The sequence below is a fragment of the Sciurus vulgaris genome, assembly GCF_902686455.1.
Source record: "Sciurus vulgaris genome assembly, chromosome: 2".
NCBI lineage: Eukaryota > Metazoa > Chordata > Mammalia > Rodentia > Sciuridae > Sciurus > Sciurus vulgaris.
This window is the reverse complement of record NC_136462.1, coordinates 10,298,493-10,368,790: the sequence shown is the minus strand read 5'-3', so window position 1 is coordinate 10,368,790 and position 70,298 is coordinate 10,298,493. Positions and strand designations below refer to the sequence as shown.

The 70,298-nt window shown below is 55.0% G+C and overlaps 1 protein-coding gene across 2 annotated transcripts; it reads left to right on the top strand.

Moving 5' to 3' along the window:
• The first annotated feature begins 39,302 nt into the window (after positions 1–39,302).
• BDKRB2 (bradykinin receptor B2) lies at positions 39,303–69,943 on the top strand. 2 transcript variants are annotated; one of them, XM_079127687.1, is made up of 3 exons: positions 39,303–39,862; positions 65,406–65,516; positions 68,778–69,943. In XM_079127687.1, the coding sequence occupies exons 1-3, from the start codon at positions 39,732–39,734 to the stop codon at positions 69,886–69,888; spliced, it is 1,353 nt and encodes a 450-aa protein (XP_078983813.1). In that variant the 5' UTR covers positions 39,303–39,731; the 3' UTR covers positions 69,889–69,943. The 2 variants fall into 2 exon arrangements, with proteins under 2 accessions (XP_078983813.1, XP_078983814.1); XM_079127688.1 differs by lacking the exon at positions 65,406–65,516.
• Positions 69,944–70,298: the final 355 nt, after the last annotated feature.

Genomic DNA, 70,298 nt, shown 5'->3' with positions numbered 1-70,298 from the left:
GTGGGGCTCAATAAGTTTGTCTTCAAGGCACAGAAGGCCGGGCAGTGGGGAGGCTGCATCTGGAGCTCAGGGAGAGCTGATGCAGAAGGGGGTTCAGAGTCGGCACAGCCGGGCGTATTGAGCAACGGGCTGCGTGTGCTCACCTGGAGGGGTGGTGGAGCGGGAGGAAGGCGAGGCCCAGCCCCAGCCACTCCAACCAGGAAGAGTCTCAAGGGCAACAGGGAGCAAGGAGGCAGGCAGCCACCTGTGAGGTGGGAAATCTAGCAAGGGAAGGTTCTAGAAGGAGCACGTGGCCAGTCCCATCAAATGATGCTGGGAGGTCAAGGCAGAGGAGGACAGGGACCTGAGCACCAGCTTTGGTGCCATGGGCTCCATCTCAGGGGACAAGCACCCAGGACAAACAGAAGAGACTGGAGGGGAAGGGTGAGAAGGTGGGAGCTCCACTCTGCTGTGGAGACACAGAAGAGAGGCAGCAGAGAGAGGAGGGATCTTCCCGCTCCTGAGCGGACTCCCACGTGGACGCACGGAGACAGCATGCTGGCAGGGGCCAGGGCAGAGGAGCCCTCACCCCTGCGCACGACTGTCTTCGAGAGTCCTGAGACCCGGTGGTCAGCAAGGGCGGGGGAAGACAGCCACGTGGACCGCTGGAAAGAGAGGGCTCTGCCCTGCGAGCAGGAGGGCTTACTGACTAGGGAGCTGTGCGCCTGCCTCAGTGAGCAGGGGACTCAGCTGTGCAACTGTCCCAGCCCTCAGCAGCACAGAGGTGGCTGGTGGCTGGGGTAAAGTGAGCTGGGAGAGCAGAGACAGCAGACGAACGGCATTCTGCAAGCAGGTGCCTGAAATCAGGACAGCGAGTGGGCAGGGGGCGGGCAGAAAAGATTTCTGGCTGTCCCTGAGAACAGGCAGCTGGGAGGTGACCTGGAGTGGACAGCGGATGACCCCACCCAGACCCCTGGAGGCTCTGTTCCCAGTTCTCTGCAGACCCGGCAATGGCCACGAAGGCTGCCCTGATGGTGGACGACCAGGTGCTCCAGAGCCCCCCCGTGGGCGAGGCAGAAGCTGGTCTCCAGACAAGAGAACCTGCTCAGCGTTTCCACCAGCCCAACCTTCTTCTCTCGCTCCCTTCTCCCTCAGGAAATCCTGGAACAGGTGTCCAGCCTCAGGCTCTGTTTCTAAAGCAGAGGGAGGTCCACGTGTCTGGAACAATGGCCACTGCATCTGTGGTTGCGCACCTGGGAATTTGATCAACCACGGATTGAAATATTTGGGGAGAAATGCATCTGTACTAAAGACGTACAGATGTTTTCCTTGTCATTACCCCACAAACAATCCAACATACAACTACCTGTACTGCACGTGCATTGTTCTAGGTGCTGGACGTAATCCAGGGATGATTTAGAGTACGGCAGGCAGACGTGTGTGGGCTGTATGCAGATTCCCTGCCATACCTAAGGAACTTGAGCTTCCTTGGATTGTGCTACCCATTGGGAGGCAGCCCTGCAACCAATCTCCTGTGCATCCTGAGGTACTAAGGATTTTTGGTGAATAGGGAGGGTGTCGAGGAGGTCCAGAATTTCAGCCAGGAGAAGTAGTAAGGGTCTGGAAGATGCATGTCAAAGGAGCGAGAGGCTTTGCAGAGGAAGGGACCATCAGGAAATGGCACAAAGAGCAAGCAGACACTCGACCTGTGGCTCACAGATTCTGGGATGGGGACCATGAGGAGCCTGTACAGCCTGATCACGGGAAGGTGATCTGATGGAACTCGTGACAGGCTGTGGGTTCTGGTGCTCAGGGGACGGGTCAGGTGACCATGGAAGGACAGGTGATGGGGTCAGACTTGGGAAGCTCAGGACCTACTTAGGAAGTGGGTGTCCTGGATGGTCTGGGGCTCGGCTTCTTCCAGGGCCTGAGAGCCATGAGCACCTACGTTTCGGTGGGTTTGGTCCTGGGGCTCAGAGCTCGCACTTACGGGCGCCCAGGGTGCTGGGCTCAGCAGAGACGTACACTGGCGATGACAGAAGAGTGCATTTCTCAGATCATCACTCTGGGTTTGTAGAAAACTATGCCAATTTGATTTTCTAACTCTAAAGCTAGGGATCCACGGGTGCGTCCCTGGCCCTGGGTGATTTGGAGAAATTTCTTTTAGACTCCCAATTTCTGGACTCTGTGCCCCCAAAGGGCCCCTCTCCTTCCCAACCTTCCACCCCCAGAAGAATATCTGTGGCTTCTCCACAGCCTGCTCCCTGGGGCTTTCCTCCACAGCCCTCTGCCCCCACGTCCGGTCCACAGGGCTGACTGGACTCTGGGCCCTGTGCTCTGGACCTGAAGCCTGAAGTTTGCTTCAGTTCAGGAAGTAAGGCACGGGGTGCACAGCCCTCTGCCCAGGTGGGCACCCCACTTCCTCCTGCTCACCGCCCTGCCCTGGGCACCCACACCACGGGGACCGACCTTCTCCCCTGGGCTCAGGTGGGATGTTTTGGCCACACGCAGCTCCTGGGGCTCAGCCTCTCTGCTAAGGGGCTTTGTGCAGGAATTCTCCCCCCACATGTAATGCCAGGAACCCGGGAGCCCGGTGCTCCTCTGCGCAAGCCTAGTGTGCGGGGCGGGGCGCAGACTCGGGCGTGTCCCAGTGGGCCTGCGCCTTACTGAGCCTCAGCCTTCCTGTCTGGACAGCGGGGGGGACAACAGTGCCGTGGACATTTTCCTTGTTCCTCTCACTAACACTTTGTGACGGTCACCCTAGTTACTGGTTATTCGCCCTGTGAGCAGGGCATCCCTCCACTTTCACAGGATAACCTGAGCTTCAGTGATGTTAGGTGGCTTGCTCACCATCCCAGAGCCTTTGGTTGGCTGAGCCAGGGTTCCATGATGGGTCTGTACGTTGAAACCTTGGTCCTTGGGGGCCCTGCCCTGGCACAAAGTCAGGAGCCCTGAAGCCCCTTGCCATCTCTGCCACTGACCTGGTCCTCCTCCTGCTGGGTGTCAGTTGCCCTGTCTGTACAACGGAAGGTTCCTTCCGGTTCTATTTCTGTTGAGTGTTTGGAAGTGGAAGTCTGGGGCTTGGAGGGATGTACACAGCTGTACGAGAATTCAAAATCCCTTTCTTACTTGGTTCTGTCTCAAGTTTCCAAATCGCTTTGAAGATACAAAGCAACACAGTTGATTTCAAAGCCAAGGTCAGAGGAGGTGAGTGCACAAACAGCTCCACAGTCCTTCTGGGTGGCCCCCAAATTAAGCCAAAATGTAACCATGCACATAACTTTTCAAGGGTTTTATAGTAACACCAAAACATAACTTTTTATGGGTCATATTTTATTCACAGTGGGGCTTCTTCCCATACCATCACAGAGCTAGAGATCAAATCAGAGAGTCCTCGGGCCTCATGAAGGGGAGGCAGGAAGGGGTGCAGGAGTGTGCCAACGGGCAGCCAAGGCCCCGAGAAGGGAGGCCGGCCCACTTCTCCCCAAAGAGTTGCTGCAGAGTCAGGGCCCCAAGACGGCCTCTGGGGCTCACAGTTGAGGCTGAGCCAGGACAAGGAGCCTGGTTCTCCCAATGCCAAGTCAGTGTTTGTTCCTCCTTCCCCTTTTCCCAGAAATTTCTCAAGATACACAGAGAGCTGAGGGGAGCTTCCCAGTAGACAGGGCTCTGGCCCTCCCTGGTTTCAGCCTGAGCAACTTCACTGTTACCAGGGTAAGGTTTTCTTGGGGAAAAAACTCTCCATTGCTTACAGAATCAAAGACACTTAGAAGTGAAGTCGTACTTGTTCCACTCTCTTTGTCTTGCCTTTAAATTGATTTCAGGAAAGAAAAAAAAAAAAAAAAAAAAAAGCAAGGCCCCTGACTTGGAGAAGGCAGAGAAGAGAGTAACAAAACTCAGCTCTGCCATAGGACAGGGGGCTTGATGTTGTGGGTGCTTGTGTGTGTGCACGTGTGCATGGATAGACGTGTGTGGTGACGGTGTGCTGTGTACAGGAGTGTGTGTGTGCAGGTGTGCACACAGCCCGCCCACTCACAGAACGTCAGGGCCAGCACGGGTCTTGGGCAGGACCCCTGACTCAGCCCTGAGAGGCGACCGCAGCTGGCGCAGGCCTTGTGTACGCTCCCCAGCTGCTGAGAGACACGAACCTTCCATCTGAGCCACTTGTTTGCCTGCAGAGTGTCTGGCCTTCTCCGAAGTCACAGAAGGGAAACCCCACAGGGCTCTGGGCCAGCTGTCCAGGTAGAGAGAGTCCAGCACAGTTGACACGCAGGGGACAGCCAGCTGCAAGTCATCTGGCAGCCAAGAAAGGAGGTTCCAGAAAGAGTCCTGGGTTGAGCTCGGGTCTGGTCTTGGATTAGACTTTGCTCTCCAGACTCCCAGCATGCCCTGGGCCTCTGCAGGCTTCCCGGAGGCCCCTGGAGCCCCGGCACCCGGTACCGCACCAAGGCCCTTCCTGACAGGGCCCGTGGCAGGTGCTCAGCGATGCCGGGACGCCAGCCCAACCCGCCAGGGTCCTCGCCCCTCTGTGTGTCAGGGGTCGGCGTTCAGGGGCCCCCTGAGGGAAAGAGCCGAGGCAGGCCGCGGGCACCCTGTCACGGAGGAGCTGGAATGGAAGCCTGCGGAGGCCTCACCGTGGGGAAGAGGGCACTGTCCGCCCCGCAGCACTTCTGTCACCATGTCTTTGAAATAAACCATTTAACTTAAGAAAACCAATCAGCTAAGCTTCAAGAGTAGTGAAAACTGATTTCTCCTTGTAGAAAATATGGGAAATACAATGAAAAGATTGACCACAGGTAGTCAAGTGGTCACCCAGTGAAGCCTGAATTGGGGACAGGCAGTTAGTGGAGAAATAGGAGATCGGGTCAGATCCAGGAAATGGAGGCCATGAACGCCATGTGCCTCTGGAAGTTGAGACTGCTGTGGAGAACGGAATGTCAAGGACCTGCAGAGCCCATTGATAACCAAATTCCCCTGCCCTTGTCAGAGACCACAGGCAGGAAGATGCTGATCAACGCCCCCTGGGCCCTTCCCTGCCTGAATCACTTTGGCCCTCCCCTGCCCCATACGCTTTTCACTTTTTACATCTCACCTGCAAAACCAGGCCTAATCCCTAGGCAGGAAGGAAAGAGATAAGGGGAGAGAATGGGAGAATAAAACCCATAAAAAGGACAAGATTTGCTCATCCCACGGATTCTGCCTTTGGGTCCCCTTCTTCCACCCCGGAGAAGTCTGCTTTTACTTTTCTTTAATAAAGCTGCATTTCCACTCTACATTTGCCTCGGCGTGCTTCTCCGGCGTTATACTCCAACACCTGAGGAAGCAGGACTCGTCACCCGTAAAGAGCGGTATCACCAGCACTTGGCGGTATTTTCCTTGTCCTCCAGTCTGGTTTTCGTTTGTTTGTTTTGTTTGTTTGTTTTTTTATACGGGGGATCTAACCCAGAGGTCATTCATTGCTGAGCCACATCCGCATCCCTTTTTATTATTTATTATTTAATTAGAGATGGCGTCTCATTACATTGCTTAGGTCCTCACTAAGCTGCTGAGGCCGGCCTTGAACTTGTGATTCTCCTGCTTCAGACTCCCGAGCTGCTAGGATTACAGGCCTGCACCACCAGGCCCTGGCTCTCTTCCAGTCTGGAGTGTGTGAGAGAGAGTAAGAGAGAGAGAAATAGAGAGGAAAGAGCATAAATGGCGACAAATCGCATTGTTTCACATCCTGCTCAGTGAACACTTTACTGTGAACACTTCGCCATGTGTTGGTAGCTGAGCTCAGAATCCAGCACCCTTTTTCCCAGTCCCGTTGTTAGGTGGTAAAAAAGGGTGCAGTTATGGTTCGTCGCTAGCTCCCAGAAACGCTCCACAGATACAGGTCTCACACAAGGAACCCTTTATTTTGCGCAGACGAATTCACGTCTGCACGGGGGAAGGGGAAAAAGAAAAGGAGAAAGATGGCGCACGGTTTCTCTCAGACAGAGGAATTTCACAGGCTGAGAGGAACCAATCGTGGAGGAGAATTCTTACAGACTGACTGATGGACCAATGACATATTAGGACGTAATGCTGGAGGCAGGAAGATTACAGCAACGTAAGCCGGAAATTCCTATAACGTGAGAGGCGGGGAAAACGCAGATGGACAGGTCGTTGGGAGGTGGGAAATTCCCATCACGGGAGAGAAAGGTGGCTTTATATCTTACACCCGTGGCCTTGGAATTCATCTCCTCCTAGTACTCCCAGGTCCTCCTCTCTAAAATAACCACAGCCTTATTGTGGCAGAGGCTGCTGGCATTCACCAATCTCAGTTTCCCCTCTTGGTGGCTATATTGCCAAACCCTATTTCCTAGCCTCCTTTGCAACTTGGTGAGGCCACATGATGATGATACCGCCGTTTACCGGTGACGAGTTCTGCTCCTTCTAACGTTGAAGATTGAACACTAGAGAAGCAGCCAAGGCAAGCATGTTAAGCAGGTTTTATTTAAAGGTAATAATACAGACTTCTCCCGGCAGGGAGAAGGGGGCCATGGCTGATGTTCTAAAGTCCCAAGAAGTGAGCGCACCCTACATCTTTTATAGGTTACAGTGTCTTTTGTTCTCCAGTTCTCTCCCCTTTATCTCTCCTTCCTGCCTACGTGACTAGGCCTGGTTTTGCATAAACTGAGAAGCGATGGGGAGGGGGAGGGCCAAGGTGATTCAGGCAGGCAAGGGCCCCGGGGCATTAGTTAGCAGCTCCTTGCTTGCAGTCCTTGATAAAGGCAGGTAAATTTGGTGATCAATGGGCTCCGGAGATCCTTGACATTCCATTCTCCCAGGGGCAGTCTCCAACTTCCAGAGGCAGATGGCTTCATGGCTTCATTTCCTCGATTTGACCCGATGCCCTATTTCTACACTAACTCCCTGTCCTTAACTCTGGCTTCAATGATATTCTGACCAGTGGCACAGAGGAGGAAGTGACGGACACTGCTTTCCAGCCAGGCGTACCAACTCTCCCTCAGAGGGTCCCCCCCGTGCTGCCTGCACAGACCACAGAGACCATGAAACAAGATAGAAGGGCCCAGGATGGAGCAAGCCTGGGCTCCCAAGTTGGAGCTGCGACGGGAGCAGGAGAAAAAGCTTTGTTGTTTAAATGTATCAAAAGCCATTTGTCAAGATCCAAGATGGTGGAACAGAGGAGGTCGTGTCCCTGGCTGTTTGCTGGCGTGAAACCAAGAGAGCAGACAGGCAGCTTCTCCACAAGGTGGGTGAACAAAGAAGGGAGGGGGGGATCTTATTGGAACTTAAAACTGGACATTCAAAGCAGAGCAGGAACAAGGAGGTTGGATATAATAAAATAAGGAAAAAGTCCCCAGAGGCACAGACACTGCCACAGGTCCTCCATGAGCACAGTGGAAGGATCAGGGAATTAAAGGAACCCACATTTTGGGGAGCCCTGAGACGTGTCTGGGTACAGAGTGTTTAGAGACCAAGGACAGTGCCCGACTAAAACTGAAGGACTCGCTGCACGATACCCGAGTGTGGGGGAAGAGGCCACCATCTCTCCGCGCATGCAGAGGACAAAGGAAGGAACCATTTTGCAGCTGTAGCCCAGGGGCCGACAGCTGAGGGAGCCGATTCCTGGCAAACCCGAGTTTGGCCTGAAATGCAGTAAACACACGCTGCACGACAGAGTGCGCTTAAGTGACCAGGAGAAAATCAGACCTGGAGAGAGGTTTACACAGGGTCAACCGGTTGCAGAAACCCACCCGGCCCTACCCCTCCCCACAACCCCGGGTGCCTGCAGGACGGGCTGGCAGACACGCCTCTGGCCAGGAAGACTGGAGACTGAACTGAGACCAGGAAATGTGGGGTCTGCGGGGACGCAGGGGACTGAGGATTGGCTCCCCCACCACATGAGTGGAACCCAGGGAAGCCTCCATCAGGGACCAGCAAGCACTGGGCGCGGGAGGTGCGCTGACTTAAAATCTCCAGACCAACTGGGTTCACTGAAGAGCCGGGAGCCCGCCTGAGGCTAAACCCCGCCTCCTGGAGCTCCGCCCACGGGATTCCCTCCCACCCCAGCAACCCAGAGCAGGGGGCACCTCCAGAGACCCCACCGACAACCGCAGGGAAGACGCTGAGAATCTTCTGAACTCCAACCGAAAGACTTCTTTACTTCTCATCAAGATTTCTTTTTCTCTTTCACTGTTTAATTGTGACCTTAATGGTACATGGACATTTATAGTTTCCTTTTTTTCTTCTCATCTCTAGCATTTTTGAAGCCACTTATTTTACATGGGTTAGTTTTTTGTGAACTAGGATGTTTAATTAATTTATTTTAGTTTTGTTTTATTTTTATTTAAAATTTTTCTTTATGTATATTTTTTCTCTACCTGTTTCCCTTGATTCTCTCTTTTCTTCTGCTAACAGCCAATCTCTATTGTTGTCTCTTTTACTCTTCAATTTTTACTTCTGTCTTCTCTCCTCCTCCCTCTTAGTTATCACATCCTATATCACTTCTGTTCGCTCTCTTTCCACCATTTGAAAATGTAAACCCTTTGGCAAACTTGCTGTTTTTATTATAGGCATAACTGATCACATCATTTCTGTTTACTGTGATAATTAACATTGTAGACATAATAGTGGAAACCATTTGGTTTAAAACTGTAAATTGTTTGCATTGAATATTGTTATTATTTGCCTCCTCCTAAACAGTGAGGTACTAGAAACCTTCAGGGACACCACAAGTCCACAGGTAGAAACTCTTCTGCCTCAGATCCATACTGTTAGATGGGTAGACACACAAACAAGATGAAAAATTAAGGGAACAAATCATCCCAAGCAAACCAAGTTACTCCAATAACAGAATGCATCAAAACCACAGTGAAAGAAATGTCAAAGGAGTTTAGAATGTACATAGTTAAACTGATCTGCAAGGTAAAGGATGATGTAAGAGAGCAAATACAGGTAGCAAAAGATCACTTTAATAAAAAGATAGAAATTCTGGGGGGGGGGGGGACAAAGAAATCCTTGAAATGAAGGAAACAATAAACCAAATTAAAAATTCAATCGAAAACATCACTAAGAGACTAGACCACTTAGAAGATAGAACCTTAGGCAAAGAAGACAAACTATATAATCTTGAAAATAGAACTTGTAAGGAATCTGGCTTCCCCCACCACCTGTCAATCTGTGTTCGCCCGCCTCTCACGTTACAGGAATTTCCGGCTTATGGTGCCGTAATCTTCCTGCCTCCCACATTACGTTCTAATAGGTCATTGGTCCATCAGTCAGTCTGTAAGAATTCTCCTCCACGATTGGTTCCTCTCAGCCCGCGAAATTCCTATGTCTGAGAGAAACCGTGCGCCATGTTCTCTTCTTTCTTTCTTCCCTTTCCCCGTGCAGACGTGAATCGTCTGCATAAAATAAAAGTTCCTTGTGTGAGACCTGTGTCTGTGGAGCGTTTCTGGGAGCTAGCGACGAACCATAACTGCGCCTTAATGCCTAACATCTGGTGCTGAAGACTTGGGGATGGGTTTTTTCCGCTGACCAAGCAGGCGGAATCCCATCCTATAGCAAGCCCCGGCGCCCGCTTATACAGGCTCACCTTCCATTTTCCTGGATGCCCAGTTTTCTGCATACAACACCGGACTCCAGAATTGGTGAGTTCCCCGTAGGCAGGCCCTGACCACTTAAACACATCTCAGCCACCCGTGGCTCCCGCTGTGGTGCCCCCCCACCCCCGTATCTGAGGAGCGGCCATTCCTGCGGTTCCCTCCGCTGCGGCTCCAGGTTTCCTCCCCTGAGGCTCCTTACTCGCAGCTTTCGCTGCCCTCCTCGCGGCTTCCGCCCGCTGCCCTGCGGCTTCCCGCTCGTGGCTTCCACCGCCTGCCCTGCGGCTCCTGCCACCGGACTGCCAAGGTGTGGGGCTATCTCCTTGGTCCCCATACCTGGTCCTAGTTGCTGGCTGGACTCTGGTTTTTTATGGTGCTGAGATTCTTTCTCAGGGTTTGAAGTTCTTTTATTTCCTGCTGCGTCTCGCTCGAAATCCTGATCAGGTCTCCAAACTCTCAGGACGCCAAAATCACTAGGCAGGTGGGTCTCAGCTTACCATGGGATTCAGGACATCCAGCTCAGCTAACTCGCCCCTGAGCACCTGTTCCCTGAAGCAGAGCTAAATTGTCCTTTAGATAGTAAGTCAGAATGGTCTGTTTATGGCACCCTAAATTCTAGCTTTACACTAGGTAAAATTATATGCCTAATTATACTAGTTATAATTAAGTACCTATGTGGGCCACCTGGTGAATGGAAAGGGACTTTTCCCCTTCGTGTCTTTCCTCTCTTTCTTGCTGCTCCTCCTCCCCCTTTTCATCCTTTCTCTTCCGAGTTTAATCCAGCTGATGAGTCATGTCCTTACAGCTCTCCTGCTGCAGAAGCTCCTGCTCATTCCTCTCCTTGGCCTCCTTCTGTTTCTCCTTCCGCTCCGCCATTCAGCTCACCAAGTCCCCCCACCACGTGGTCTCGTACACACATTCGAGCTCCTTTAGGGGAGGTGGCTGGCGCGGAGGGAGTAAAACCCGAACACGTTCTCCTGGCTGATTCCTTATTTTCAAATCTTTTCTTTCTCGATTCTTAGCTCTCCCTGAAGGCTCAATAAATTAAAAGGACCTAAGCATCAAGTTTCTGCTAGAACATATTCGCCCCTTTCAGATTCAGATCTCAGTCAAGGGTTAATGTAAATGAAGAAAGGCGCAGTAGGAAACCAGTTTCAAACCCAAGGAAAAAAAAGTGTAAAAGTGTCCACTTTAAATTTCTCCTGGGCTACAACTCAGAATACTTTTCTCCCTTTCAACTTTTCTCTCCTTCTCATTTTCTCATGCTTTAATTAATAACCATTATCATTTTTCTTCCAGGACTTTGTTTTTCTTAAATGCTGTATTTTTGAGCTCACAATTTTGATCCTTCAGACCTAGGTTAATAATTTTTGATCAGTTCTTTTTATCCAACTCTAGAGTTATTTTTGAACATCCATTACATTGCAATGGAAATAAATATTACAAGGCCTTTGCTTTTGGGTTACATATAAGTGCGCATAAAAATTAAAATTTTAAAAATGGATCCAAATATTTTTAAGTCACGTGATTTAATAAGGTTCAATTTAAATAGGGTAAACTAATAAAAGTAAAATGTCCTTAAAATTAACTCACAAGTCTCTAGTGGTCAAACTGATAAAATATTAATGTTTATAAAATGTCTAACATCAATTTTTCTAGAATTTTCTTCAACAGGAAAGAGATGGCTTTTCAACAGGAAAATACTATTGGAACACTTGTCTGATGTCTTGGTTTTTCTACAATAAGCAACATGTATGGGATTACTCAAATGTGTTTGTTAGAGACATCTTATTAATTTATAAAGCTATTCCATGGAGTAACATACTTAAAAACATTATTCTTTGTATATTAAATGTGTTCATATTTTCCAGGTATACAAGCCTTTAAAGCAGAAAATTTATCAAGCTGCTGTTCTCCAAATTAAACTTGTCTGTAATGGTAAACCTATCATTTAATGTTCTATTATAGGACCTGTCATCAATAGGGTATATATAACCTAACATTGCACACATATAAAGATTGCTGACATAACTCTTTAGATCCACATTTCCATCAGAGAACAGAGTTCCATCTGATCTCAGCTTAATCTTCAAAATCTGTGTTTATATACTCCTTTGCCCCTCACTGAAAAGCCCCACGTTACCTGAGATAAGGCTCTGCCTCACCACCCTGCTACACATTACAATGGCTCCAAAGTAAGCCTGACTTTAACTTATTTAAAGTTGTGTCCAAAAGTTTAATGTTTGTTGTAAAGATTACTGTGATCTCAAATGGGAACTCAGCCAAAATTCAAAATAGCTATTGCACAAATGGAATGTTTTACTATTGATGACTCCATTTTGTATTTTCCTTATAAGTACTGCTTCAAGAGCAAACATCATAAATTAACTTGGAATAGAAAGCCATCACCTATAGAACAGATAATGTAAACCCCAATTAGATAAAAGGGGGTAAATAACTGTAAAGTTATAGACATTAAAGCTAAAGCCCAGTACTCTTACTTTATGACTGGTGAGACTGTCTTGCTTGATGGTTAAGATCAATTTAGAGATTGAGATTAAATACAGAGGTCAAGAAAAGTCCATATTTGGGTCTTGCCCTCAAAGTCAGCCTGAACCCAGGGAACAAGAGGACTTCTCCAAGGAGCTTTGCAACTCTGGGTCACACAACCTCCTGACCAAGGAGATTGATGAGGCCACTAGAGGAAAAGCCACTCAGTGCACCTGCTGCAGAGGAGGGTCATGGAAAAAAGGGAGACATCCCTGATACTTTCAAAGAAAGCCACGTCATCGAGAAGACCCTGCCTAACCAAATGGCAATAATGGAGCTAAGAAGCTGCTCTTAAGTTCTCTATGAGTGACCCCTGTGGAAAATCAGCTGACTCTTTAACAGACAGGAACGGGTCACTTTGACCAGCTTGATCTTAAACACCTAGCAAATCAGTTAAAACCAAAGTATAGCCATTCTTGGGCATTTAAAAATAATAGTAACTATCAAGAGAAACTGCCAGAGTCAGACGTTTTTAGTCAGTTTAAGGCCTACAGACACAGGTAGGCTTAATCTAAGTTTGCCAGTAACAGAAGTATAGAGATCTCTACTAAATGTTGTGTTCACATTCCTGATAACCTAGACAATGTTAGAGCTCCCAAATAAAGGCCTTGTCCTCTCCAGCCTTTGCTAGGCCTTGTTATGGGAACAACTTCTTAGTTCTCCCACCCCCTGGTGAGGAATTATTGACTTCTGTCATCACATGTTCCAGATCCTGCGACATTTATATCATATCAATCTCATTTCAGTGCTCATGTCTTTTTGTTCTTCTCTCATAGAAGCACCCACCCCCAGATGCCTTTACAGCCTGCTCTCCCCGCAACTGGACTTCTACCATGAACCCCTCAATTGACCCGATTTCTAAAAAGGAACCTCCAAACTGCTTGCTCCACGCTGCCCACTTCAAGTTCGAAGAAGTCAGATCGGTCATCAGCCCTTTTCCCTACAGCAGTGAAGGAGTTCCTAGTATTAGAGGGTAAATGAAGTTAAAATTGGAGACAGGCAGGTAATGCAGAAATAAGGATCAATCAGATAGAGAAAATGAAGTCCATGAAAATCATCTGCCTTTGGAAGCCTGGGAGGAGAATGAACTTTTTACATCTCACCTGCAAAACCAACCCCAGTCACCTAGGCAGGAAGGAGAGAGAAGACTTCAAAAAGAACTGGAAAGCAAGATTTTTTAAATTTTTTTATAAAAAAGGAAATGGGGGAATGTAAGGAATCTGGCTTCCCTCACCACCTGTCAATCTGCGTTCACCCGCCTCTCACATTACAGGAATTTCCGGCTGACGTTGCCGTAATCTTCCTGCCTCCCACATTACGTTCTAATATGTCATTGGTCCATCAGTCAGTCTGTAAGAATTCTCCGAAATTGGTTCCTCTCAGCCCGTGAAATTCCTATGTCTGAGAGAAACCTTGCACCATGTTCTCTTCTTTCTTTCTTCCCTTTTCCCCGTGCAGACGTGAATCGTCTGCATAAAATAAAAGTTCCTGTGTGAGACCTGTATCTGTGGAGCGTTTCTGGGAGCTAGTGACGAACCATAACTGCGCCTTAACACCTAACAGAACTGACCAGAGAGAATATATTAAGAAATCATGAGCAGAACTTCCAAGAATTACGGGATAACATGAAAAGACCAGATTTAAGATTTATCAGGCTAAATGAAGGTACAGAGATACAAACCAAAGGAATGTACAATATTTTCAATGAAATAACATCAGAAAACTTCCCAAACCTAAAGAATAAAACGTAAAATCAAATACAAGAATCTTACAGAACCCCAAATGTGCAAGACCCACATCAAGTCACATCATAATGACAATACCTTGCATACAGAATAAGGATAGAATTTTAAGATTGTGAGAGAAAAACATCAGATTACATATAGGGGAAAACCAATTTGGATCTCAGATGATTTCTCAACCCAGACCCTCAAAGCTAGGAGGTCCTGGAATAACACATACCAAGCTCTGAAAGAAAATGAATGCCAACCAAGAATGTTATATCCCGCAAAATTAAGCTTCAGATTTGAAGATGAAATAAACACTTTCCATGATAAGCAAAACTAAAAAGAATTTGCAACCAGAAAGCCTGCACTTCAGAATATTCTCATAAAAATATTCCATTGAAGATGAAGTGGAAAAAAAATTAAAACCAGCAAAGAGAGGAATGGACTAGTCAATCAAAGAGAAACTAATTCAAATTAAAAACTAGAAATAAACCAAAATGACCAGGAATACAAATCATAGCTCAATAATTACCTTGAACGCGAATGGCCTGAACTTATCAATCAAAAGACATAGATTTGCAGATTGGATTATAAAACAAGACCCAATAATGTGCTGCCTCCTAGAGACTCACCTCATAGGCAAAGACATCCACAGACTGAAGGTGAAAGGATGGGAAAATACATATCATGCACATCAATAGGTTAAACAAGCAGGGGTTTCTACCTCTAAAATAGACCAAGTTATGTAAGCTATATAAAGGTAATTATACAATTGCAATACTACCTTAATACATTTTTAGCATCTATAGGGTTATTTTGATAGCTCCCTTTCCACTGATATTTTTTCTTACTTTTCTCTTGATTAGACTTATTTGATTTTTATCCAATTTTAGCTGTATTATTTCTTTTCTATTTCACATATTTCTGCTCCTACTCATTTTTTCTTTCCTACTATCTAATTTGAAAATAATTTGATCATTAATCTAGCTTCTTTCTGATACAAATACTTTATGTATTCATCTGAGTACTCTTGTCCCAGAGATTCAAATTTTTAAGCTTTTATTATCACCTACTTCAAAACACTTTTTACTTACTTTTCTTGTGCTTTCTTCTTTTATCTGTGAGATGCTACAAGTGTACTGTTTGATTTTGAAGTAGTTGAGATGTGAGAGAAGTGTTCTATATATCTTAAGGTGATTGATTTCTAAAGTAATCATGCAGGAAACACAGTCTACATGATTTCAAATTTTTAAAATTTCTCAAGGCTTATTTTATGACAGAATGTAGTCTGTCCCTATTAATTTTCCACTTGTCATTTTTGTGTATAGTTCTCTATAAATAACACATAGGTCCAGGTGGCAGATAGTGTTTTTAAGCCTTCTATATCATTACTCCTCCCAGCAATGTTAAAAATCTCCAAAAATGATTGTGGATTAGTCTTTCTAGTTTTATTAATTTTTACTTCATGTATTTTGAAATTTTGTTATTAAGTGCCTACATACTTAGGATTGTTACACTTTCTTTCTTTTGGGGGGGGGGGTGCTGGGGATCGAACCCAGGGCCTTATGCTTACAAGGCAAGCACTCTACTGACTGAGCTATCTCCCCAGCCACCAGGATTGTTACACTTTCTTAAAGAAGTTACCCTATTATATGGTTATGAAATGTTCCCCTTTATCTCTGAAAATAACTTTTCTTGAAATTTATTTTATATTAATAGCTCTACTTCAGATTTCTCATGCTTATTTTCAAGCTCCTTTTGCTTTTATCTTATTGGTGTACTGATAGTTAAAGTGTGCCATATGTATAGAGCACATAGTTATTTTTATGCATATTGAACATTTATACCTTTTAATTAAATATCTAAATCGTTTACATTTAAATTAATTATTGAGATTGTTGAAAAAAAGAACACCTGACATGAAGGCCAGTGGAAAATTGGGTAAATGATAGGTTTGGTGATGTGATATTTTGGAAAATGAGTTGAATAGTCCTGCTGTCAGGCTCAGAGAGAAGACGAGATGATTTTCTTGCAATTTTTCGCTCCCTCATTTATCATATGGTACACAGCAACAGGTTTATTTTATTGCTGAACACTTTACATTGCAAATAAGAAATAATATGCACATATGTATTCATATGTGGATATATATGTTGAGTACTATGGGTACTATCTACTCTTAGGTATCCCATTATGGTTTAATGTGAAATTCTCTGACAACTAATAATGCTGGGTATTTTTTTCATATGCTTATTTGCCATTTGATTATCCTCTTCAGTGAAAGACCCATTTATGAACTTTGTTAATTTTTAATTGCATTACTTGCTGATTGTTGAGTTTTCCAGTCTTTGTATATTTTGTAAACAAGTATGTGTATTGCAAATGTTAAAAATAATAATAATAATGATAGTAATAATGGGGGGAAGTAGATCATTGGTATGACTCCAAAATAAAAATTAGATTTTGTGGAAAAAAAGAAAAAAGAGCCATTCGTTTCTGCAGCCTGGCCTAACCTGACAGCTACTGGCCCGCTAGAACTTTTAAAAACTACGTGCAATCAGTTGCCCCGAGAAGCCCTCCATGTGAGCCTTTAAAAATTAAAGAACCATTAAGGAGTGACCAATCCATGTGCTGGCCTGGACAGCATGCGCTGTCTGCAGGATTTCAGGGGAGGGCAACATCACTGTGGACGGTGGTAAGTAGTTTAAAAGGAGGTGTCGAGGGGACCCGCCAGGATGGGCATGGCCCAGGTCCTGCAGAGGAGCCGGAAGGAGGCAGTTCCTTCAGCCCCGGGGACGTGTGGAGCAGCCGAGAGGCGAGAAGAGCCAGGAGTCACTGGAGGACGAGCCTGTGCCAGCGGCTGGCTGCCTGGCTCAGAACCCGGCTCCCGGCTGCCCTCCATCTGCGCAGCCGGACAGAGCAGAAGGATCCCCGGGCCTTTCAGCTCCCGCGGCCCCCGCCCACCCCACCGAGCCCTGCAATTCCAGAATCAGTGTCTCTACCTCCACCCCGCATCTTCAAGCCAGGCACCTGCACCTCTCCTGCGGCCACACTGCCCTCCTCTGCACACGTCCGTACCAATCCATTCCCCCTCCCCAGGCACAGGGCCAGGAAATGCAATGCCATCGCACAGCACACCCCATGGATACCCTGTGAGGGTTGATTTCGTGTGTCAGGGTGGCTGGGCCTCAGTGCCCAGATATGCATTCAAATATTAGTCCAGACATGTCTGTGAGGGTGTTTGGATGAGATTAAGATTGAAATTCGGGGTAAAGCAGATTTTCCTCCATAATATGGGGCCTGGTCAAATCAGTTGAAGGACTGAACAGAACCAAAATATTGGCCTCTCCTGAGCCAGAGAAAGACTCTCTGCCAGTCTTTGAACGTGGACTGCAGCACCTTCTCTTTCAGGATCTGCAGCCTGACACCCCACCATGTAGATTTCAGACTTCCCAACCTCCATAGTTGCATGAACCAATTCCTTAAAATGAATTTCTATATGTATTTATATACATGTCTTATTTGTTCTATATCTTTGGACAATCCTAACACACACACACACACACACACACACACACACACACACACACCCCTCTGGTGGTTTCTCATGACCCTTAGGACAAGTCCACACCCTTTTCCATGGCTTAGGAGGCCTTCCTCAACCTCTCCCTTTATCAGACCTGCAGGCTCAACTCTTGCCGCCCCTTTCACCCCCACCCCCACCCGTGCCACACACATCTTGCTCCACCAAGTTCCTCCCAGGCAGGCTGCTTCCTTAATCCAATGAGCCACATTCTCCAAGCCTCAGGGCCTTTGCACACGCCGCAGTCAACATCCAGGAGTCATTCCTGTGTGCTCCCTGGACAAACTTCCTACTGACAGCAGCTCAACAGTCCCTTCCACAGAGTCCAGGCCCTGTCTCCCCTCCCACCCCAACTGCTCATGGCACCTATCACAGAAGCACTGAATGATCATCCATGACATCCCACATTTAGTGTCTGTCTTCCCCGAAACCCGTCTCCTGTCACGGAGCCTGCAGAACCTGCTTTGTTCCTGAGGAAACTCAGTGTCTGTAATGGGAGCGCATAGTAGGCCTGCATGCAACTTCATAGACTGACTAGATGGGTCTCTGTCCTGATCCAGTTGGGACTCCCCAGCTGGGTGCCACGGGGGTCCTGCACCGTCCTCTCTGGGACATGCTGTTAGACTGCATGACGCATGCTCACGCTTTGGCCCTTCTCCATACTTGTGCAATCCTCCATCGTAAGTGATTAATTAGAGCGCACTGCCTCGGACCGGCCCCACCCGTGACATTTCACCCACATATCCGACCATCCCCTGCGCCCTTCCCACCCACATCATCCTGCCGAACATTCCTGACCTCAGCTGCTGTGGCTTCCAGGTTCTATTCCAGCTTCCCCCTCCCTTTCTATTGGGACAACTGGATGGCAAACCCAGAGTGCATTTAGCTGCTATTCTCTGTGCAGCCTGGGACAAGTTACTTAACCTCTCTGGCTCTCCAGGGAGAGGCGGCTCAGAGGCACATCGACTCGTGACTGACGGTGTGCTGTCCACAGTTCATCTATTTCCTTCTGCATCTTGGCCTTCTGCCCCTTCCCACTGCCAGGACTTCCTTTGCTTGGGAGCCAAAATCTACCACTCACTGTCCCACCCCAAGTAACTCCTAAACCACCAGAGCGCAGTCCCCGAGCCACGCCAGCCTGCAGGTTAAAGCGGACCACAACTCAAGGCAGGATTCTCCTCCCTCCATCCTCACCTCACCTGCAGGTGTGGGCTCTGCTGTCCTCAGCGGGTCCTCCATGTGCACGCACACACACCCCACTCCCTTGGAATCAGGCAGGGTATTTGGTTATAGGCCAAGAAACCGATTCCGGCATGTGTAAGGAGCAGGAGGAGGAGAGAGGAAGGAGAAGGAAGGGACGCGGGAGGGGAAGAGAGTGTGACCTCAAGAACACACTGATAAACTGACCTGTCTTGTGCCCACCAGCCACACTCAGCAACAGGACATCAGCTACTGGTTTGGAGCCCCTTTGCCCTCTGGGAAGATGACCATGTCCATCTCACCTCTTGCACTCAAGGGCCAAGCTCCTCTTCCAAGAACTTGTCTGGGGCAACTCACTCGCACACTCACCACTTAGAGTCTTGGTGAAATTACAAGCAATGGGGACTGACCAGGAAAGCCACACCCGGCTTTCAGAAGGCTGCCCCTTGGGAAGGTTGTTTCCTCCTGTTAGAGGGTCTTCTGGATTTGACTCACTTTTCTTTGCACTCCCTCTTTGTCTTGGACCCGTCTGCAGGGCTGAACTGGGATACCATTTGAGTGACAGACCCCAGGCTATGCTTGGAACTGCCCCACCCCCTGTCTTGGCCATTTTTGCCAGTAAGGACGGATTCTTCCCTCTGGATGGGCTATTTCCCAAGAAACTTCCAGGTCCTTCATCCAAAAGATGAGTCCTCTAGGGCTAGCTAGAGCTTAAATCCTGGGGCACTCCTAGCACCCCACCTCTATAGGGTACGACAGGGATCAGGTTGAAGTCAAAGCAAGAGCTTCTTCTGCTGTCCAGAGTGGCCGAGATTGCTAGCTGTCCACCATCCACATCCCCTGATGTCTGAGTGGCGGACAGCCGAACAGTGGTAGCACTCAGCAGGCGGTTCCAGGCATGTGCCCTGGCAGCCTAGACCTTAACCCTCGTGCAGTGACCTAACTCCAACCATGCAAATGACAAAACCAACGGAGGGGTCAGTGAAATAACAAGTGGCAGAGACCTGAGTCCCCGAGTGACTGTGTGGAGTAAGCCTCCGGGACACTTGGGTGCTTCACAAGATAAACCCGTGCATCCTATGCAGTCTTTGCTGCAGAAACTCTGACCTCCCTCAACTAACATACCTGTCAATCTAAAAGACCTTTAGCTGGTGGTACCCAGAGAAGCATCCACGAAGGGGACCAGGAAAATCCTCCTGGTCAAAAGGCCACAACCCAACTTCTTTCCCCCCGACTCCCCTTATTTTTTTATTGGTGCATTATAGTTTCACAGACCCGTGGGATTTGTTGTTACATTTTAGTACATGTACAATTTGGCCAGTTTGGCTCTCCAGCACTCCCTCCCCAGGATAGTTTTCAAAGTCCTGTCTTAAGTGAAACAAGCCAGTCATAAAAACACAAACCCCATATGTTTGCTCTTCCAGGAAAACCTAACTTCTTGCCACATACGTAGGACCTGGTCCTTTAGGTAGAGACACTGTGAACCCAGAGGATGGAGCAATAGCATGAGCATTATGCCTTTGGCCAACACCAGGGGATCTGAGGCAATGACACCCAAGATGAGCAGATTTGGAGTGAGGGATACAGACGGTCCCTGAGACCCATTATATTCTGAGGAGGGTTAACGGGGTGGATGTTGTGCTGCTTCAGGGGTCACCAAGACAGGGAGAAGCACAGACTGACAGAGCTGTGACATCAGCTTGAAAGGGGTCTTGGAGAGAGCTCCCACCAGCGAAGACAGAGAGATACAGAGATGAACAGAGAACGAGATGAGCAAAGAGACAGGAGAGGGAGAGGGAGAGCCGCACCCAGCCTGGTGGCAAGGTCACGTCTCACCACGTCGAAGCCTCGCTTTTCATCTGCTCCCTGGGGCCCGAGTTCTCCATCACCAAGATGAAAGCCATCTGGCCCTCCCAATGACACCGGTGTTTTTCCAGCTCCCGGGACACGTGGGCAACTTCCTGCCTGAGTCAGAGGACAGACTCGATCCTCTCCCACTGGCCTCTCTTCCAGTGGAGAAGCTGGGCTCAGAGGCTGGGTCCTGCCCAGGCCTGCAGCCCCGCCATCCTCCCCAGCGGCCCCTGGCCACCGGGGCAGTGCTTGAATTTGGCAGGAGGTTTCATGGCCAGTCTGATCTTCAAGCCCCACCATGGCACCTGAGTGAAAGGGGGAAACTGAGGCTTGGTGTGGCCCAACCCGGAGGAGGGCCCTCTGGCTCCCTCTGAGGCCTATCCCCAGGGCCCAGCTGCACAGATGTTGGCATCAGACTGTCAGGATGACTGGCACTGGGGCTGCTGTCTGGGGCCAGCTTGGAGGGCAGGGTAGGGCCGTCAGACAGGCCGCCCTGCTTGGCTCAGCTGCTAGTCTCCGGGACCCGCCCTGCCCGACCACAGGGAAGCCGGGAGCACCCTCCTCCTCGCCCCTCCTGGCTCCCGATTCCCTGGGCCACCCTATTGATCTCTCCAGCTTCTCCCGCTGCTAGAGCCACCTGCACCTCAGGGCTCATGGCCCCTTCCTCTGTCACCAAAGCCAGCATTGGCAGGGGATGGCCGCCTTAGTCTGTCCTGCCCCCTCTCTATGAGTAGGGGCCCTTGAGACTGCAGGGGGCCCAGATAACCCTGCAAAGTCTCTGTGTCGTCAGGCCTATGCACTAACCACCTCGATGTCCTCTGCAGTCCAATCCCCTGTCCCGTTGCACGGCACCGGATGCGGGCACCTTCAGCAGCCGTCACTCTGCTGGCCACGGGGGCCCTTCTCCCACACCACACCATAGGCAGCAGGCAGACACCTTCCCTTTCTCTTCTAAGATCAGCAGTGGGGAGAAGGGAGGATGGAATGGCTTCCTGACCCCAGAGCTGCCGAGCCTGCAGAGGGTGTCTGAGCCCTGGGCTCAGGGACAGGTCAGTAGGGCCCAGAGAGGGGATGGGGACCACCTGCCCCCTTGGGAGGTGAGCTTGGAAATTTGAGCTTAGATTTCAGAAAAGTCAGTCATCATCTGTCAGCAGAAGCAGAGGCTGGAAAACTTCTAGGAAGGGGGACTGGCAGAGACCAGGCGGCACAAGAGCAGGAGAAGACAGAAGCTGGGAGAGACGGGGTCAGGGCCACCGCCAGGTGCAGGTCGCAATCTCTCTGGAGGGGTAGGGTAGGGAGTGTCCCGGACTGCTCCCCACTGGGCCCTGCACCCCTGCCCCTGCCTCTGCTTCCTGCCTGGGGCTCATGATCACATTAGCGCAGCCAAACGAGGGCAGAGTCGAGGCTGCAGGGCGCCTGTGCTGGCGTGGGGCGTGCTCCCTTAGTCCCTTGGTGGGCCCTCTGAAACACTCCTCAGAAGACTCCGTTGCTCAGGGGCCATGCCCCCTACCCCGTGTGGCAATTCCAAGGCCCCTGGCATCAGCGTCCCTCGTCTGGGTAACTCCCTCTGCTCTCCCTCTGCTCCTCTCCTCTTTTCCATGGGTTGCCCCCCCAAATAACTTCCTGCTCTGGAAGGAACCCTGGCTGGGGTGACCCAGCCAGGGTCCCTTCTGCAAAGGCACCCAGTCATATTCTGAAGCTATTGGGGTCACACCAATGCCATCACTGGTCTCATGGTGGCCTGAGCACATCACAGAGATGCCTGGCAGAGGCAGCCCTGGCTGCAGGCCTAGGCCCTGACCACTGTCCAGAAGGGATGAAGAAGTCACCCAAGCCCTGGTGGGGAGCCCCAGGCCGGAGGCCACCTGCTCCTTCCCAGCTCCAGGAGACTCCAGAGATTCCTCTTCCGGTGTCTCTCTTACAGTTATGAGTCAAGAAACTGGGGGAGCTCACTCGCCCCTACCTGCCTCCCTCTCTAGGACCTCTGGCTCCCTAGTGCCAGCCCATCCCTTATCCCTGCTGTAGCTGCTTCAGCTCCCGTCCCTCACCTGAAAATGCTGGCGATCTCTCCCCAGGACTGGGGGTACCCTCAGGGCCTGGAGCTCCCCGAAGAGGTGGCGCACTCTAGGGGCAGCCTTGTGTCCCTGGCCTTGTTACTAAACCAGCCTCCCTCTGGGCCCATGGCTCAGCGGGTGTCCTGCATCACCCTCTGCCCAGAGCTGTCAGAGACCGGGTCGGATTCCCAGTGAACAGGAGTGCTATGGAGCTCCTGGTGGGCTCTGGGATACTGCCTCGCCTTCAAGACCTGACCCTCTGTCTCTTAGTTGTGACCTAAGGGAAGTTACTGCCCCTCTCTGAGCCTCGGTTCCCCCGCTATGAAGTGGGACTGATACCCATCTCACGGATGTGTTCTGAGTATTAAAATGAAATCACAGTGGTGTGGACTAGGAGGTGCCGGTAACGGCCTACATGCCTGTGTTGCTGCTGCTGGTGGGGAGCAGGGATCTTGCTGGCCAGCTCCAGGGTTTTTCAGAGGGTCCAGGGGGACCTTGTGGAGCAAGTGCCCAAGCCCCTGAGCTGTGTGTGAGCTCCCATGTCCCCTGACCACAGAGGGAAAGGCCTGGAGCTGGCCTAAGGTTGCCCTCGAGAGCTAATGAGATTTTAATTAATGAGCAAAACCCTGAGGAAGTGCAGGTTGCCTGCAGTGACCTGGGCTGGGGTGGGCGGGGGGGAGCCGGTCCTCCACTCTCACTGCATCCGGCCTTGGCCCCACTGACTCAAGCGTGCCACTTCTCCCCCACGGACACAGGAAGGCCGTTCCGGAAGCTTCCTGCTGCCTGCGGTCACGGAGCATTTAATGGGTCCCAGGCTAATAGGTACTGAGAGGAGCAGTGCACACGCATCGCTCATTAAATCCCAGCCGGCCTTTCGGGTGGGCCCTGCTCCCATCTGCGTTTCCAGATGCGGAAGTCAGGGGCCTTGCAGGCGCCCCACGGCAGGGGCTGGCTGGGACCGGACTCCCCACTCCCCGCGGCACGCCTGCCCCTCAGGACCCAGAGGCCTCTCTTTGTGATGCTGCAGGAGTGCTGGCTGCCAGCACCCTGAGTTCTGGGGGGGTCGGTGAAGTGGGCCCCAGAAAGCTGCTGGGACAAAAGAAACCCACCCCAAGTTCAGGCGACCCCCTGTGGGGTCACAGGCAGCACCTTGGCTGGCAGCCTCTGGGCTGGACAGGGACACGGTCACACCTGATCTTGGTTGGCACCTCTATGCCCGACTTGAGAAGTCCACAGGTCCCCGGGAGGGTGAGAAAACCGCCACAAGAAAAACCGAAGCACCTGGGCCTCAGGGGAGCTGTGTGGTGGGCAGGGCCCAGCTGCCCCTCGCCTCTGGGGACAGGGGGAGGCTGGCCCCAAGCCTGCAGCCCCCAGCACCTGCCTTGTGCCAGCAAGTTCTAAGGACTCAGGGCTCCTCAGGGAACAAGACAGGCAGGCCCCTGATGATGGCCAGGAGTCCACGTCCGGGAACGGGGAGCACCCCAGGGGCCCCCGACAGAATGAGAGCAACTGGCTAGGAGGGAGAAGCCCAGGGTGGAGAGATTTAGAGCGAGGCGCCCGGGCACGTGCATCTGTGTGGTGTGAGGAGCGTGTGGCATGGTGGGTGTTGTGCTTATGTGCTGTGCCCGTGTGGGTCAGTGTGCGGGGCGTGTGTGTACGTGCCATGGCTGCTTCGGATGGGGTGGCCAGGCGGGCTTCTCTTGAGAGGTGGCGCCTGAGCCCATGTGGCCAGAGGGGCTGGCCCCGGGAGGAGAGGCGGTCCAAAATCTGAGCTGGCCGACGGCAGGTCCAGAGCCCACAGCCCTCGGGGGTGCCCAGTCATGTCCTCCCGCTGGGCAGGCCTGGAGGGTGGCCTCCCGTCCGGGGTCCACAGAGGGAGAAGGCAAACCCTGCCAGGCATGAGGCTTCTTACCGGTGCGGCCGCAGGCAGGTCCCTGGTGCTGGCAGCTCCCGGGCAGCCTGGAGCGCGCCTGGGCCCGGCCCCTCTGGCCATTGCACTTCAGCACCCTTGCAGTTCAGCTCCCAGGCTCCAGGCCCTTCCTAGAGAGCCCAGGCCCCTGGGACCCTCGCCCAAGGCTCACCACGGGGCCCAGGGCTCGCTGCCCACCGTAGAGCACGAGAGGCACGACAAAGAAAGAGAAGCTGAACCTGCTTCCAGCCCACGTCTCGGGTGTAAAGAGCCAGGTGTAAGTGCAGCCGATACAGGCCAGCTGGGGACGGAGCCACTCACGGACCCCGGCTCCCTCCTCTGGTCTCCAGGAGGCCCTGGAGGGAAGCGACGACTCCCACGCACTTCTCACTGCCGCCAGCTCAGCTCTCTGCAGACACCACGTGAGACAGGGGACGCGGTGAGATAGAGGCGCTGGGCAGGCAGCAGGCCATCCCCGGGAAGGGCCTCAGGGCACTGGCAGTTAAGTTGAGACCTGCAGGACACAGGGAACCAGGGAAGTGGACGGGTGAGTGGGGTGACCCCAGCGGATGGACGAGAGGGGGGTCCCAGGGCCGCAGAGCCAATGTTCGCCGTGGGCGTGCACGAGGGCAGGTATGGAAGGGCTGGCGCTCCACGTGGGCAGGAGAAAGCCTCTGCCGCCCCCACACTCAGGTGGCTCCACCTCTGCTCCCAGAGCCCTCCAGCCTCCTTCCCATGGTGCTGAAGTCCTTGTCCCCAGGATCTGCAAACACAGCCGTATTTAGAAATAGGGTCTTTGCAGACAATCAGATTAAATTAGGTCCTGAGGGGCCCTAATCCAACGCGACTGTGTCCTGAAAGGGACAAATCTGGACAGAGACGGCGTCTGGGGAGAGGCCGTGGGCAGGCTGGAGCTCCTCTGCCACAAGCCGGGGGCGGGGGAGGCCTCAGCAGACCCTCGGAGGGAGCGAGGCTTAGCACTCACCTCCTTCCGGGACCTGCAGCATCCAGACTGTGAGGTCTTCAGGCCCCTTTGTCATGACAGCCCCAGCTGCAATGAGACAAGGAAATAACAGGAACTGCGACCGTTGTGTGTTATGCAGTAATAATAAGCTGCATTTGGTATTTGCCTGGACTTGTAAAACTAAAATCATAAAAGGCGCCTGGTGACAAACTTGCCGTGTGGCAGGATGACACTCCTGAACAATGCCGGCATGAACCTTGGTCTGTGATTTGAGTGGCGGCTCCTGGTCTAGCCGTGTTCTGGTCTTTATCAATGAAGACCCGAGCGTGACTGGGCTGAGGATCACGACTTAAACCCCTGGACTTTTGGAGCAAACCATCAGCAGCACCGTGACCAGAGGACTCCACATCACTCTGTCTCTTGACTGCCCCGGCTGTTGTCCACATCATCACTGATCGCAGATCGACCCTTGTCACTGAGGCCAGGTGACTAACCACCTCTCCCGCAGCAAACACTGCCACCCAGCCTCCGACTCATCAGACACCCAAGGACATCCAAAGACACCCGAGGAGCTGAGAGAGGCTACGGCTGAGAAGAGTCCCCTCGGTCTTGCTGACTGACTTCTTGGCTAAGAGACGTTGCGTTGAGAAGTCCGTGGGGACTGGGCTCTAGGTGAACAGGGAGTGAATCCTCAATGTATTTGTGACTTGCTATCATTAGGAGTGTTGAGTTGAGTGTGCACTGCATGAATAAAGTCCACGCATTGGAACCGAACCTGATTCCTCTCTTACTCACTGCTCGCGACACCAGCTCACTTCTGCCCTCCCACCAGGCACCTGAGATGGGGGAGCTCCTGGTGGACCGTGAAGCCGCTAGGACCCCGGTCTATCATAGAGCCACGGGAGGATGCCAGTGTAAAAGTCCTGCGTCCATGATCTCTCTGGAACTGACAGCTCCAAGGCAGAGCAAGAGAACGTTGCTACGGTTTGGATATGAAGTGTCCCCAAAGCTCATGCGTGAGACAGCACCAGAAAGTTCAGAGGAGACACGACTGGGTCATGAGAGCCTGAAGCTCAGCAGGCCATCAGTCCCCTGCTCGGGATGAGCTGGGTGGTACCTGTAGGCAGTCAGGGTGTGACTGGAAGAGGTGGGTCACTGGGGGCTTGCCTTTGCGGGTGTGTATTTTGTCCCTCATCTGTAATGTCTGTCTCTCTCTCCTTCCTGGTGTCCTGTCCTGAGCTGTGTCCCTCCTCCAAACCCTTCTCCCACAACGTTCTGCCTCGCCTCTGGCCCAGAGCAATGGGGTCAGTCATCAATGGACTGAGACCTCGGAAACCATGAGCAATAAATGAACTTTTTGTCCTCTAAAATTGTTGTTGTCCGGTGTTTGGTCACAGTAGCGACAAAGCTGATGAAAACAAGCAGAAATTCAGGCAGGTTGAGGTCAGAAGAGACGAGCTGCAAGCCGTGGGGTTGGGTCCTATTCTAAGAACAGGCAGCACATGCTGATTTATGTTCTGAGAGGGGCCAGGGGCAGCTGGGTGGGGAGGGGAAATGAGGACCCTTCCAGAAAGCAGACGCACTATCCAGGCAGGAGGCCATGGTGGCCATGGTAGGGGACAGGGAGAGGAGTCTCACCTCCGCTGTTGGGAACAATGGGGCAGAGGAAGGGCTGGAGGTTTGAGGGAAAGTGGCAGGGAAGCACTGGGAGGCTCTGGGCAGCTGGGGGTGCTGCAGAGGTTGGCGATGCATCAAGGCACTGGGCTGAGCGAGGCCACTGGCAGTGCCCGCAGATGCCAAGGTGGCAGGTCGCCATGTCTGTGCTGGTAGGGAAGAGAGAAGGTGCAAGGGACAAGGGCACTGGGAGGCCCAGCAACACCCGTGAGGGTGAAGAGGGACAGTGGAGTGGTCGGGTCACATGGACAGTGGAGCCCACTACGGCACATGCACTCTCGATTGTGGCTAAAAATGGAAGATTTTGCCAAGCACAGTGGCACTCGCCTATAATCCCAGGGGCTCTGGAGGCTGGGGCAGGAGGATCTCCAGTTCAAAGCCAGCCCTCAGCAACTTAGCGAGGCCCTAAGCAACTCAGTGAGACCCTGTCTCTAAATAAAATATTAAAAGGACTGGGGGATGTGGCTCAGTGGTTGAGAACCCCTGGGTTCAATCCCCAGCTCCCCCCCCAAAAAAAACATGGCAGGTTGGCCACACGTGGGTCTCCCCCTTCCCCTCCCCAAATTCCTTTTAAGATGTTATTACATTTCTACAAAAATAAAAGAGGGATCACTCTCCAAGAACAAAGCAAGCAGAAGGGTTGCATAGTAGCTGAGAGAATCAAGAAATGTCCAGTTATCTGAAATCAAAAGAGAGACATTGCCGAGCGGAGACAGTCTCCACCCAGAGCAGTGAGGTGGCACCATTCAAGACAGCTACTTGGCCACAGAACCCTTGAGAGGCTTGGTATTTTGAAGCACCAGGTGCCATAAAAGAAGGGTGTTAGATTCAGGATCAAAATCAGGGGGATGGAATGAAGGTTCACCTGCAAAGTAGACGGTGCTCAGGATTCTCCCTGCCTTGAGCAATGCGTCCCCACCCCACACCCATCTCACCCACTCCAGGCCCAAGACATGAGGTTCGTTGTCGAAAAATTCAGGGAAACAGTAAAGGTGAGGCATGAAGTGAGCAGCACAGAGCCCAGGGAAAATCTGCACAGTGAGCTCTGGCCCCCAGGCCCCTGCTGAATCCTGTCCCCAAAATTCGGTAGCCAGCAGGAAGCAGTCGGAAGTCCCAGAAGAAACTCTTGAAGTTTTGATACCTGGAGGCTCCACAGCAAAACTGTGGTCTTGCACCTGGATCATTCCCCCTGGAGTACAGCTGGCATTGAGACCAGCTCAGTGTGCAGAGCCCAGGACCAGTCGCTCTTTAGTGTAAACAGGTAGACGAGGACACTGGTCATTTGACAAAACACACTAACCTAAGAGCAAGCAAAGAGAAATAGAAATCAAGGATAAGAAGCACAGAAAATAGAAGAACTTATCAAAATTATAATCAATATCCTGCAAGGATAAAATATTGCATTCTTTAGACAAGAACAGGGTGCTTACGAAAATGAACAAGAGTAAGTAGAACTCTAAGACATTAAAAGCATCACAATTAAGACTGGGAGGAAATTTTTTGCAAAACATGAGTCCATCCGTACCTGTTCCTTTATGTAAAGAACTCTCGATATTCATCAACATGAAAACCAACAATCCAATTAAAAAGTGGGCAAACAGTTTGAACAGACCAAAAAAGATAGATGAGTGGCCAACAGGAGATGGAAAGGTACTCAGCATCATTGGTCATGAGCAAATACAAATTAACGGCATGAGATACCACTAACACCTATCAGAGGAGCAAAAACTAAGACAGCTGACTCACCAAATGCGGGACTCTGAACCTACTAGAACTCTTTTTACTGCTAAAAGGAATATAAAATGGTACAGGAAGTTTTCAAAATGGTTTGGAAGTTTCTTAAAAAGTTAAATATTCACTCACCATATGCTCTCAACATTCCATTCCTGGGTATTGACTCAAGAGAAAAAGAAATATATGTCCATTCAAATACTTGCATGTGAATGCTATGGTAGCTTTATTGGCAACCCAAAAAACAGAAAGAATGAATGGATTACCGTGTATCCATTGTTAGGGTTTCAGTGTGTCCCTCACATTTCATATGTTGGAAACGTGTCCCGACCCGCAGGACTTCAACAGGAACCTGGAGGCGGGAGCGGGAATTGGGAGAGACAAGAGACATGAGAAATGGAGACAAGACAAAAGCCTGATCAAGTCTCGTTTATTAGGAGAATAAACCCAGTTAATATAAAGTACAACAACCAATCAGGGGAAAGCGCGCGAAGGCAAGACTAGTCCGCGCGCCCGAACTCGAATAAGGAAGTGTACTTGGCCCGTCGTGAAGCACCACGCAATCTAGTCTGATGCACCTGGTATTGTCTGACAGTTATGTGTGCAGGGAGAGGCACGCCCCGCCAGCATCTGGCAGGCACCTTCTTAGCTCAACATGAGGCGAGGCAGGGGGCGTGACCTGCCGCTCTGGACAGAATCATAACCTTTAAACTCCTGTGTTAATGGTATCTGAGAGGTAATTAATCTTCAGAGTCCTGCCCTCCTGATTGTATTAATCCATTCTTGGATTAATCAACTAATGGATTATTAAGAAAATAGCTGTATTATAAAAATGAGTTTTCTCTAGCTAGCTGGCTCTGTCCTGCCATGTGACACCCTCACCATTTTATAATGCAGCCAGAAGGCCCTTGTGAGATGTGGAGCAGGAACTGGTGCTACACTCCTGGACTTACCAGCCTCCAGAACTGTAAGAAATAAATTTCTTTTTTATAAGTCACTTGTCTCAGGCATTTTGTTATAGCCAAAGAAAACAGACTTAGGCATCCATCTACTCAACAATGGAAAGTAATGAACAATTTATACACACAGTGCAGATGCATTTTGAAAGAATTATATTGAGTAAAAAAAAGTACATACTGTGTGATTCTATTTTTATAAAATTCTAAGCAAGAAAGATGAATCTATAGTGGCAGAAAGTGAAGAGAGTGGGTGGAGAGGGTGGGAGGGAGGAATTCCTACGGGTAAAGGACAGGTTTGCCATTTGATTATGGTGGTGTCTACAAGAGTGACGTGTATAAAAGAATCATCAAAATGTGCACATGAAAGATGTATAGTTTTGTATACATCAACTACATCTCCATTAAAACTATGACAACTGGAAACTTAGTGTACCCGAGCTGGGAGACTATATCAAGGAAAGTTCCAGGAGGAAGCTGAGAAGAGCAGGGAGAAGAGGAGGAAGGACTCAAATCTTTCTGAGGGTGAGAGACTCGATCCAGCTGCTTTGATATCTAAAAAATAGAGATTCCTGGAAAAAAAGGAAGCAAAAGAAAACCCAGGGGAAGAACTTGTCAAAGAAAGAATAACCACGACCTTTTGGGAAAAGGGTCTTTGCAGACGTGATGAGGACAATTCCAGATCATCAGCGTGGGCCCTAAAAGCTGCCCCCTGCCTCGCCTCATGTTGAGCTAAGAAGGTGCCTGCCAGATGCTGGCGGGGCGTGCCTCTCCCTGCACACACAACTGTCAGACAATACCAGGTGCATCAGACTAGATTGCGTGGTGCTTCACGACGGGCCAAGTACACTTCCTTATTCGAGTCCTGGCGCACGGACTAGTCTTGCCTTCGCGTGCTTTCCCCTGATTGGTTTTTGTACTTTATATTAGCTGGGTTTATTCCCCTAATAAATGAGACTTGATCAGGCTTTTGTCGTTTTAAGGAGATGAGAGTGATGTGGACACAGGCCAAGGAACCCTGCGGCCACCGGAGCTGGTGAGGGAGCGCGGCCCTGCTGACACCTTGACGTCAGACTTCCTGCCTTCCGAGCGGTGGGGGACACGTCCTGTGGTTTCAAGGCACCGAGCTGTGGCCATTTGCTCCGGCAGCTCCAGGACACCACCCGGCAACCCCAATGGTGACACAGCTCTTGGTACCAGGAGTGGCAAGCCACAGCACAGCCGGGTCCCCAACCACAACATAAAACATGGTGACTAATACAACCAAATTCTAAATAAGCCTATTGGGAGGACGGGAGAGAGGAAGCCAGTGACATGGACATGTCAGTGTCTGTGTTTTGGGGATCGTCCCCTCCTGGGCAAGCCCTGGGTGGCCAGTGAGTAGCTGCAGAGTTCCGGGTGGGGCTTGGGGGTCAGCAGCAGCAGCAGCAGTACCGCCACAGGAGCAGCGCTGGGGAGGGAGACCCCGGGCTTGGGGCCACCAGGGTGCAGCGGGGCCTCTGCCTTGGTTTTACACCCGCCTTCACGGGCTGGTTAGCTACGTGAGTGCGCACAAGATCTCACCAAAAATGAACATCCCTTTAGAGAAAAGAGGCCAGGCTTTCTGACTCCATCATCTGATGTGACCAGACCAGCGGTGACAAGTGCGGAGCAGGTCACGGAGGACCCGGCTGGAGAGCAGTGATAGTCTTCGGAGGAGAGGACACCAAGGCTGTCCTCCAAGCAGGAAGAGCAGAGAAGACCCTGGAAGGGCATCTGTGTCCACGAGTGAAGACCAAAGGGCACAACAGAGATGCAAGGAGGGAAAGGGGCGTGGGCCCGGATGGGGACAGGGAGCTCAAGCCTGGGGGCTGCCCCTGTGGGCAGCAGTCGGGAGACAGGCACAGGGCCTGCCTGCCAGAGCCCAGAGTCGCTGGGCCTCCCTGAGCCCGCCTGTGGGGAGCAGCCCAACTCAGGGGAGGAGAGGGGCCTCCTCTTGCCCGAGGCCTCTGGGCTCTGGTGTGGGAGCAGCTCGGAGGCCAGCTCTGGGGTGACCACCCCACAGGCAGCGGCAAAAGAGGGACAGGTCTGTGGAGCCGCACTCAGGGCTGGGCAGACCCCTTCCCAGGCCAGCTCTGAAGCGTCCCCAGAGAGACCCACACAGGCTGGGGACTTCCGACGGGGGCTGCCCGAACACTGAGACTCACTGGGGCTGGGACTGGCCACACGCAGAGCGGAAGGTCACGCCGGTACAGTGAGGACTGTGTGCACACAGGCTGGAGGGCACAGGATTCGAAATAGGCTGCCCCCCGCACAGCATCCACAGCACGCTGGCGCGAGCTCCGTCCTCCACTCAGCCGTCCCCGGGCTCCGCGCTCCCTTCCTTGGTTCAGGGAACATCACGCCCAGCCAGTCCTGCAGGGCAGCAGAGGCTCTTCCAGCCTCTCTCACGCTTGGGGTGCACACGGTGACCAGGAGGCCCCAGCGGGACCCAGCTTCCCAAAGCATCAGGACAGCGTGACATCCAGCGCCCAGCTGGGTTCATCGGTGGTGCCCACTGAGGCATCCGTGGAGTCTACACAGGAGCAGCGCTGAGGTGGCTTTGGGCACTGTTGGTGGGCATGCAGCCTCCAGGCCAGGCCTCTCAGGCACAAGCCCCACCCCAGGCTAAGCCCCGCTCTGCTGTGTGGGCGCCCAAGTCTGCCCTGGTTTCTGCCTTTGGTCTCTAAGGTTCTGCACACGCAGCGCCAGGGAGAGGATGTCCTCCCTCCACGCCTCCCTCTGCCAGGCGCCAACGGACCTCTACAATGTGACATCATTCACTTTTGCTTCCATCAGATTACTTAAAATGTCCCTGAAGCCAAAAAAGTGACCGACAGGGGAGGAAAAGGTCACCTTCTTCCTTTCTGAATCATTCTGGTCTGGAAAGAGAGACTAGCTCAGTGCCAGGAAGGGCGTCCAGTTGCCACCCACACCGTCTCCTGCAGGGGGTCTGGGTTATTTATGGCAGCAGAGAGCCCTGGCTTGGCTCCCACCTCGACCCCTCCGGGTGCATGACAGGGCCGTGTTGAGGAAGGGGGTGTCTATTTATGGAACCACAGGACGTGCTCACTCAGTTTCTGCCTGCAGCAGGGACTGGTCCCTCCCTCCGCCCCAGAGTCTTGCCCCTGCACTCCCAGGGTGGCTGCTTTCAGACCCAGCAGAAAGCCCGGGACCCACTGGTGGGCCTGGAGGGGAGAGGCCAGAGAGGATGGACCTGCTGACCTGGTGCGTCCTGCCCGTGCCCAGCTCTCCACTTGGGCTCAGGGGGCTCCACCTCTGAGGTGCCCTGCCCAACGCCATCCTCCCAGGGCCCCTCCCTCTGTGTCAGTGTGAGGGCCACGCCCCTTTCCGCCTCTCCTGACGCCCCCAAACCTTCTCGGAGGACACTACCTGCTTCGAGGGGCTGGGCTCCAACTTGCCCGGGGCCTGGGGCTGGTCCCTTCCTCTGGGCTGGAAACCCCTGGAGGGCGTCCGCCTGCAGCCCTGCTTCCTCGGCTCCACCAGTGTTTATGGGCAGCCCGGGATGCCTGCCAGCGGATGGGCAGATAGCACGGGCTCCACCCCGTCCCCACCCAGCTGCAGGATCCCCTGTGGGCATCTGCAGCAGAGCCCCTGCGGACATGCAGGGTGTTGGCAGGGGCGGGCAGCACCTTCCCTGGGGGATGCGGTGAAGATGCTCCCAGGAGCCTCTGAGGCCATGACTGCAGAGGAGAGGATGCACCCCGGGCGTTGAGGCCAAGGCTCACCCCAACAGCATGCCAGCTGTGCCCTGTCTTGCTGTGAGACAGCCAGTTGTGCAGAGCCCCAGAGAGCAGGGTGGGGATGGGGAGCAGAGACACCGGCGTCCAGCGCCCCTGGGGCTGGTGCAGGGGCAGGGGGCGGGGCAGGTTTACTTTTCCATGCACTGGAGTTCCCAGGGGATGGCTTGTCTTCTTGAAAACCCCTCTGCACAGGCGGCCCATCTGAGGGTAGGGGGCTGGGGAGGGTTCCGGCAAAGGGTGGCACAGCGCCCCAGGGAGGTGACTGACGTCGGGTTTGGCACTAGGGTGGAGGACCGAGGATTCCGCATTTGTCAAAACCCGAGGAACAGCACACCACCAAGCTTGAACTGGGCTGGGTGCTAATTTTTAAAATTCTTTAAAATTAAAAATCCCTGCAGCGGGCTTGCTAAGGAGGTAGAGGAGGGGCGAGGCGGGGAGCCAGCTGGGGATCCCAGGAGACCCGTGAGAAGGCCCAGCCCAGGTCGGTGGAGGCCTGGGGACCTGACCTCAGGCTGCTGACCCCTGTGAGCCCCAGGTTTCCCATCGGGAACCTGCACAGTGGTGCCCCCCGCCCGGAGCTGACTGTCCCCATAAAGATGGCGCCTGTAACCTAGAGCCGGGTGCTCAGCACTCAGGAGCCGGCTGCCTACTGCACAGAGGGACCTGGAGGGGAGCGCGCGGCAGGGAGCGGTGGCTGGAGCCGCCAGGGCTGCCGTGAAGACAGACCTGAAGGTGAACCCAAGGGGAATCGCTCAACCGTGAAGGACTGAAGGGCGCGGGCAGGAGGCCCTCTCCTGTGGCCCCGGTGACGTCACCCCAGCCGGAATGCGGCCCAGAATGTTGTGTATTTAGAGCGTGGCTCCCAGGGGGGTCGGGCTAGCTCAGGGGCTGCCTGCAGAGCCAGTCCACAGGGGAGGAGGGGAAGAGGCGGCTCCAGGAAAGCCTGGCGACCCCGAAGGTGCAGCTTCTGCACGGACTGGCACTCCCCTGGCACAAGGTGCTCACTAGAAAGCACCTCCATGAGCTGCAGATACCCTGGGCATGAGGTACTGACAGCGATGAGGGACGGGCACACTGTGCGGGTGGGACCTCAGTGCCCCGATGAGGAACCTGAGGCTCACAGTGGTCCACAACCTTCCAGAACCAGTGGTCTGTGTTTACATCTGTGAATGCCAAACAAAGAAGGGGGCCGAGGTTGGGGGCTGCCAAGCTGAGCTGCCTCATGGAAACAGCCGGATGGAAACAGCCTGGCATAGAGTTACCACTCAACCCAGCAACCCCAGCCGCATGTCCCCAAGAGAACTGAACAGAGGCTGGAATGAAGACTTCTGCGTGAATGTTCACAGCAGCATTAGTCACACAGGGAAAAGGTACAGACCAGGAATGCCCTCAGCCCATCAGTGAGGGGACAGACAAAACGGGCTACGAGCACATGGTGGAATATTATTTAGCCATAAAGAAGTATGGAGCACCAAGACATGCCGCAACATATCAACCTCAGGGACACCGAAGCCCCCTGCTGTGAGGTTTCCTATGTATGGAGGATCCACAGAAACCAGCTGGTGGGGGCCAGGGCCTGGGAGGAAGGCAGGGAGGGCGTGACTGCTGAAGGGGTACAGGTCTCCTTCAGGGAGGAGGAAACGTTTTGGAACTAGACAGAAGTTCTGCTTGCACGCCATTTAGATGCCAATGGATAGATGCGGACAGATGAGGGGTGGTTCATTACGCAACTTTCTCCTCAAATTTTTCTAGAGGAAGAGGAGGAGCCCTCCTGGGTCGATGCCAAAGAGCGGACAATTCCAGGGAGTGCGCGCCAACTCCCCGTGACCATCCCGAAAGCCAACGTCGGATTTCTTAACAGTCCTATCTTTCCCACGAGGAACCTGGGGCTCCTGCACAAGTCCCCACAGGCGTGGAGGGCAGCCCTGGACTGAAGTCAAGGCCTAGGCCCCTGCCCTCCAGCCCCGCCCGCGGCTCGCTCTGCTGCTCCCTCCTGCCCACTGTCTCAGCTGATCTTCACCAAACCTGTGAGGCAGGGGTTGTCCCCACGTTATGCAGGACACCAATGGACAGGGAGGCTGGAGTCTCCTGCACGGAGTCGCCAGTGACAAGTGGCCAGAGGGCAGGAAGACCCTGGCTAAGGGCCTTGAAGGAAGGGAAGTCCTGGTGCACAGAGGGACCGTGAGGCACAGCTGGAGAGAGTGGGAGAGTCCTGCCCCTGGGCACCACGCTGGGCTGGGGAGGGGGCGGATGTCCAGGGGAGGGAGGAGCCCGTGGGGGTGCAGTGGAGAACAGGGCCTAGCCTGACCTGGGCAGGGGAGGGGGCTGATGGGAAGACAGGGAGGTGCTGCTGGATCACAGAGGGCTCCGGCCAGGGGCCAAGCCCAGCCGCCCTGTCTCCCCTGGGCTCTGGTGGTCAGTAGGATGAGACCTGAATTTGGGACAGGAAAGGCCAGTGGGGCTCGGACTCCTGAGGAGAAGCCTCCCCCAGACCCCGTCCAAGCTCAGCTCTACCACTCACGAGGAGCCACCCTGAGCCTTGGCTTCCTGGTGAGGAAGAGGAGGAGGAGGAAGGCGGGCCGGGAGAAGAGCAGGGATCCAGGCCACGTGGTCAGACACTGGGGCCCGAGCTGGTGAGCCATCCCAGAGTGGGGGGAGGCACAGGACGCAGGCAGAGAATTCTGGAAGCATGCTAGTGCTCAGTCCTGGGAGAAGAGGCTCAAGGATGCCAGGAACCAGGCTCCCTCCTCGCGGGCTGAGGACTTCTCAGGTTGGGAAGCCCCCAGCCAGCCGGCGCCCCAGCAGCAGGAAGTGAGTAACTGGGTCTCCAACCTGCTGGCCAGCGTCAGGGCCAAGGACAGCGTTAGGGAGCATAGCCGGGCTGACGGTCAGCCGAGGGCTGCTTCCTCCTGCCAGGAGGACCGGTGCTCCACCATGCCTGAGAGGACAGGCCCATGCCCTCCCAGGGCAGCGGAGATGGACAGAGAGACAGATGGGCCCACTGGCCACACCTTCGCTCCCCCACAGTCCCTCCCTCCCACCTCCAAAGGCCTCACCAGAACCCCACGTGTTTTAAGCATTTTTTTTTTCACAACCCATTTAATAAGACTTCACGAGGGACTCGGTGTGTTTCCTCAGCGCTCTCTGGAAGGCACGCGGCCCCAGCAGCAGCAACAGATGAGAAAGCACACGCGCCTCCATTTCTCAGAGTCCAAAGGGGCAGGTCCCAGAGCTGGGCGTCCCTGTGTGGGCCCTGTCTGGCAGCTCTTTCCTCTTTGGGAATACTAAGTTGCAATAAGTTCTGTCTTGCAGCTATGCAGGTATCTTTATGTTGTGTCCTCCATCAAGAGAATCTGCAAATTGTTTTTGGGGTTGGGGGGAAGGGTACCAGGGATTGAACCTACTGAGCCACATCCCCAGCCCCTTTTTAAAACTTCTAAATTTTGAGACAGGGTCTCAGTAAGTTGCTTAGGGCCTGGCTAAGTTACTGAGGTTGGCTTGAACTTGCGATCCTCCTACCTCAGCCTCCCAAGCTGAAGAATCTGTGTCTTTTAAAACAATGACTCATTCTTCCCCTCACCTACACTGCTGTCCACACCTTCCTCCACCTGCCTGCCGGCCTCCTGTCTGCTCATCTCTCCATTCACCACCCACCCAAGAGTGTGTTCATCTGCCCTTCCTTCCTTCCTTCCTTCCTTCCTTCCTTCCTTCCTTCCTTCCTTCCTTCCTTCCTTCCTTCCTTCCTTCCTTCCTCCTTCTGTCCTGCCTCCCTCTTCCCTTCCTTCCGTCCTTCTCTCCCTCCCCCTTCTACTCACCCAGTTACCCACATATTCATTTATCGGATACCCACACAGCCAGGGAACAGATGGCCAGGTGGCAGGGAATAACTGGACACACCACGCCAGTCCCCTGCCTGTGGCTGGGGTTAGGTCAAAGTGTGCCTCATGACTCAGGGCCACCCACACAGCATCTGGATTAGCACGCCACCTGCATGTCATTTTTGCCATGAGAGAACTTGGCTAAACCTTCCTGTCTACCTTGGGAGACCCCTCCCCCTCAGGCCAGCGGTCTGCAGTGGGAGGCTCCCCCTGCAAGGTCTCCAGGTTCCAGGCAGCCCGGTGGCATTCAGGGAGGAGCCCCTTGTTCCCGTGGAAGTGGAGGCCTCCCCACTCAGCCAGGGCCCGTTTCTTGACCTTGCAGAACTGCCACCCTGGCTCCAGCCCCTCTTGCCCTGCTCCAGGGCCCTCACCAGTCTCCCCAGACACACCCAGCCCTCTCGGCTTTAGCCCCTGGAGCCCTGGCAGGCTCTGGTGTGCCGGGGTGGCGCTGGGCCCTGGGCCTTTGCACGTGCCACAGCCTGCCTGCAAAGCCCCTCCTCTGCCCTTGCCCGGTAAGCCTGCTCTTCCTGCAGGAGGTGCTCCGGCTTTGCCTGAAATGCTCCGTGAGCAACCGTGTGCATCTGCTTGTCGGCAGTCACAGTCCTGGGGTTTTTCTTGGTGGGCTGAGAAACTCAAGAGGCAGGAAAACCTGTCTTACTGCTACTTATCACCTGCACACAGTAGGCACCCTATGTATGAACCAAAGAAACAAAGCGACTCTGGGGAAAAGCCCCCATACCCAGCCTCCCTGGGGTGAAGAAGAGACCAAACAAAACTGAACGGCGCAAAAAACAGGCCACAGACGTTCACCGCTTCACCTCAACGTAGGGGCAGCTTGTGAGTGGCACTGGGGTGGCGTTAGCCGGTCTCCCACCCGCTGTGGACTGGCTCACTGGATAGGATAGCGTTATGAGTCTTCGGTACCCGGCCCCAGGGGCACAGCGGCCAGAGAGTGGGAGCCCAGTGGGAAGCGGTTGGAATGTGGATTCATCAGCAGCTCAGAGACCCCCAGGTGTCAGCTGGCCTTCCACACGGGGCCACGACAGCCTGGAAAGCAAACGCACAAGCAGACCCCTCTGACACAGGGGCAGACGGAGAGGGTGGAGACAGACAGATGTCATTCAGAGTCCCCCAGTCGGTGGCAGTCACAGACGCATCTGCAGTGGATTCATTCATCTCAGAGTGCGGAACCTGCAAGGTCCAGCCTGGGAGAGACTTCCAAGGTTCCCGTTCCCGAGGGTTCTACCAATGGACCCGTCCATCACACAGCCCTCCAGTGATTCGAACAAGGGGGCAGAGCCTCACCCCAGGACGGAGCACAGGCTCCAAGTCGTATCTGGGGGCTCAGGAGGCCCATGCAGAACTCCATCCCACCCAGGCATCCAGGGCAGTGAGCTCCAATAAGGTCCAGCAGCCCAGGGCGCAGAGGGGACTAGACTCCAGCTTATAGCTCGGCCAGTTCACAGCCAAGCCAGAGCTAGGTCGCAGGCCACCCACAAGCCTTTCCAGGATGGTGTGCCCATTTCTTCATGATGGGATCGCTGTTCTGCAGACCGGATTCCGGGAAGCTCAGGGGAGGGGGAAACGGGGTGGGGAGCTCGGATCCGGATCCGTCTGTCCACCTTCTCCCGCCTGCTCTTATCTCATCTCCTGAAGGAGGGGTTTCAAGCCTTGAAAAAAGAAAAGTCTGTCTGCCCGCCCTTTTGAGCCGCTGGCCTCTGGGAGAGGTAAGCCCTGTGGATTGCTGGCAAGTCTTAGGGCAAAACCCAGAGAGCCAAAGCCGAGGTGGGAGGAAGCCACTCAAAGGAGCTCCCAGGAGATCCCCGTGGTGGCTGCAGACGGAAGCGTGTTCTTTCTCTCAAGAGGTCTCTGGCTTTCTTCCCCATCCCTCTTGGGATGGGTTCATGGCATAAAAAACACCTTCAGAACTTCCCCTGCCCCCTGACCACCTTCTGTTTACACCGGTGTAAACGCCCACTGTGTACACCTAAAACTCAGACTCAAAACAACTTCCTCAGGAAAATAAATCGTGCTCCACAATAAATGTTATGGGAGGACGCTCATTCACGTGGCCTTCACGGTCCCTCTATGGCTGGCTGGGGCCCTGGCCACCCCAAGGCTCCTCTGGGCAGACAGCATACACGTTAGAACATTCCCGGGGAACACGGAAATCTCTGGCTCACAGAGCCCAGGGCTGGAGGGAGAAACCAGCCTGGCTCCAGGACCGGGCAGGAGCTGGGAGAGAGCTGGAGTGGAGGGAGGAAGTGCCCAGGAGGGCGATGACATCACCGCCCAGCCCTTGAAAGATGAGCCGTTCACTTGCCACTCCAGCTCTGATCCTCCTTCTCCTCAGAGGGCTAGGGACGGGTGGGGACATCAGGCAGCCCTGTGGACCCAGGAAACCGCCAGAGTGCCTGCGCAGCTTGTTCCAGACAAGGTGGGTGCCGGGCAGGGGTTGATCCAGCCGCCACACCTTTGCCAAGAGGACCTGCTGTCCCCGCAGGAGGAGGGCAGTCCCTCGGCAGATTCCCAGGCTCCAGAGGGTGCTCCGCTCCTGGGGAGTTTGGGAAAGTTCTCTTCCTTCCCTGGGTCAGAAAAGTGACCCTGGAAGAAGGGCAGTTGGCAGGAGGAATTGTCTTCTTTGTTCTGAGTTTGTTTTTTGCCCAAGTATGGTCTGAGCGGCTTAACGACTTGGTTTTTGTAGCTCCTGAGTTGACACATTGGGCTGAGCACAGTAGCAGTGCTGGGCCACTCACTTGTCCAGTGTGACACTGGACAAGCTACTTAACCTCTCTGAGCCTCTGTTTCTTGGTTGGCAAAGTACCCTGCTCTCCTGCTTCCTGGTGATGCAAGACATTAAGTCAGACAGTAGAGACTTCACATCTGTCCCGTGTGCTTGGGTAGCTGGTGGCTGGTGGTGGTGACTGTAACTGTCAGACGGGCTTTGGGTCCCTGCTGTCACGGTCCTGGCTTGGCGCCCCAGCTGTGCTCTGCCCTCACAGGTGACAGACACTGTTGAGCAACTCACTTTGTCCCAGGTCCTGAGCCACAGAGAAGCTGTGCAGACAGAAACGGGCTGTTACCCACCAGGTGCTGCGTGCTCGGCTCAGTAGGTGGCGGCCGTTATCCAAGATGCCTCGCGCCGCGGGCTGGGCGGGGTTGTGGGGATGCTCCCCGGGCAGGTCAAGATGCGCCTCCCTGAGTCACAGGCCACCGGGCTCTGCCAGCCCACAGGAAGTGGGAGCTCTGGTCGGCATGGTGCAGCGGGGGCTCCGGACCACCACCACTGATCGTTCCTCAGGGTGGTGGCCCGGGCAGGGTGAGTAGCCCAGGTGGCGCTGCCTTCACCTCTGCTTCTCTGGAGAGCCAGGTGGTACCTTCCAGGCCTCAGCAGCAGGGCAGGAAGGGGACACCGCAGTGGTGAGCCCCCAGCCTGGAGAAGAAGCTGCTGGTTTCCCCTGCTGGGCTGGTGGGTGGGGTGGGTAGTTGGAGAAGAGGTTGGGGGACACATTGAAAAGGAGAAGGCACCTGTGCTGGCCCCACAGGGGACCCCAGGACCCAGGTGGTCAGCTCGTCCTGAAGTTCATGCACTGTAACGTCCCCCACAATCCTAGGCTTCCCCGCAACCACAGGCTCCGCGCCCCGCCCCCTGCGGGTTTCAAAACCGAGTCTGGACCAGGCTCCGCAAAGCCCTGCGCCCGCCCGGCCTGGGGAGCGCCTGGACCTCTGCGGGACTCGGGCTCTTCACCGTAAGCAGGGGCGGTTCTGGGATTGACTGAGCCTGGACTGCGAGTCTGGGGACTTTGGATTGAACTAAATCTGGCAGATGCTGGCCGAGGGGAGAGGGGACCCGACAGGTGTGTGACCTCGGCTAACCTGGTGACAGGCTGGGTAGTAAGTGTAGGACGTCAGAGGGTGACGCCCGGGCCACCTGGGGGTGTCCATCCGGGGGCCAGGGAGACCAGTGCATCTCGCCAGGGGCTCCAGCTTCCAGAGGGAAAGCCAGGCACTCTGCACTCCGCCGCCCGAGCGGCATGGGAGCTGAGCTGGGGTTTGTTGGAAGGTGGAATGGTGGGTGGGCCCTGGCCACTCGGCAGGCCCTGCCAGCACTCCCGGGAGGGCATTCCGGAGAGAAAGAAGCCCGTCAGAGGAGGCGGCCGTGTGCTCGGAACCGCTAAGTTGTGGACACCGGGAAAGATGGGCGGCTGCAGGAGGCCTGGAGGAGGGAGGGACGAACGGGCAGCACGCGGGGAAGCTCAGGCAGGAGAACTACATCCAAAGCCGCCAAGGCCGCGCTCCGGGCTGCGGGGCAGGCAGGTCCCTCTCGGGGAGCAGGGGCAGGTGACAAGAGAGGCCTCAAACTGCCTCCCCCACCACCACGGAGGAAAGGCAGGGCCCCAGCCACAGGCAGGCGGCGTGCTGCGGGAAGATGCGCAGGCCTGAGCCCAGGGGTCGGCCCCGGCCAAGAGCCCAGACCCTGACGTCACCGCCCGCAGGCTCAGTCCAGCGTGCCCAGCAGAGAGCACCGCCTTGGTGAAGCTGCTCCAGGCCCGGGAGCCCCGACTTCGCCAGCGGCCCTGGTCTCAGGAGGGCTCTGCAGGGGAGACGCCCTCCTTCCCAGCACAGCCCACCCCGCTGGGCAAAGGGCCCCCCTCTCCCTGCAGCCTGCCCCATGACCGCCGCCCGGCTCCTCTCCAAGCTAGTCTGCCCTGGGTGACAAGCGTCAAGTCTATTCCTCCTCCAAGTCCCGAGGGGTTTGCTGGGGGCCTGCTCCGCCAAATCGCGCCTTGGGCTGCTTTGGGGAACAAACCCACAGAGTTAGAGTTTCCTCTGACTCTGTCATCAAAATGGAGTCTGTGACGTTCTGGAGGCCAGAAGTGAAGCCTCATCCTGAAAATCTTGCCTGCCGCTCAAAGCCAGGCGCCAAACAGGACTGGATTCCAGCCCGACTTTGCCATTTCCGATGGGGAAGCTCTCAGCCTCGGCTTTGTGATCTGTGCATTGGGAATAATCATACCCTTCATGGGGCCTCCTGGAGGCCTGACTCCAATGGCGCTGGTGCAGTTGGCCCAGGCGCCAGCACACACAAGGGCACGGCTAGCTGAGGGACCATCCACAGGGGCAGAAGCAAGGGCAGGGGACTGTCAGAGGTATTCATTGCCTAGCAGCCTAGGGTCTCCCAGGGAAAAGAGTCCCCACCCCATGCACCAAATCTATGGGCAACCACGCCAAGAGGCCTGTGGCCCTTCCTTCAGAGCTCAGATTTGGTCAGGCCTGTCCCCGCCCCAGCCCCTGGGGGCCCCTCCATGCTCTGCTACCAAGGAGGGAGACCTCTGAAGGCCGCAGTGCCTGTGGCGACCCTCGACCCCGCGGGTGCGTGCACTGTGGCCGGCAGACCCCGTGGGCCCTTCCTTTGGGGCTTGTTCTTGCACTGATTTTTCCCATGAGGCTGCTTCTCCTCCTCTTTGGGGGTGGGGGTCCTAAGCAGCCCACTCTGTGGCAGACGAGGAAAGGCCAAGCCTGCCCCTCAGAATCACCTGGAGGTGGGCCGCCCGGGCAGGGCTGGGCCAGCTCCGGGCCGCTGGTTGGAGAGCTGGCCCGGGCTTCAACGGCGTCTGCAGGGATTTTGAGGCAGGCGGCCTGGAAGTCAGCCGGTTGCCTAGCAGAGGGTCTCATCCTGAGCCCCAGCCACCCTCCCCGCCTCTCTGTCCTTCCCATGGCCGAGGGGTCAGAACCCCTGAGCCCAGTTCCCTGCCTCCTGGCACCTCTGTCCCTCCTGCCCTCTCGGGAGAGGACAGAAGCATGTCCCAGAGGACCAGAGCCTCCAGAGGCTCACGGTGGAGTCCCTGCAGGAGAACTTGGACCCAAAGGTGCTGAGGGCTTCTGCCCTGCTGCTGCCCTGCCAGAAGGTTCTTGGAGAGGACCAGGCCTCACTCGCCCCAGCACCCAGGCCTGGCCCCTGCTGGGCACCAAGAACAAGCCTCAGGCTCCTCTTAGCCATGGAGGGCAACTCTGTGGACCCCGCCTCTCACCCCAAGCACCCAGAGGAGGGAAGAGTGTGCACACCTGGTACAGGTAAAGGCCTCCGTCTACACACATCACCTGAGGTAGCCAAAACCACGGAAAAGGGGCTCATCCCATGAACCGGGGCACAGTAGAGGGACAGCCTCCAAGGACAGGGCCTCTTCCCTTTCCCTCCTTCTCCTCCTCTCCCTCCCGCTCCCTCTTCTGAAGCCTGTGGGCACCACCTCCCCCAGTCTCCCATTCTGTGTGACCCGGGCAAGTGACTTGGCCCCTCTGAGCCTTGTTTCCCTGAGTTGTAAATAATGATGAAAACTGAGGCCTTAGGACTCTGCGCCCCGAGGCTGTGGGCTCTGGGGCAGTCCCACTCTGCGACACTGGGGGTTAGACATGAGGTGACGGGAGGAGGTCCAGCAGGCGGCACCTCAGCAGGAGGAGGAATGACCTCTGGGTCCTCTAGCACAGCAGGGGACTGTCGGTTAGAACGACACACGACCTCTCAAAACGACCCCCGAGCACCCAGCTGCGAACACACGGAACAGCTGGACAGTCGCTGGCTCCCGGGGTATGCCGGGTTGCGGGGTGCACCACACAAATGTGCACAAACACACGTCTCGGTGTTGTGAGGACGAGGGGAGCGGTGACCGCCGCCTGCAGGGGTGACGAGGTTGCATCTGGGGTGCCTCCCGAGCGTCCTCACGTGTGGCTCCGTGCACGTCTGCCCAGGAAAGCCCAAGAGACATCTAGAAAGAGACGGGCCCCAGGCGACAGCCTGGCAGTCTGCGGGAGAGGGCTGATGGGCTGGGCAGCCCAGGAGGGAGGCTATTTCTCTTTTGAACTCTTTCAAGTTTTTATTAGGCATGTTTATCCTTTTGCAAAAAAAAATTTAAATATAAAAAGCAAAACAAACTGGAATGGAAATAAGGAGACAAAGTGTGCCCATGTCCCCTCTCTGCAGCCTAGGTCATCCTGTCTTCCTCTGGGTGTGGGAAGAGGACCGAAGGTGAAGGGGGGGAAGTCGTTCGAGCACCTGTGCCCACGTGCAGGTGCCAGCTCAGCCAAGGTGGCCAGGGAAAGGGTGGGGCCCAATGGTAGCAGGACGAGCAGACCCTGGGTTTGAGAGCCACTCTGACCACCCGAGGAAATGCATTAGCTGAGCATCTACTATTTGCGGGGCTCTGTGCTGAGCACTCAAGCTGCAGGGACCCGAAACAGCCTCTGCTCACTCATTCTCAGAGCCGGGGTAAGGGGAGGGGTTTCCTGAAAAGAAAGAAAGAAAAATTGCTTTAGTTAACATTCTAGGCCAAAGGGGAAATTAATGACTTTAAATAATTCAAGAAAGGGGAAGACATGTTACAGAAGACATGACTGCATTTACTGGAATCAGCTGAAGTTGAAGGCCATGGTCAGCAAACTGGTAGGAACATGACCGTAAGCTTAACAGCTGTTTAGAAAGGCTGCTTAGAATAGAAGAGATGAACAACTTGGAAATAATCTGGAAGTAAAATTTCATGTTATTTCAACTAAAGCTGAAGGTGGAAGGGAAAGAGGAGACTGAGAAGTGTGTAATGGTTTCTGTCTTTTCTGTAAGAAGAATAGTTATTTTTCTGCTCTTGATGATAAGGGGTGGATGCAGGGTCTACAGGCTTGTGAAACATTTAAAGATAGTCATTGGAAGAGTGTAAATGGGCTATATTACACTGTGTCCTATAAAGAATACATATTTACAGAAATTAATTATGTTCTGGACCCTAGAGAAAAATCTCAGTATATAGATACTAATATCAATAAAGAGTCACAGGCCACATGACCTGACCCTATGGTGGAAATTCACCTATAAACACCAAACATCACAATCATGCGAACATTACAAAACACTCTTCTGAAAATCTCTTTCATCAGAGTTCATCAAAACTGAAATTCCAGATATCTGAGGAGTGATTGATTTTGATAACACTACTTATCAAATTCATGGGATGTAGCCAAAGCCGTACTCAGAGGAAAATTCATGTCTTTGTATTTTTAAATTTTTGAACCATGAAGATCATAAATTAATTAACTAAATGTCAGAATTTTTTAAAATTAGATAATGAATAATGACCCCCCAAAAAGTAGAAAAAAAATATGACAAAAACAAAATAAGTATGGAAAATATCAGTATCAGCAGGTCATCCCAGGAGAAGCTTTCAGCTGGCTCTCTGAAGACAGGACAGGAGACGGGACACGTCAGGAAGTGGTATGGGCTACTGAGAATGTGAGTAAATTGAGGGCTGGGCCTGGTGCACACCTGTAGTCCTGGTGTCTGGGGAGACTGAGGCAAGTTCAAAGCCTGCCACAGCAACTTAGTGAAGCCCTAAGCAACTTAGTGAGACCCTGTCTCTAAATAAAAAGCAGACAGGGCTGGGGATGTGGCACCCACATGGTAAAACATCCCTGGGTTCAATTCCCAGTATTAAAAAAAAAAAAATTTTTTTAAATAAGTTGGCAGACAGAGACTGATGGGCGGCTGCTCAGGGTGGTCAGGAGTGGCCTGTGCCAGGAGCACACTGGGAGATCTGTCTGGTCAGGGATCTGTACCAGCCCCAGAAAGCACTCCCTTCCATCTGTCCCTGGGGACTTTGGCCAAAATTTCCGAATCCTGGACAGAGGCTGCCTCCTCTCCAGAAAGGTGGGCTTGCGGGCTCAGGCCCTCCTCCTCCATGGCCCATGCCTAGGACTGCCACCTCTGCTCCAGGTCTTCAGACAGAGGTCTGAGCCTACCCCACGTGTGCTAATGGTTAATTTAGCCACTAGTATTGTTTAAACTGATATTTAGACGTTAGGAACGAGGAGCCTCATTGTCTAGCAGCCTGGGGACGGGCGCAGACAGCTGCTTGCTGAGTAACCCAGGGCAGGTCCCGGACCTCTGCTGCATCAGGGGACGGACAATGTCTGCTGTTGTGCTGACAGGACAGACTGTGTGGAAGCTCAGGTGGCACCAGGTCTCCAAAGCCGGCTCACCCACCTCCCGAGCAACTTACTAAGAGACTGTCTGAGCCCTCTCAGGGCGGAGACCTCTGCCCCCCAGGAGTTCAGACTGCCACCGAGAGACAAGGCACTCTGACGCAGCACTGCGCGTCTGCAACTCCAGGTCGCCCCCCCCCCCCCCAGGGACCCTGGGACGGTCACCTCAGTGTTCTGTTCCTCAGCCTCCTGAATCAGGAGCAAAATGGCAGGACCTCCAGTCTTTGGGTTTGTGAGCCACCACATCAACACACACACACATACGCACACACGGAGGCACACACATACACACACACACGCATGCAGAGGCACACACATGCACACACAGCGACACATGCACACACACGCATGCAGAGGCACACACATGCACACACAGCGACACATGCACAGACACGCACACATGCACAGGCACACACATGCACACACACGCAGAGGCACACACATGCACACACAGAGACACACATGCACAGACACGCACGCATACACAGGCACACACATGCACACAGAGACACACATGCACAGACACGCACGCATGCACAGGCACACACATGCACACATGCATGCACACACACCCTCAGGCACACACACAGTCACACACGCATGCGCTCACACGCGCACTGTCGCACATCCCCACAATCAGCTCACTTGTCACTTCAGGCTTGGGTTAGCTCTCCTCTCTCCCGGTGGGTTCCAGGTTCAAGCCCCCACACCCAAGCACGGGGACAGCGTGCGGAACTGGGGGAAGGAGCACGCCACGCTGTGGGTCCCTCAGCCAGGGAGCCCAGCCCTGCTGCCACCCCAAACTATCACAAATACTCCTCCTGATTAACCTGCCACGTAGGGTCCCACCTGACAGCGAGGGAGTCTCGAGGTGAAGCAGCTGCAGGCCCTGGAAGCCAGCTTCGCCCTCCCCACCCAGGCTTGCCTCCCCCAGGGCAGAGGCATGGGGAGGAGCTTGTAAGGCGGCCCAGGGCAGGAGGAGGGCGGAGGGCAGCCAGCAGGGAGGGAGGAGTGCTGGGAAAGGGGCGAGGTGGGGGCTGGAGCCTGGCACCTGGGGCGCTTCTCCACCATGGAGGTGAGCCAGAAGCCCCAGGCGGGCGCCGACCACCTGCGACAGGGACACTTGGCTGTCCCGACCCGCTGTCCCCAGACCTTCCCAGCAGAGGACATGTGTGCCAGAGGGAGCATAAAGACCAGCCCAGGGGACTTTCCTGACAAGTGGCCTGGGGGATTTCCTCCCAGAGTCCCTTCGGGCTGTGATGTCCGAGCTGAGGGGATCGAGGTGTTGGGTGACCGTCCTGCCCTGACAGGGAAGGAAGTCCTGAGTGCCAGGTGATCACACTGCATCCTGAAACCACCCTCGCCCTGGCTTCAACACTGGCAGCTCCCAGGGGAAGAAGCAACTCCAGTGCTTCAGAAGTCAGAGACCCTGGGCGTGGGGAACCCAGAGGGGCCGCCACTCAGTCCCGCCGTCAGGAGGTGGCAGAGCTGGGACCTGAATGGCAGTCAGTGCGACGCCGTCAGTCCGGGGTTCTTCTGTTGCCCAGCAGCTTTGCCTCTTGTGCCAGAGCTGGGTGGTCTGAGGGCAGGTGGGGGCCTGAGAACCTGGGCTGTGGTTTGAGCCCCAGCACGCTCCCCACCTCAGGCCTCACCCATGAAATGCAGCCATGCCTTCTTCAGAAACTGTGAGAAAGGATGAGAGGAGTGTCCCCTGAGTACATTGCGACAGTTTTTTTTTTTTTTTTTTTTTTTTTTTTTTTGGTACCAAGGATTGAACCCAGGGGTGTTTAACCACTGAGCCACATCCCCAGCCATTTTTTACATTTTATTTAGTGACAGGGTCTCCTTAAGTTGCTTAGGGCCTCACTAAGTTGTGAGGCTGGCTTTGAACTTGCAATCCTCCTGCCTCATCCTCCCAAGAGCTGAGATTACAGGTGTGCGCCATAGCACCCCACTGTTTGTGATCACAATTTTTTTAAATGCAAAGAGAAGAGAGAAATACTATAATCTCTAAGTTGGCTGGGGGTTGGGCATGGGATCAGGGACAAGGACAGGCAACACACAGAGCAAGAGAAATCAGTCTGGCCTCAGACTTTTCCACAATAGCAAATCGTCAGACCCCCGACCGGGGAGCAGCTGAAGACAAGAGAGGAACAGATGGTGGGGCTCTCATAGTCCATTTTTCATTGATATAACAAAGTATCTGAGGCAGGCTAACTTTAAAATGAAAAGAGGTTTGTTAAGCTCAGGGTTTTGGACACTGAATGTTCAAAGAACATGGCACAGGCTCTGGCCTGCCCCTTTCACTTTGCTGTGTCATTTCTTGGTGGACGGCAATAGCAGGAATGCGTGCGGGAGGGAGAGCACATCCCAAACAGGAAACCAGAGAGGCTGGCATCTCACGCTTATGCCATATCCACACTGAAGCAGATGCCCGACATCCCTGGTGAGCAACGGCCGCAGGAAGACACGCTTAAGAATGAAGGGACTCAGAAGAATGTGCCATGCCTGCGCCCATCATGGAAAAGCCACCTAGAGGCTTAACCCAGCTGACGGAGCCGCCCCTGGGACACCAACCTGGACAGTCAGGCTGAATCCGTGATGCCCAGGGGCCCAGGGGGCCTGCGGGCAATTTCTCCTTCCAGAGCCTCCTCTGCTGGCTCCACCTCGGCTCTTTTCCCAGGTCATCGGAGCCCACAGGCTCCACCTGCCCAGGACTGGTGGCCAGGTGCAACTTGAAATCACTGCGGAAGAGTCTGTGACCCCGCAAGCATTTCGTGTTCACTTGCCACAAGATTGCGCATTCGTTTACCGTTTTTATGCAAGCCTGGCTTTTCCTCTGAACTGTAAATCGGCTGATTATCTTTCTTGCGTCAACTAACCATAATTCAGTCCCTGTCTTTTTTAAAAGGAGAAGACATTTGGTTCATTTCAATATTTTTATTACAGAACTCACAGAAAACTTGGAAACCACTACAAAGCAGACGGAAAACCCAGAAGCACTCATGGTCCCCTGCCCCAGGGCTAAGGGCTCCCGCCTTAACCGGCGGCCCCGCCTTCCTGGTTTTGGAACCGTGTGTCGCCAGCGAGCACTCAGATACACGGCGCTGCAGTGTGCTCTCAGAAGCAGCACCTCATTTTTGGCAGCTGGTCAGAAGCATCATTTTTCCTTCCTGCTTAGCATTTAGTCCTTGCCCTTTTGAAGGACGAGGGACATGGCTGCACATGCAGCTTTTCCTGTCCTTTTGATCATTTCCAGATATACCAAGCAAAAAGGAAAAGTCATTTTTTTAGGTTCTTGATTTGTTTTGCCTGATTTACCCAAAATTGAATTTTCTGGAGCCAGGTTTGGAAGCCACCATCCCCTCTTCCTGCCTGGCCCCGTTCAGAGGAGGCTGAATTCCGTGGTGCCCGGGGGACGGACGTGGCAGCTCGTGGGCGATCTCATGTCATGTGCCTGCCTCCCTGGGCTAGGACCAGATCCTTAAATCACAGACCAGATTATCTTTATGCAGTCTTGGCTCCAGAAGTTTCTGCAGTGATCAGGGACAGGCAGTCAAAGGTGGATCCTTGGAGACGGGACCTGACATCTCTCCACGTGCCAATTACTGGTGGTCCCCAAGACTGATTGAGCCCCACAAACAACCAACCCCACTTACCTACGAGGAAGCCGAGGCTCAGAGGTCAGGGCCCTGCCTGGTCGCAGACGCAGTCCTGACTGTTTTCCCTGCATTGGGCTTCAGAGCAGAGCGGAGAGTGGCCTCTGCTCAGGCCCCTGCCGGGTTCTGGCTGGTGGGGTCCCACAATGTCACAGAGGGTTTTGTTTCTGGCTTTGAAAATGCAAGTTGCCTGGGGAGGAAGCAAGCTCATGTACTTCAGAGTCAGAAATCCTCTCAGTCCCAGCTCAGAAAGGGGATTTTCTGCCTGCGTCAGCAGAGATGGGAGACCCCGGGGGTGGTGCAGGGGCCTGGGACTCAGAGTTCACAGCCCCAGCAGAAGGCAAGTCCCCTCCTACCCGCTGAGCTGCACACCAAGCTCCTCCGGCTCTGTGGAGGGGACAACTATGAAACAGGGACAAGACTAGGAGGCTCTGTGCCCGCGCCTGCTGACTGCAGGCAGCCTGGAGGAGGGGCACACACTCCTCGGGGGTCCCATGCCAAGCCGCGCTCCCCACAGCTGGGGCCCTTCCAGAGACCAGTGTCTTCTCTGAAGCTGACTTTTCACCCCGGAAAACAGCTGGTCTCACACCCAGTGTGACCCCCCTACAGTGCTGTTGGAAGACTGAGGAAGATTCAGGCCTGTGGAGCTTCTGAATCAGGCGGCACCTCCAGCACCTTCACCTCCCCCCAAGAGGACACCTGTCCTGATCTGGATAGGCCGCGGGGAAAGGGCGCCGGGCGCGGGGAAGGCCGTCTTCAAGCTCTAGCACTTCAGTCTGCGCAGCTTAAGGACTCTGGGTTCACATACACCAGAAACGTTGCCGACTTCACTTGAATTCCTTTAGTGACAGGGAACTCACTACTGCCCGAAGCGACTGATTCAGCATTCGATAAGCAGCTGTGCTGTTCAGGAGCAGGAGGCGGAGCGCCAAGGCCCTGTTCTGTGCTCAGGGCGCTGAAGGTGTGTCAGTGAAGATGGGCGGAAGGAAAAGGAAACCGGGGTGCATCTGCGTCTGCGACTGCGTGCACACGAGCGCGCGCCCATGACTAGGAAAGGGAGTGACGGAGTCACTGCCGTGGTGAGGCCCTCCCGGGACCAGCAGGGACAGAGCGAAGAAGTCTGGAAATCACGGACCGACGTGCTGCCGGGACCTTGCAAAACAATCTGCCCCGCCACTGGGGGAAACTGAGGCCTGAAGAGGGAAAACCACCAGGTCAGAGGCACGCGCGGCACAAAGCCCAGAGTGGGGCTAGTAGTAGATGCTGGCCAGCTTGCTCAAGGCCCTGGGCCACCCCCTGCCCAGCAAAAATAAAGAGAAGCCCCAAATGGACCTCGTAATAACAAGAGAAGAGCACGGGCAAGCGGGTGGACCCTGGCTCCCTGCTCGCGGGTCTGCAACCTGAGATGAATGGCTTCCCTTCATCAAGCCTCAGTCCCTCGTCTATAAAGTGGGCTTTAGAAGTCCCTCTAGGGACAATGGCACAGAGGGAAACCATTGAGGTGCAGACTCACAGCACCACAAACTGCACAGCGTGGTGCCCAGCGCCATGAGGGCATTGTGGGATTGGGGAAGGGCACCTGTTACTTGGACAGGTCACCTTCCTCTCAGTTCTAGTTTCCTCATCTCAGAATGAGGGCTGGACTACAACCCTACACGTGCCGAGAGTCTTCCAACTTGAAAACCCAAGGTCTCCAGCACGCCCGGGGTACTTGACGGTTCACAGTCGCTCTTCCACGGAACACCCCAGCACCGGTCCTGCTGCATCCCATGCACTTCACACCTGAACTTTACTGAGCCCCTGGAAGCTGGGCCTGTTGTGTTGTTCATAAAGTGACGACGAGGCAGGCGTGGTGGCACATATCTGCAATCCCAAGGGCTCAGGAGGCTGAGGCAGAAGGACCACAAGTTCAAACCAGCCTCAGCAACTTTGTGAGGCCATAAGCAACTTAGCAAGACTCTGCCTCAGAATTTAAAAAGAGGGAAAAAGGGCTGGGGATGTGGCTCAGTGGTTAAACGCCCTGGAGTTCAATCTCTGGGACCAAAATAACAAGTGAGGACAAGGCTCTGGCCCCACCCATCTTTCAGGACAAGGGAGGCCCAAGTCCACGCCTGGGAGCGTTTGAGCAGCGTCCCGGGCCGGCCCTGCACGGACTTGCTGAGGCTCAGTTTCCTCTGCATCACCGCCTATCTCGGGTGGATCGCAGGATTCGATGAGTTAATATCACGTGTGTTTACAACTGAGCTGGCATGTGACGGATGACAGATGCACTTGATGCCAATGTTACCACTGTCACTATAATTTGTCCTTTCCACACATATTTGCTGAGCCTGGGCCAGGCCCAGTTGTAAGAGGCAGGGATAGAGTAAGAGGAAGAATGAGCCACTGGGGGCCATCGCAGGGCCCTGGTTCCTCAGGGAGACAGACGGTTAAATGCCCAGTTCAGATGGAGGTGCCGAAAGCTGAGACAGAAAGGTTGGGGCTGGGGCACCACGCAGGGCCCAGGAGGACTTGGAAGAGGTGACCTGATCCCGGAGCTGATTGAAAGGCCACTGCCCTGTGCAGAGGTGGGCAGGAGGCAGGGAGGCAGGAGGAGGTCTGTGGCCTTGTGTGGCGGCACCTAACGGGCCTAGAGCCAGCTGGTGCACTGGACTGGAAACTGGCCGTGGTGGGGGCACTGACGCCAAGGGAATCAGCGACTGCCAGACTCAGGCTCTCCCTCCAAGAGCCAGTCGTTACCCACAGAGCAGCACCCCAGGTCTCCTCTCCTCTCACGGAGGAAGACAGAGTCCCCCAGAAGAGGGCAGGGTGGGAGGTCACGGGCCAGGTGTTGGATCCCACTGTTCCCCTGAGTGCCGTGGTCCTGGGAAGGCCCGGGGCAAACCAGGTGTTGATGGAAAGAGTGTCGGAAGTCTCCCCCAGGCCAGGGCGTGACAGCGGGTCCCAAAGGAGAATGAGATGTGAATTTGTCCCCCAGCAGCTGGGGCCATTTCTCGAGCCCAAGCATAACACCTCCCTGGACAACAACTAGTTACCAAAGGCGGAAATGGAAGGAACGGCAGATCTGTGCTTCCAGAGAAGCAGGGCTAGGGGACAGCGAAGGCCTTGCTGTCCGTCCTCTGTCCCTGGAGGTCCCTTGTTCCTGCCTCCAGATTCGCCAGCACCTCTACTGGGCCGCTGTCACCAAGCGCACTGCCAGCCATCACACCACGACTGTGTGCACAGGTCCTAGGGGGACCCCCAAGGTGACACGGTCATGCCAGAGTGACAGGTGTGAGCTGTGCAGTGGAGCCCAAGGGCACGTGGCCAGGGCAAGGCCTCGGGCTATCACCCGCCCAAGAAGGCTCCCACACCCCGCCACCTGGGAGAGCCCTGAGGGCAGTGCCAGCTGTCACTCACCACTATAGTCACACGGTCAGAGTGACAGTGTGGTGAGGAGCACAGAGCCACCAGCCACCGGCTGTGTGATTCCAGACAAGTTACTGTGCCCACCGTCAGCTCCAGGGTCATTGTCAGCTTCCCCCAGTGCTGTCCACAGGGGTCCCGGCTGGAACCTAGTGAACCTGGGACACCCAACACCCAGCCCAGCAGCGTGGGCGCAGTCCCACCCGCCGCCCCAGGCCGGGTAGTGAGGACTCAGGAGACCCCAGTGGATGCTCCCCCATTCCCATGGGACCATGGCCGGTGAGGGCTGAGTAGAAGCCCGGAGAACTCTGGAGCTCTGAAATTCTTTGGGAGGGGCTGGCAGCTAGCATCACCCCCCGGGGGGCTTCCTGGAGGAGGAAGAATTTGCTTGGTGCAGGGCGCTGGTGGAGAACAGAGTGTCTTGGGTGCATGGAGAGGGGAAAGGCTGGGGTGGGGACAAAGAGCACTGTGGCAGCCTTGTGGGCCCGTCCGGGTGAGTCGTGGAGGTGGGCGGGTTTGCTTCCGACATAGCTACTGAAGTTAGCCCAGACCCAGGCAGGGGCTCAGTGCCACACCACGGCTGCAGCGCCAGATGCCAGTCCCAGGCGGTGACCTGCACTGTTGACCAGCTAGCTATAAACAAAGGTCCCGTGATTCCTTCCTCGGGTTCAGTGATTTGCCAGGACGGCTCACGGGGTCAGGGAGACGGTCACCCGCATCATAGACGGATGAAGCAGGACCCACTTGGGGACAGGAAAGAGATGCAGGGCCCCCCTTGACAGGTGGCCCACGGCACCCCGGTGCTTGCCAGCCCACAACTCTCTCCCAACCCTGTCTGTAGGGACTGTCAGGGAGGCTGTATCCTGCGGGCAGGAGGGACTGGAATCTGTCTGTAGACCTCTCTCCTTCCTGCGGGGTGGGGTGGAGCTGAAAGTTTGAAGCTTGATCATGCTCGACCTTCCTGGTGACCACCAGCCGCCATCCTGAAGCCCACCACCAGCCCGTGCCCATGCCCACTAAGAGTCACCTCCTACACCAAATGATACTTTTATCACCCCGGAAATTCCAAAGGATTTACGACCTCTGTGTCAGGAACCAGGATCAAAGACCAAATATATATTTCTTATTACATCCGGTCCCACAAACCACAGGCTCTGAAACTCAAATTCTGTCATCAAGTTCTAGATCTACACTGCCTAATATGGTAGCCACTGGCCAGGAGAGGCTACTGAACCCTTGAAATGTGGCTAACCCAAATTGAGATGTGCTGATTACAAAATGCCCATCCATCTCTAAGAGTTAACGGGAAAAAAATTCTATAAAGTAGCTCATCAAAGACTTTTCACATTCATGTGTTGGATATTGTCTTTGTCCATTTCATCTTGCCATAACAAAACACCTGAGGGTGAGTAACTTACAAAGAAAAGAGGGTTATTTGGCTCTCTATTCTGGTGGCTAAAGGATCCAAACCGCATGGCACCAGCATCCTGGCTGCGTTTCCAGATGACAGAAAAGTGAAAAGGGAAGCAAGCAGGAAGCAAGAGACCAGAGAGGTGCCAGCTCGCTGTTCTGTAACAACCCACTCTCAAGGAACTAAGCCAGTCCCAAGAGACCAGACCCGCTCCCAAGAGAAGCATCAATCCACTGGTGAAGCCGGAGGTGCCAGGACCTCGCCACCTCCCACTACCCCACCTCTTCAGGGTCCCACTCGTCAACGCTTCCATGCTGGGGATGAAGCATGCGGCACCTGAACCTGGGGGACCAACCAGATCCCAACCACGGCCAGTGCTAAATCAGACCTGTTATCTGAATTAATTCCACCTGAGTCCTTTCTTTTTTGTAACATGGCTACTAGGAAATGAAAACTTCTGTGGCTCCCCTTGCACTTCTGTTGGACAGCGCTGCTCTGGGCACGGGAGATGCCACACAGCAGACCAGCGGGATTTGGAGGAAAGGGCAGTAAAGACGGCCACGGAGCCGGCGGAGGAAGAGACGCTCGAGGGGAGCGGCGAACAGCCCAAGGGCCCAGCAAGCCACGTTCTGATCCAAGAAAACCGGCTGTGGGTAAAAGATAGCACGGCATTTCTGAGACATTGGAAACTGGACAGGCCGGGCGGCAGCCCTGAGGAATTCCTGCCAGGAGGCTTCAGGTGTGGTAATGGTTGTGCAGCTTTGCTCTCTGGACCGCGCCTGCAGCTTTTAGAGACGTGCACTGAACTATTGACAAATCCAAGGACAGACGCACGTGCAGGGGCTGCATCCAGTCACGGAGGAGGGGCGGCGGGCTGGGGCTACAGGAAAGATCTGCCGTGCACTGGGAATCACTGAAGCTGGCCGATGTTCCACGGAGCACCAGGACGCTGGTCCACCTACTTGTGTACATATTCAAGTTTTTCTATCATGAAAAGGTTTTTAAAAACAAACTGGAGCTGTGTGCAATGGCCACACCTAGAATCCCAGCAACTCGGAGGCTGAGGCAGGAGGATCTCAAGTTTGAGGCCAGCCTGGGCAACTTGGCGAGACTCTCAAAATAAAAATTTAAAAAGGCCTGGAAGGACTGGGTGGGGGAGAAAGAGACCAAAACACCTGGGGTTCGGCCCAGCCTCCTGGTGCCCACTCCAGCTTTGGTCTTGTGGCTTTTGTCTCTGTTTGCTCATCTGTAAAGCAGGGATGGTGGCTGCGGTCCCCTCCCCCGGTTGCAGGTCTATATCTGCAACGTGTTCAGAATCGTGGAAACGAGAGGAAGGAGATGAAAACCTGTCACAGGCCCTTCGCACACCTCCTGACAGGACCCTGTCCTCGCAGCACCCTGCTCAGAGGAGGCCGTCCCCACTTCCTCAAGAGGCCAAGTCACCTGCGATCCAGCAAGTAGAGGCAAAGCCGAGCTGCCTGCCGGTCTGGGGAGCCCGGGTGCAGGCCCCGAGTCCCTGCGCTGGCTCCCCTGTCCTCCAGTCCTGAGGGGCCGGGCCCACTGCTGTCAATCAGCTCTCGGAACACACTCCCCGCCCACTCCTTTCTAGAAAGGGTAGACACTGGCAGAACACGGAGTTCTGGAATCCTCCAGGTTGCCTGCCTCGGTTCGCAGTGGGGCCAGAGTCCCACAGCAGAAGTGGGCAGCGACAGAGGTCCTGTGGTGAGGGCAGGGCTTTGACGTGAGTCTGTGGCAGGCCAGGGCTAGAACCACGGCAGCCATAGGGAGCCCTGCAGGAGGCGGGGACGGTCCCTCTCTGCCACGTCTGCCCCGGGAGCTGCTTGTCCACTGTTGCCGTGGGAACCCTTGGCGCCTCTGGAACTCGAGATCTGATCCCTGCTCTCTGCTTGCATGCTTCTCAGGGTGGGGCGCTCAGGGCTTCCTTCTCCAGGGACGTGGTTACCAAGACCCCAGAATCCTCCAGTACAATCCTGCGTCCTCCCAATGTGGCATCGAAGGCCAGAGATATTGGCAGTCCCCAGGGCACATCTGGGCCCAGGCTCTGCCCCCAGGCCTTGCTCTTCCACCTCTTTGCTGCAGAGTCCTAGAGAAAGAGGGCTCTCTGCTGGTCGAGGTCAGGGAAGGCTTCTCGGAGGAGGTGACCTTGGCACTAGGATGCTGCAGGATGCCCTCGTTTCTCTGTCCTGCCCTCGATGTCTTCAGAGCCAAGGCGTGCTGGGGAGCCGAGACCCCGCGTGCTCCAGTGCGCAGGAAGAGACAAAACTCCCCCTGCCCCAAACATGCCCTCTCCCAGCTCCTCCTGCTGGCTCTTTCTGGGGCCAAGTGGCTTCAGGACACGGGGATTTTTCTCCCTGCGCTGCTGGCTCAGGTTCTGCTCATTGGTCATCTCCCCCTGCTGCATAACCAGGCTGGGTGGAAAGCAGGGCCCCACAGGTGGTGGGGGCGTCAGCCAGCTAATCCCTCCTCCTGCCTGGCAGGGCTGTGCCACCCGGGGGCACTGGGCACCTTTCCGGTGCGGAGAGGGGCGGGGGAAAGCACCTCCTGGGCACAGCTCGCCCCGGCTCCCCTCCCCGCCCGAGCTTCCCAGGGAGCGGGTGTGGGGCAGTTCCCCTCTGAGTCTCTGGGTTTCCTGTTTCCTCTCATTGTGACTGAAATGCCCGTGCTAGAAACTGGGACAGGCAGGGCCGAGGGAAGAGGCTGTCTCTATCTTCACGCGCAGGTGTGTGCACCTCTGCTCGGGCTGGGCCGTGGGGCTTGGGTTGAAATCAGAGCTGACATTCAGCTAATCTCTGAGCGTCAGAACAGGGGCCGGGGAACTGGGGCCCAGGACCTGGGTTCAAGGTGAAGCTCGACCACTGGCCCCGTGTGTCCCCGTAGAGGCCAGGTCTCGGGCCTGCTCTGCCAAGAGCTGCCTGCACTTGATCTAGGATCTGTGAGTGAGCCCGGGAGCCTTCCAGGTGGAAGAAAGAAGGAAGGAGGAGGCCAGGGCCTCAGGCAAGATGGCCCTGGGGCAGGTCCAGACCTCTGAGCAGGAGCAGGCACGCCTTGGCTCTGGCCCCCGCGGTCCTGTTCTTACTGGGGACTCAGGACATTTCCCCACCTCTCTGGGCCTCCGCTGCGCCTGCGTGAGAGAAAGGGGCCTCGGTCCTGCAGCACAAAGCTCTCACCCCATGAGACTGCTTGCAAATTCTGGAAACTGCGGCGAGGAAGGAAGTGCTCACCGACATGGTACACACACACACACACACACACACACACACACACACACGGCTCCTCCGCTGCCCTCCTGCCACTCGCAGCTCAAACCAATGACGGCTGGCAAGACTGGGGCTGAGGGGCCTCCTGTGCTGGGAACCCGCACGTCAGACTATCCCAGGGACCTGGCAGCCATCGGAGCCCAGGAGGAAGCCCACGCAGCCAAACAAGGCTGCCAGTTTCCCTGCCCTGTGCTGCCGGCCTCCCAGCAGCCCCCCACTCCGACGGCCTGCTGAGCCGGGCCTGAGCTGCCCTGGGCGGCTGCCTGCACAGAGAGCCTTCCCTGTGGGGATGTGAGTCACGCCTGTCCTCCGGGGCAGCCCTCGGCAGCCCACTCGGCGGGCCTCAGCTGCTCCCCTCAGCCCTGGGCACCGGACGCTTGGCATCCAGGCGCAGCAGACCTGGCTTGGCCCCTGCCTCTTACCAGCTGTGTGGCTTCCATGCTGGAGCCACCCCACCACCTCCGTGTGCTCCCCTGGAACACGGCTGCAGTGACACGCCACCTCTCAGTGCAGTTTCCAGGACGTCACAGGGAAGCCCAGCACGAGCCCTGAGTTGCCCTTCGCCTCCCTCCTGCGAAGACGTCTGCTCCAGAAAAAAGGAGAAATAAGCATCACCTGCCCTTTATCAGAAAGCCATCAGCCATTTATTGAACACCTACTATGTGTCGGGCACTGGACAGGGAAAGGACAGGTAACACACCAGCAACTGCATCAGGTGTGTCCTATAATATACCAGGTGCAGGAGGGGCCGAGGCAGGAGAGAAGGCAGCAGCCCGAGGAGATGGCAGGCAGGCCTCACCAGAGGGGCAGGACGAGCAGGGATCTGCACTCTGAGATTTGCTCCGGGAACTGTCCTGTGTTCATGGAGGGCAGAGCTGGCCATCTGGGATCTGCGGGGAAGCCAGGACTCTCAGGCACAGACTGAAGCTGTTGTCCCTAAGCTGTTTTCTTCTGCTCGAAACCTCAGATCTGCTCCTCAGTCCTTTCAACTGATTGAGTCAGGCCCACCCAACACACTCCCTTGTTGAGGGTCAGCTGACCGTGGGCTCCAGTCACATCCACAAAATGCCTTCGCTGTGACGCTAGGTTAGCATTCGACCCAGGAAGAGGGAAGGGCGGCCTAGCCAGGTGCACACCAACCTGCCCCTGGCAGAGCACTTGGGGGAGCCTCCAGGGCAGGACTAGCAACTGAGCAGAGGGGCAGGGCAGCTGGAGCAAAGGCAGAGGTGGCAGTGTGGGATGCTCCTCAGGGGACCTGGAGTGCCCACAGAACAGATGACGGATTATAAATGCTGCTCTGTGGGACTGACACAGGGACGGCAGTGTGTGGAAACGCTCGCCCAGGCGTGTCCACGGACTCCGCCTTTCCTCCTGTGATCAAAGTTTAGTCCTCTCTGGCTGGCCGATATTCAACACTGAGACGGCAGGCGACGGTGCTCCTCTTTCGGCCCCCCTGGTCAGGTGGATGCAGGAACTCCGAGGACTGCTCTCTCTGCACGAGAGGGAAGGAACCAAGGCAAGGTCAGAGGGCCTGCATTCCGAGGGAGGGTCTGAGGCCTCCGCACGGCCGTCTCTGGGGTACTCTATCCTGAGCTCCTGAGCTCCAGCAATATAATGCATTGACCCAGAGACAACTAGGAAGACCTGAGTCCTGCTGGTCAGAAAGGAGACTTCTCTTTTAGTGGAAAGGAGTAGTAGAATGTCCGATGACATTTTTCATTTATTAAAACTGTGCATGCCTGTCGTACTGTGACTCAGGAGGCTGAGGCAGGAGGATCACAAATCTAAAGGCAGCCTGGGCAACTGCAGCAATTTAGCAAGACTCTGTCTCAAAAAATACAAGAAACAAGCTGTTAAAAATGTGAAATCCAACGTGGGGCCAGGAAGCACAGGTGCTGGACAGAAGCGCCACAGTGAGCAGGAAACAGAGGGATGAGCAGCGTATCCGAGGGCAAGCAGACTCCAGCCGGCCAGCCTCACCCGCCCTGCAGAAAGCACAACGGAGGGAGCTCTGCTTTTCCAGGTTCTCCCTTGGCCCCTCAAAAACGTTTCCAGAAACTTCTGGCCCATGAAGTGTCCAAATGTCAGAAGGGCCACATGCACGTGCCCAGGGCTGATCCTACTTTCTGGTCCGGCACTCTAGGACTCTGTGACGGGAGGCTGGCTTCCCACACCGGCCTCACAGGCCGCTTTCACCTTTGCGGAAATGAGCCTCAAGGGCTCCCTGGAGAAGGTCTGTAGGACGCACCTCGCTGCCCAGGCCAGCAAGGTGTGGGAGGCACCGCTGGCCCTTCCTGTGAGCCGCAGCCTGCGGTCACCTCGTGCTGCTCCGTAAACAGCGGCACGACTCAGTGGCCTGTGGATCAGGACGTAGGGCAGAGCATTGACCCTGGAGGGGCCAGGACCAGGACTCAGGGGGCCTCCCTTCTTTCTACCTTTGGCCTTGACTCCAGCTTGCTGGGTGCCCTGAGCAAACGTCCAAGGATGGGGTGTGCTGACCCCAGCAGCAGGCGCGGGGAGCTTGGAGGTGGGAGGAGGCCGGGGGCGGGTCTCCCCTCTGAGACTGGCTATAAGGAACGCACGGAGCTGTTGCTGGAGGAGCTGCAGACGGAGCCGCGTGTCCTCCATGGTGCCCCTGGGTGGGCAGCCGTCCTCACAGAAATACCCGTCTGTCCCTCCATCTGTGAAATGCATCAGACCTGGGCTGGTCTGTGAGCAGGAGGGCACGCTGGATGGAAGGGACCCCCCTACACCCCAGCCCTGGTGTGGCTGACCCACGGGGCGACTCTGTGGTGTAGCAAGGGCTCTGACCGCCACTGCCTGCACTTGACCTGCGTTGACCTGTCTGCTCCCCACAACAGCCCCGGAGGGAGGGCCAGGGCACTTTTATACTAAACCCTGTCAGACATTTAAGAAAAACGAGGCGTGAGGAGGTCACACAGTCAGCCCCTGGAGGAGGGCTCAGTCCATCCCCTAAACCGCCAGGCTGGGTCTCCCCACTTGTCCAGCATGTTTCCAGCCAGACACTTCCACATTAGACCATCCCATTTCTGCCATATCTATGGCACCTGTATAACCATAGCTTTACTACTGGCTTATTTTCCAACTGTAACTTCATCTCGCCAACTTAAATAGAAAATGGCTATCATTTGTCATCTAAAAGGAGTTAGTTATAAACATACAGACACTTCCTTAAATTCTGGCTAGATCGGGAGGACCAGCCACAGCTGAGCCTGCTCTCCCTGTCGAATGGGGCATGTCTCTGTCTGTTTTCTGTTGCTATGACAGAACACCTGAGACTGAGAAACTTATAAAGGAAAAAGACCCATTTTGTCTCTGGAGGTTGGAAGTCCAAGACTGTGAGGACACAAAGGCTGCTCGACCCCTGATGGGAAGCAAAAGGGCATCAAGGCGTTCATGCATGAGCCTGGGGAACACGCGCAAGTGGGAGACTCTGAATACTACTCAGTGGCACCGCCCTGAGACTATCTGCCACCTGGTGAGAGGGAGGACTCAAGGGTCCCCACCCCCCCACTGTGGGAAATGCTTCCCGGCTTATCACAAAACCCCAAAACACAGGCACGAGTTGTCCTAGGGGACAGAAAGGACCCTGCCCCTCTACCCTCTGAGCTCTGGCCGAGGCCCCTGTAACAGGAGGCAGAGTCCCAGGAGAAGCAGACCCCAGGTGCGGCGGGAGTCTTCCTAAGGACGGGAAGAAGGGGCTCCTGCTGGGCTCGGTGCAGAGAGGCCGGGAGAAGGCGACAGAGCGGGAGCTGAGGACACACAGGCGCGATGGGCCTGCAGACCCCGAAGGGCGCGGCCACAGAGCTGCCCGTGCACAGGGCACCTGCCACCCCAGCCTAGGGCAGCAGTCCTGCCGGCACCTGCAGCTTCCCAGGCTCCTTCGGCTTCACAGTCAAGCTTCCGAAGCACCCAGCTGTGGGGTAGGGGCCCCAAACCCATCAGTGCTCCAGGTTGGGGGTCCGTACAAAGCCTGGCGCTGGAGACGGTGACGCTCTGAGTCTGGGGGAGGCCCAGCCTCCAAGGCCCTGAGACCCAGATTCCTGGGAAAGCAAACAGGCTTCCTCTGAGACCCAGGTGGAACTGACTCCTGGCGGCACCCAGCCGGGGCCATGTGCCTAAATGGTGGGAAACGAGTTTAAGGGGCGTCTTCTTGGACGGCCTTCTGAGGGGCAGAGCACGTGGGTCGCAGGGTTGGATGTCCCCTTGAAGCCTCTGCTGCAGAGTCAGCTCCTGCCCACAGCCCCCGCCCCAGCCATGAGGGTCAGCGCCTGGGAGGGGCTGAAGTCCACTCTCCTGGCTCTGCAGATGGGGAAACCGAGGCCCATAGGGATAAAGGGACTCACTTTCGCTCACAGAGGGCCGCTCCCGACCACCACCCTCCACAGGCCATGCGCCATGCCCCTCCCTCATTTCCTCACAGCTGACCGTACTGTCGTCCCAGGACATGTGAGTCTGGGTCCCCTGAGGGAGCGGGCAGCTTCCAGCTGGGCAACGTGGAGAGGCGAGGCAGCACGTGAGTCAGACAGGAGGTGCCTGCCCCAGGGCCTCTAGGTGGGGACACAGGCCTGAGCTTCCCTGCCTCTCGCCCTTGGAGAGCAGGGCCCTGGTGGACGCCATGGACTCTGGTCCAGTCCCTGAGGGCACTGAGGGAGGAGCCGGGGAAGCCAGTAGCCATCTGGCTCTTCTCCCTCTCTCAGCCTCCAGTCTCAGCCCCTACTGGCCAGACCCAAAGAGGAGTCAGATGGCAAGGAGCCCATGGTGCTGGCCCCACGGGACTCCAGAGGCCAGGTCCAGGTGGGAGACCCAGGAGGTGACCTGGAAGAGCACACACAGCTCCCTGCCCCAGCCCTACCTCCAGAGCAATGGACAGAAGCAAGTAGGGACCCAGGCTCCCAGATTCTCTTGGATCCTTAAGTCCCCCGAGCTCTGGACCCTGGGGAAAGCTACAGAGAAAAGTCCTAGCCTGTTTTGAAAAGAAGTGCAGTGTTTACAGCCTGGGGCAGCAGTGAGATCCAGCTGGGCGGATGTGGCCAGATCTGGGACACGCAAGATGAGGCCGGTGGAAACAGGGACACCTCCCTGGTAATGGCACTGCAGGACCTGAGTTAGCTCAGGGCTGCCATTGTCTGGGTGGGAATCGGAGGCCAGGCAGGGAGGCTGAGGTCCCCTGCTGCACAGACCAGCTGGAGGCCAAGGGGAGGGGAGGCTTGTCCCCCTACTTCCTGCTGGCTAGGATGCTTGGTTATCCTTGAAAGGTTTGGAAAGTAAGTGATTCAGACATGACCGCTGGCCCCCAGTTGGATCTTCTCTCCATTTGCCCTCAGCAAACCAGCAAACTTCTTCCCTCCCCAAACTCCCCTCCTTGCATCCCTGGCGAGCTCCTGGCCCCGGGCTCGGCTCTGCTGAGGTTCCAGTTCCATAAATCTTTTCTGGGGTTAACCGAACCCCTGCCCCTGCCCTCCCGGTTGACGGCTCGGCCTTGCCTTTCTCCGTGTGACATCCTGGGCTGTCTGCTCCCTGACCTCCACGTCCCGCCACGGAACGAGGAGAGCCGGGTTTCAGAAGTGCAGCGCCCAGGGTCGTCCAGACCCCGAGTTCTGAGCGACTGAGAGCTGGCACGGGGCAGGTTTGGGCACGCAATGCACACCTGTGCACACACGCACACACATACAAGTGCACATGTCCACGGCTCCTGACATGAGTTGGAGGCGGGAGGACCAGGTTCCTCGGGACCCTGGAGAGAGTGCCGAGTCTGGAGAACGAGGGGTTAGAGCCCGTCCACAACCCAGCAGCAGGATGTAGAAATCGCCCCCACCCTTCTGCACCCCAGGTGCCCCGTGCAAGGCGAGTGTGCAGCAGACACCTGCCTCCCTGGGTGGGGGTCAAGTGCAGGAGGGGAGATGGGGAGGCGCTGTCCATGGCAGCCTGTTGGGCAGGAGGGCAGACACCTTCCCACAGGGGCCACTCAGAGCAGGAGAGCCTGGTACTGGCCCCACCAGAAGGGATCGAGGACCCTCACCAAGCCGTCTCCTACTAATCTCGAAGCCAAGGCCCCTAATCCACCCCATACAGCTCTGCCGTTCAGACCCTCCCTCAGCTCAGCCCCCACTGGACCAGCAGCATCTCCCTCCCCAGACGCAAGTCTCAGAAGAACCTCACCCTCCACAGGGCCAGTCTAGATATAGGACCCCCTCCAGGTCTGCCCTCCCTGCTCCTCCACTCTGCAGAAGGTGGAGCACCCAGGAGCACCCCTGACCCCCCCCCCAACCCTTCCAATCTACCCTGGCACCAGCAAATCAGCTCTACTCTCTGAACCCCTCTGGACTCCAACTTCCTCTCTCTCCATCACCCCACGCCTAGGTTAATGGACACCACTTGCTAACTGGACTCTGTATTTCTACTTTGTCCTGACAATCCCCTCTCTCCCAGCAGCCTCCAGGGCCTAACATTCATGCCAAGCCTCCCTCTGACTCAGGGCCTTTGCACCTGCTCCTTCTTCCTCTATCATGTCCTTCCACCCTCCTACTCCTGCTCATGTGCAGGTTTCAGCATCAATATCCACTCACTTTCCATTGCTATAACAAAACACCTGAGGCTGTATACTTATTTTAAAAAAAAGATTTATTTATCTCACAGATTTGGAGGTCAAAAATCCAAAAAGTGTGGAGCCAGCTCTGTTGAGGGCCTCTTGGTGGATGACATCACAGTGGGAGTGCCCATGAGAGGGAGAGATTACGTGACCTGAGAGGAGGCCAGAGGAGGGGAGAGGCCAGTCTCCTTCTGTACCACAATCCTCTCAGGCAACCAGCTGAGGTCCCTTCTGGGGGCAGTGCCCCCAAGGTCAAATTACCTTGTATTCAGCCACTACCTTCAACATCAGCCCACTGGGAACCCAGTTTGCAATGCAGGAACCCTTGCGGGTCACACTCAAGACACATCACTAACATAGGACCTTAGGACTCATCTACACACAGATCAGTGGGCATCACTGTGACCATCTGGGTAACGTCTCTTTGGCACTCCTCTCACCACTATGTGCCAGCAGGGCGTGTGGCAAGCCCCACATCCACGTGTGCTAGGTACCAGGCTCTGCACACTCGCTCCCTTCCTGCTGGAGAACACAGGTATTTATGGTCCCCAGCGGTCCCGCCCCCTAACTATCTTTTCTCTTTCCATCAGCCCTGGCTGGGCCGCGCCCTCAGCCCACTCTGCCCAGATGCTCTCCACCTGGAAGAGACCAATGCTGCTGTCTGTTCATGAGGACCCCATGCCCACCACAGCCTCCTTCAGGTGGGTGCAGGGGCTTTTCAACGTAGTGCTCAGAGCGACCCTCAGGTCCTGGACAGCAGCAGAAGGTCCAAAGACAGGAGCTCTCGAGTGTTCTGAGCTGTGGCACAGGGGCGCAGGGAGCAGGCTGCTCCGGGGGACTGTGGGAGGGTCCCAGGGCACACTCCTGCTTGTCACACGCGAACCTCCCAGGCAAACTCAGAAAGGAAGGTCAGAGCGTTCAACCCTGACATGTACACCCAACGATCAGACAGAGGCTAGCAACTTGCTGTGGAGACAGAACGTCTCCAACACACGCTGGCAGCTGTGTTCCCTCCTAAGGAGGGAAGTGGGGACTGATCCGGAGTGGAGGTGGAGGGAGGAAAGGCTAGGTCCCGCCACACAGGGCCAGGGCCAGCCTGGTTTCTGGGTCTGAGGCAGGTGCAGCCTTTCAGATGGCCAACTTGGCCAGGGCCGTAGCACATGGCCCTGGCTCCCAATGCCACACCCACCAGCTGATCTGCAGCCTCTCGGAACGGGCTGTGGGCCAGGGTGCAGCCCAGTTCTCGACCTGCCTGGCTGAGAAATCAACACACATGTCCAGTGTTGTGCTAAGTCTCCAGTGACTCACCCTGAGGAGCACAATGCTCAGGTTTGGGGCCTCTGAGGACACAGGTGATCTATAGCTGCAGGAATGGGGGCCAAACGCTGACCGAGGGAATGGCCACAGGGAGGTCTTCGCCTCAGAAGCCTGCAGAGGAGCCTGCCTGTTTGCAGGGCTCAGAACTAGGGGCTGCCATGGGGAGCTTGTTCCTGGGCTTTTCTGGAGCCAGAGGACGCACTTCCAGGGCAGCAGTTGGCTCCTGGCCTTGTGACCACCCGAGGGTCCTCCCAGCATGGTGGCTGCTTTCCCAGATCAAGCAATCCAAGAGGCCAAGAAGGAAGCCGCAGCACATTTTATGACCTAGCCTCTGAGGACACCACTGCTGGTGCCATTGGTTAGAAGCAAGTCGCCAAGTCCCGCCCATATTCACAGGGAGAGGAGTTAGACTGCTCCTTCTGAAGGGAACAATACCAAAAAAAATTTGGACATATTAAAGCTACCTGAGGGATCCTTCCAGAACAACCTTCCACTTGGTTTTTCCCCCTCCTACAGGGGCAAAGCCTCACATCCTCAGCAACCAGCGCAGACCAGCCAGTCCCCTTATCCAACCTCATCTCTCGAAATTTCCACCTGCCCTCCCGACCCCAGGCACCACCTTCCAGAACATGCCAGCAGCTTCTCACTCTGCTAAAGCTGCTCCCCCTGACTCTTGGGCCCTTCCTCCTGCCCACCCCTGGCTCCCCATCCCCACCCACCTGTCCTGCCCTCCTTGCCGGGGCCTGCCACCCCACCCCACACTTGTCACACACTGGACCAGGGTCAGAGTAGATCAGGGAGAGTGGGTTCCTCCCGTGTCCCTCCAGGATAAAAGCGTCCATCAGTGGGTCCCGGGCTGGCTCAGGATGGCCTCTGGCTGCCATGAGCAGCAGCAGGGCTTTTCCTGGGACATCCCAGAAGCCATGACACAGTCTCTCCTGGGATCTGGCTCAGCTCCTCCTCCTGGGCCTCCCAGCAGGGGCCTCCCAGGAGGAGCCTCCTTACCTTGCCTTGCATGCACACAGCACGAGCACTGGAGACACGTCCACCGTGCTCTGCGTGTGCTGCAGGCTGTTCAGGGTGTCTTCACATGAACCTGGCCACCACCATGCAAAGAGTGTCAGGAAGAGAATAACGCGCTACTCCAAAGAAAGCAAAACGGAAGCTCAGAGAGGTCAAGCAATTTCCCCAAGACTACACAGCCAGAAGTTGGAACCACTTCTGCCCAAGTCCTGTGCCTCTTTGCTGAAGGTAGAAACTGTGAGTCTTCACAGCGAACACGTCTAGCAACAGTCTCCCTCCTGGTCTCTGAGGCTCATCTAAGGGCAAAAGAGGAATCAATGGGTTGACGATGAGGTCACTGTATTACTCAGCCTTTTGTGATCAAAACGCCTGACTATAACTTAGGGGGGGAAAGATTTATTTGGGCTGATGGGTTCATAGGTCTCAGTCCCTGGTCGCTGACCCCCTGCTCTAGGCCTGAGGTGAGGTTGAACATCACGGTGGAAGGGCCTAATTGAGAGAGAGAGAGAGAGAGAGGAGAAGATACAGTCCCAGGTCATGGCCGCAGTGACCTACTTCTTCTAACCACGCCCACCTGCCCCTGGTTAACACCCAATAGTCCATTCGAATTATGAACCGCTCAGACAATCCACCGATCGGGTCCCCGCCCTCATAATCCTGCCTTTTCACCCCGAACACTGCCACACTGCCTAACACAAGAGCTGTGGGGGGAGCACTCAAGATCCAGTCCCCAACTGTCACCAACACAGAAGCAAGAACTGCCAACAGTGGTACTGGGGTTCACTTGGTTGTTTCAACAGACTAACAAAAATAATGACTCGCTTACTGAACCAAAGGCATCTGGGGCTTTCTGCACGTTGTCTCAGATCTCCAGGACCATTCTAAGAAGTAGATTTTGTTCTTCCAATTTTATTGGTCAGGTCATTGAGGTTCAGAGAAGTGACTTCCCCAAGGTCACACAGCTAATAAACCAAAAAAAAAAAAAAAAAAAGAAAACTCAGGATGTGAACCCAGCAGGACTGTCTGGCGGCAACCCCACCACCTGCTCTCGCCATCCTGCATCCTGGGGTCACCTGCAATGCTTTGCAGATGGAGGGCGTGGAAATGAAAGATGCTACCCTTTGCCAGAAGAGGGAGGCACTCCGGGAGACAGGGCGTGAGCAGATGGTCCGTGGTCTCATGCCCAGGCTGGAATCTCCCTGTCTGGCATATTTTTCGTGTCTCATTAATTGCTCATCCATGACACAACTTGGAGAAGGTGCTGGATGAGCAGCTCCCTTGGGAGGGGCCGCGGGGTAAGTGAGGAATGCTTTGCACCCTCCTGTTGTGGAAGCTTCCAGGCGTCCCCCACCCAACACTCAGACGGTTCCTGTTGGTGTTGTTGATGGACACTGGCCCAGGAAGTATCCCAGGGGAACTTCAAGGTGAAGAAATGAGGTCTCCATTTAGGTCCAGGAGCAGAGGGGCACTCTAAGACGGAAGGTAGGGTGCCCGGGTCTGGCACTGGCTGAGTTCAGCCCATCACCCTGCTGTCTGGGGGGCAGACAGGCCGTCGCGCTCCCCTTCGCCTTCCCGCTGTTGTGACCTGGAGGTGTAACGGCCCCTTTTCTGCTTTCTTTCAGCACGAGAATGTTCAACATCACCTCGCAAGCCCTTGCGCCTGCTCTTAACGGGACCCTGTCCCAGGACAGTGACTGTCCTGACACGGAGTGGTGGGACTTGCTCAATGCCACCCAGGCCCCCTTCCTCTGGGTCCTGTTCGTGCTGGCCACAGCCGAGAACGTCTTTGTCCTCAGCGTGCTCTGCCTGCACAAGAGCAGCTGCACCGTGGCGGAAATCTACCTGGGGAACCTGGCGATGGCTGACCTGATCTTGGCCTGTGGGCTGCCCTTCTGGGCCATCACCATTGCCAACAACTTCGACTGGCTCTTCGGGGAGGTCCTGTGCCGGGTGGTGAACACCATGATCTACATGAACCTGTACAGCAGCATCTGCTTCCTGATGCTGGTAAGCATCGACCGCTACCTGGCCCTGGTGAAGACCATGTCCATGGGCAGGATGCGCGGGGTGCGCTGGGCCAAAATCTACAGCCTGGTGATCTGGGGCTGCACGCTGCTCCTGAGCTCGCCCATGCTGGTGTTCCGGACCATGCGCGAGTACAGTGACGAGGGCCACAACGTGACTGCATGCGTCATCATCTACCCTTCCCGCACCTGGGAGGTGTTCACCAACGTCCTCCTGAACTTGGTGGGCTTCCTGCTGCCCCTGAGCATCATCACCTTCTGCACGGTGCAGATCATGCAGGTGCTGCGGAACAACGAGATGCAGAAGTTCAAGGAGATCCAGACGGAGAGGAAGGCCACCGTGCTCGTGCTGGCCGTGCTGCTGCTCTTCGTCGTGTGCTGGCTGCCCTTCCAGATCAGCACCTTCCTAGACACGCTGCTGCGCCTCGGCGTCCTCTCCGGCTGCTGGGACAAGCACGTCATCGACGTCATCACGCAGATCAGCTCCTACGTGGCCTACAGCAACAGCTGCCTCAACCCGCTGGTGTACGTCATCGTGGGCAAGCGCTTCCGGAAGAAGGCCCGCGAGGTGTACCGGGGCGCGTGCCGGCAGGGAGGCTGCGTGGCCGAGCCGCCCCCGATGGAGAGCTCCCTGGGCACGCTGCGCACCTCCATCTCGGTGGAACGCCAGATGCACAAGTTGCAGGACTGGGCGAGGAGCAGCCAGTGATGAGGTCACCGGGTACCGCCCCGGGCGCGAGCGCGCAGACAGCGGCTCTCCAGCGCGGCCCCGAGAAGAAGATCGGAAAGCGATCCCGCTCTCCCGGCGCTTGCCGGAGGTCGAGGCGACCTGGGCACAGCCAAGCGCCCCCTCCACGCAATAGTATTATTGCCGCCTGCTGCCACTTCAGGGCCTCCTGCTGCTTCCCAGGAGCCAAGAGGGCCTGGGGGCAGGGGTGGGAGTGACCGAGCTCCTCTCCCTCGGTGGTCCCTCCCTGCCCCAGCATGAGGCTCAGGGCTCCAGGAGAACCTCCGCCCAGCTGTGGTGGGTGGCTGAGTGCACAGCGCCCGGCTGCCCCTGGCTGGGTTTCATTAATCCACACGGCTAGGACTTTGCAGGGTGTTTTGCAGATTAATGGA

Excerpts from the sequence above, each read along its gene's own strand:
- BDKRB2 (XM_079127687.1), top strand. The coding sequence starts at position 39,732 with ATGAGCCGTTCACTTGCCACTCCAGCTCTGATCCTCCTTCTCCTCAGA. Across the intron at positions 39,863-65,405 it reads CGCAGCTTGTTCCAGACAAG|CCCTGGCTGGGCCGCGCCCT; the intron begins GTGGGTGCCGGG and ends TCTTTCCATCAG. Across the intron at positions 65,517-68,777 it reads CCCACCACAGCCTCCTTCAG|CACGAGAATGTTCAACATCA; the intron begins GTGGGTGCAGGG and ends GCTTTCTTTCAG.